Source organism: Lygodium microphyllum, chromosome 20, assembly GCF_053477565.2.
Source record: "Lygodium microphyllum isolate KBCC chromosome 20, Lygodium_microphyllum_v1.1.10, whole genome shotgun sequence".
In the NCBI taxonomy this organism is placed as follows: Eukaryota; Viridiplantae; Streptophyta; class Polypodiopsida; order Schizaeales; family Lygodiaceae; genus Lygodium; species Lygodium microphyllum.
This window is the reverse complement of record NC_141154.1, coordinates 27,604,591-27,676,679: the sequence shown is the minus strand read 5'-3', so window position 1 is coordinate 27,676,679 and position 72,089 is coordinate 27,604,591.

The following is a 72,089-nucleotide window of genomic DNA, read 5'->3' as shown; positions in this document are numbered from 1 at the left end:
CATGGTGTGGACTTTGATGAGGTCTTCTCTCCTGTGGTTAAGATGACCACCCTGCGCTTAGTCTTGGCTTTGGTTGCACAGCTTGACTTAGATCTATATCAGATGGATGTCAAGACGGCTTTTCTACATGGGGACTTGCATGATGAGATCTATATGGATCAGCCTAAGGGCTTTGCAGAACCTGGCAGGGAGCACCTAGTGTGCAAGTTGAAGAAGAGCTTGTATGGCTTGAAGCAGGCACCTAGGGAATGGTATCATAAGTTTGATGCCTTTATGCAGTCACAGGGCTACAGCAGGAGTGCTATGGATCCGTGTCTTTACACGAAGAAAGCCCGTGATGGCAGTTTGCTTATCTTGGTACTCTATGTTGATGATATGCTGATAGTAGGGAAAGCTCATGATGAGCTAGATGCTCTTAAATCTCAGCTAAAGAAGAACTTTGAGATGAAGGATTTGGGACAGGCCTCACATATACTTGGGATGCGCATTAAGCGCGATAGGCATCAGGGACTTTTGTATCTCTCACAGCGGGAGTACATTCATAAAGTCCTTGAGCGCTTCCGCATGCAGGACGTAAAGCCTATTGGCTGTCCATTACCTTCTTATGTGAAGGTATCACAGGCCGATTGTCCGCAGACAGATGAGCAGAGGGCCGAGATGGCCAAGATCCCTTATGCATCAGCCGTGGGCAGTTTGATGTATGCCATGATAGCCACTCGTCCAGATATTGCACATGCAGTTGGTGTTGTGGCACGCTATATGGCTACACCTGGCAGCAGACATTGGGATGCCGTGAAGGGTATCATGAGGTACCTGAAGGGCACAGCAGATATGTGTATTTGCTATGGCAGCCAAGATACAGGGGTCGTGGGGTACACTGACTCCGATTATGCAGGACATGCAGATAGTAGGAAGTCCACTTCTGGCTATGTATTCACCTATGCTGGAGGGGCTATCTCTTGGATGTCCAGGGTTCAGAAGTGTACGGCTTTGTCTACCACTGAGGCCGAGTATGTTGCAGCCACTGAGGCTTGCAAGGAGGCCATATGGTTAGGCCGTCTAGTTGCTGACCTTGGGATTGATGCTACACCTACACTGCATTCGGATTCTATGAGTGCCATTCAGTTGGCTAAGAATCCGGTCTTCCATGCGAAGACGAAACACATTGAGGTGAGGTATCACTTCATACGTGGTGTCGTGGAGGACAGGTCTGTTGACCTTGTCAAGATCTCCACTGACGAGAATCCTGCAGATTTGCTCACGAAGAGCCTCACTACTGAGCGCTTTGCCTTCCTCAGGAGGTTGATGGGCGTTGGATGAGATGTCACCTTTCCTCACCTATGTACATTTGTACTGTCTTTTCTTTTTCTTTTCTCTCTCACTAGGGCAAATTCGCCTTTATGTTGGGGGTAAAGGCGCCTCCGCCGTGCCGCCCCGTGTATTACTACACTGACAGTACCCGCCACTGCACACTGCAGGTGGCGAGCGCCCGTCACGTCACTTTATTCTTTATTCTTTTAGTGACAGTTTGAATAAAGGAAGGCCCGGTCACACATTGTGACTGTTGGAGTTCCCATTTCTTGTGTCTCTCTTTCTTGCTCTTGCTCTCCCGCCATAGCTCGCGTGCAAGCTTCGATCCTTCTCACCTTTCAAGGACTAGCTAGCTTTTTATCGATTTTTGTTAGAAACTTTTCATTGCTTGTTTTATTGTTAACTGTTTTGTTAAAGAAAGGTCTTGTTTATCGTTGGGGTGATAACCAACAATGATCGTTTGAAATACTTAAGCATGCACTTACACACACACGCACTAGTTTTGCAGATACCTGATTTCAATCGACCATTATTTCTTGTGGTTACTGATGCAAGTGGTTCTGGCATCGGTGCAGTATTGATGCAAGATAATCACCCTATAGCATACTCTAGTTGTAAACTGAAACCTTCTGAAGTTAAATATAGTATATATGACAAAGACTTATTAGCCGTAGTTCATGCATTGTGCGTATGGAAGCACTATTTAATGGGTGCAGAGTTTATGATTAAAACTGACCAGTAGAGTATTAAACATTTATTGTCACAACCACAAATATTTGATAGACACATACAGTGGGCATCATTTATTCAATCCTTTTATCCACTCATTCAATATCAACCATGTAAGGAAAATGTAGTAGCCGATGCACTTAGTCGTAGGCCATCCTTAAACAATATTTTTGTCATTTCTACTTCTTCGTTAGACACAATGAAAAATACTTATCTTCAAGTTCTCGATTTTCACGATGTTTGGGTAAATTTGTCTAACAATCAATGGATCCCTACTAATAACTTTTCTGTTTCTGATGGTTTTCTGTTTGATGAAAAAAGGTTATGTATTACTAATCCTTTTCGTCATTTCATTATGCAAGAAGTACATGAGCCTCCTTATATGGGACGTCGTGGTATTATCTCCACACTTTTACATGAAGATTTTTTCTGGCCAAATATGCAACGTGATGACTCTAATGTTTTTTCTGATTGCATTGTATGTCAACGCATAAAAAGATATCATGGTAAGTCATATGGTTTATTACTTCCATTACCTATCCCTAATTCACCTTGGGAGCAGATTTCTATGGACTTCATTACAGGATTACCACAAACTTCTTCACAGAATAATATGATATGGACCATAGTTGATAGATTTAGTAAACAAGCTTACTTCATTGCTTGTAAAAAGACCTTAAGTGCTGCACAAGCCGCTAACTTATTTCTCAAGCATATTTTTGTGCACCATGGATTGCCAAAAATTATTGTGTCTGATCGAGATCCTCGATTCTGTAATAATTTTTGGATTACATTGTTTACTAACTTAGGAACTAAGATTGATTTTAGCTTTGCATTTCATCCAGAGACTAATGGTGAAACAGAGGCCACAAATATCACAAGTTTGGATTTAATCCGTGCTTACACAATTTCTTCTCCAACCACATGGGATAATCATTTGCACCTACTACAGTTTGCTTACAATAATACCACTCACACTGCTACACAAAAGGCACCTTTTGAAATTGTTTATGGTCACAAATTGCTAACTCCCATACTTCGTCTAACACACAAAATACCTTCTGTTGACGATTGGATTCAAAATCATTCTAGTATTTATGAGCAAGTTAAACAAATGCTAGCAAAGGCCCAATAGTCATATGTGAAACAATCAAATAAAAAGAGGCAAGCCATGATTTATAAAGAAGGAGATTATGTTTGGTTAGGTGTTGAAAAATGTAGACTCCATAGTGTAGAAAAGAACCCGAATGTAAAATTAGCTCCTCGTTTCTATGGACCTTTTAAAATTCTCCATTGTTTTAATCCTAATGCTTACAAACTAGAATTACCTCATCATTGGAAAATCCACAACACATTTCACATTAGTCTTTTGTGTCCCTTTAAAGGTTCTTTTCCTGTTCACCCTGTTTATGACTCACCACCCTTGATTGTAGATGACCATGAAATCCTAATCCCTGAAACAATTATTGATGTTGACTATATGACCACTAGAACTGAAAATACTTATTCTCGTTATCTTGTCAAATTCCACAATCACCCTGTTGAGGAAGCTCAATGGATGCATGCTCGTGATTTGCGACCTTTTTCCAATTTATTGTCTCCACATCCAGCCAATAGCAATTGAGGACAATTGTTATCCCACCGCGGGGGTATGTTGCCAGATGGCACCTATGCAAAGGGATGAGCGCCTTAAATGGTTCTCCTTTGTGTTTTTTGGCAGGATGAGCGCCTTAAATGGTTCTTCGTCAATGCGCGGCACGTTCCTAAGAATTGTCTTAGGCGGAAGGTCGATGGGGACGCCTATCCTTTTCGGGCGTCGATGCAAGTGTGAACGTGGGTGATACCATTTTATCCACACGAGTATTAACGTCTTTGTGAATTAATTATTGCATGGAATTCTAAATTAATTGATTTATGTGTCTAGCTGCAATTATTCAGTTGGTTATTATTCTAACATGATTTTTTGAATTTTTGGCAGCTGATGTGTAGAGCAAGGAGAATTGGAAAGGCGTGCCATGCACAAGCATTTTAAAGATTATTTCCTCAAGAATTTATTTGGCAATTATTGAATTATTGCATTAGATGCACCGCTATTTCTTATAAAGCGTGCACATAGTCTCTATGTAAATATTTATTAGCAAAATAGATTTTTAGAATATATGTCCAATAAAATATTAATGGTTCTAGAGAGTTGTGGGATGCACAACTGCTAGTATCCATTAATTCAGATTACTCTATCTCTTTTCCAATACACTCAAACTCTTTATGTAAAGAGTTTAAAGGGCCTAAATCTTGGGCAAAGAAGATTTCATAATATTATTATAAATACGGCATGAAGGGAGCTGCCCACTTCATGTCGAGGGGAGATTGTACCCAATCTTGTGTCGCTTCATCTTACTTTACACTCTCTTTTAGTCTATTTTAAATTTCTCATGAGTCGTATGCAATTCTATGAGTAAAAGAGAGAAAGAGGGAGCTTCTTCCATTCGCTACGCGCAAACCACGTATCTGTTGTTCGCAACACCCATAGGCTTTCCTCTTGATCTTCTTAAACTCCTTATCTGACCATTAATCTCTCTTTGTTAATGTACTGAGGTATTGACCAATTCTCAGCCACTCTCTTGCATATTTGTCTTCCAAAAACACTTCTATACAAGATGTAAAACATGTAAAGTGTCTTCTCTTTGTTGTCCAAGCTTCTGCTAATGCTGTAGCAACACCTTGCATTGCTAAATTCACTCTTGCAACAACATTTTCAGCTGCAAGAAAGTCATCTTCTTCCTCCTCATCCATCATCCCATCTTCATTCTCATAGCGTGCTCGAGATAACATGTCTGCCACTGGGTTATCTCTCCCTACAATATGCTAAATTTCAGGGTTCAAAAATTTGATGTATGCAATCCATCAGAGCATAACAATGTCCAAGGTAGCACAACTAGTAATCATACCCAATACTAGCAAACAATCGGTCTCAATGACTACATGAGCACCCATAAAATACTTCTTATCACATTTAAGGGCTGTCAGAATTCCCCATAATTTTATTTTTACCTGTGGATATCTTCTCTGTCGTTCAATCAATACTTTAGCCACAAAGCGAATTGCATATCTTTGTCCTTCCTTGTCATCTTGCCCAATTTCCCATCCAATCCCGATTGGGCTTGTATCAACAATAATAATGATAGGCTTTCCATGTGAATAGTCAGCCTTTCTCAATGTAGGAGCATATTTTAAGAGCTGCTTAATAGCTTTCTGATGCTTCCTTTCCCAATGAAATCTTTGATCTTTCCTCAGAAGCTGATATAGAGCATCAACTACATGTGCAAAGTGAGGAATCCATATCAAATAGAATACACATGCACCCAAGAATCTACACACCTTTGATACATTCGTGCATACATCTTACATTCTATCAATCCCATCTATTTTTGCTGGTGATGGTCTATGCCCATAGGGCCCACACATATGCCCAATAATCAAAACCTCTTCAACTCCAAAGACATACTTTTGTCCAGAAAGAGTTAAATGCACCTCTTCTAGACGCGTCAAAATCCTCTCACAATCCACAATATGGTCTGTAACAAACTGCCTGCATCCATGAGCATCCATCTCTTCATTCTTTTCATCCAGTGCACACCCTTTGATTGGGACATCATCCAAGAAGGGTATTGTCAATTGTGGTATAAAGTCCCTGATTACCCTATTCATAGCATTTGTCATGTGTGCCACTGAGTTTGTTGCACCTTGCGAGCGAGTACACATCCGTACTAACCCTAAGGGAGTCTCCATGGTTGTGATATCCATGCTTTCAACTGCAAGCTGAAACTGATCATACCCTGAGTAAAGATCACCCAAATAATAGATCGCTTTGCCTGCAAAAGCCTTTGCAAATTCATCAACCACAAGATTTGCACACCCACATTTCTTATGGTCACTTTATTGATAGGTTGCATGTCTTGAATAAATCTCAAAGCCCCATTCTTTTTGGGCACATTAAACCAACGATTTGAGTACAGGCCTGAAGAGGGCTCCAAGATCTTCATGTGAATCTTTTCATTTAACAAATCCATCAACTTTGGCACATAAGCTTTAGGCACTGGAATAGGCCTTAAGTTCCATGGTACATGTGGCATAGTAAATATTACCATAGGAGAGATAACATTTGGATCCACACAACCTATTTTAGTTGGTTGAAATGCAAATGCCTTTCCATGCCTAGCTAACATCCGCATAAAATAGTCTCTTTCGGCACAGGCAAAAGAAACCCTTCTGCACCAACTTTCAATTCCTGTAATGTTTTAGATGTAAACTGATGACGTATATCTTTAGGATCCCGTAAGCTTGGCTGCCTTGATACTTTTTCATATTAACCCTCACTTTCTGGTGGAAGTGGAAAAGCAATTGGTTTCACCTTTTTGTCAACTGTCTTATACTTTGTCTCCACAAGTGCTTCAGTCCATTGTAATCCTTCCTGTTGATGGGCAAACAATGCTATAGCATCATACATGTCCAAAGAACATACTGACATCACTCAGTTTTTAGCCTCATTTTCTACATGTATAGTTGCTAAAATTTCAGCCATAGTGTCATTAATATTCAGCCCATAAAAGATGCCTAAAATGCCTTCATTTTCAACCAACAGCCCCAATGCTCTCAGTTCCTTAGTCGCTCGTTTCATAGATATGCATTCAGCCTTGCACATAGCTTCCATAGGCTTAAACCAATATGAACTGTTTGTTGCAAACTGAGAATAACCACTAGTAACTACATGCTTCATTCCATGAAGAGGCGAGTGCATTTTGTGAACAGCACTACTGTAGCCCCACATTACAACAGTGCTTAATGAAAATCCAAGTCTTTGAATTTCCTTGCATTTGGAGGCAAAGGAGACTCTCGAAGTGTATCCCGATTTCTAGGATGATTAACACAAACAGTAAGAAATTGGATGCTTTCCTCCCATCCTTGCTTCTGACTCTTGCATAAGTAGAACCATCATCAAGCACCTTTGTTTCCATATGCACTCCTGTAATATAGGTCTATCCCAAAATCACTGCATATGAGGAATTATCTTGCACAAAGAAGTGTTGCTCTTTTTGTACATCACTAATCGTCACTTTCACATTAGGACATGCATCATAAAGCTCTCCCGAAATATTATTTGTAGCCCTCATACGCCAACCATGATCAGTGTCCACAGGCCACGGACCATTTTCATATAATCCACGCTCAATGACATTTATCTCAAACCCATGGTTAAGTAAAGCAACACAAGGAGTTTCACGTTCCCCTATTTTCACTACCATTTTAGTGGTAGCCCTGGCCCAATGATTTCTTGTGTAGTGACTTCGAGGAATAAATCCTAGAGTCTCTTCCTCATATTGTTGCATCTACCTTACTCCACCATGCATATTGCTACAAGACAATGCATTTTCAGCCACTTTCTTCTCTTTTCCACATGCTGTCCACTGATTAGTAGCATCCTACATAGATAATCCAATATTTACTTCATGCTCATATTCAGCCTAAATACCCAACAAACTAGTTTCCTCTTCAAATTGAAGCAATGCACTAGTGGTATCACCAAGAAACTTACGCTTCCTCTTAATTATGTCAATGATCTCATCATGAAATTCTCGCTTGGCGATGCCAAGTACCTCTCCCAAGGTGAATTCCACCGGAATGTTTAAGATCCGTTCTTCAAGAACCTTCTTCAGATCTGTGACTGTCTCAATGTCAGACTGCAACTTATACCCTGGCTGCTTGCCCTTCTTTTTGCCCTCTTGTTTGCTATCCTGTTTTTGCTCCTGATGATGATTGACCTCTTTTATAACATGCTCGGGAGGTGACTGATTTGTAGCTTTAGTTGATCAACCCAAATCCGATGGCTACATTACTTCGAAAGGGGGGTAAAATCCCAGGACACCTGATCAGGGATCTCCCTGTTCACTCCTTCTTCTTCTTCCGGTTCAAAGTGCAATTTTTAGCCTATCACTGTGATTGCGATGCGTGCGATTTCGCCCATCTTTCTTTTTTATGAAAAATCCAATAACTGGCAGAAAAAGCAACTTGCTTTTTGCATGCCATCCTAATCTAGAAGCTTTTCTAAAATTTTTGGATTTTTACAATAGATAATATCAAAAAAGGCTAAAATTATCCAAAAATCTAGTATTTTTGGATAATCCATGCCACGAACACTAGCACTAATGACTTAGATCACATTGACTCTCTACATTAATAAGAAAGTCAGATGATGATGCACTACAAAGTTTTTCACACCATGTCGGCATAGTGGCACGACAGCGCGAAGCACGCGTGGAACACTAGTTTATTCGATTTAAGAAACAATAGGTGTTGTATTTTACATCCATCCTTTGAAGTATATCTAAATCTCATCTAAATGCACTAAAGTATATTTGATTTGAGCAATTATAGAATGGTCGAGAGTATGAATATTGATTTTGATGTATCATTGAGATCTTTATTCATGCGTAAATTGTAATCCCTATTTTGCATTGATAGGGCTAAAAGTTTAATTGTGAAAAGCTAATGCTACATGCTAGGCCCACACAATCATAGTGTCAATGTGTCTATCTAGCATGAATGTGGATCTCCCTCTCCCCATCTCTATAACTGTCATATGGTCATAAAGAGCACAAGTGTATATCACCACCTTTAAATACTTAGATAGATGAGATCACCATAATCTCAATATTAATAAAAATTTGAAGGACTTATAAATGTGTGGATTAACTAAATCACCATAAAGAAAACTTTAGGATAATACAAGTATTAACAAAATTTGCATTTTTTTACACGATTATACAAAAGATTAGCTTGCTTTGGTATCTATCATATGCTAGAACTCTAGCCTATCAAATATCCTTGCCCCTATGCTCCACATTACTCACTACTCCCTATGCATGCTTCACAATACTCCTTGCTCCACTTGTGCTAAGATTGGGAGCAAAGATCTAGTTTGAAAGTGCTATTTTTTTGAGTAGGTGGTACATAGAAATGCCTCAATGTAGTTAGAGTTTCCAAAGTATATCTCAAATTTGTGAAGAGCTTTAGGATCCCCAAGCTTCCATGCAAGCATTGGCATACTGAGCAAAGACCACTCATGAGCCAATCTAGCAAAAGACTTAGTTATTACTTGTGTGCCTTTTTTTGTGAGGTATTTATGTATATACCTAGGGACAAGTAGAGTAAGTATGATCATATATCGAAGAAATGCATTTCTCTTGGCTATGGATAGTCAAGTGAAGTTGGCTATCACTTCTGGGATCCTAAATCAAAGAAGGTAGTATATAGCCATCTTGTTATCTTTAACAAGGGTAAGATGCAAAAGTAGCCTATGAAAATAGTTGAGATCCGTAGAGTGGTATTTCAAGAAGATGGACACCTAGTACATGAGCAATTTGCACTGCCTTTTCCACTTGATGTAGGGCTTGGATAGCATGCTAATGCTAAGAAGGGAGCACCATGGGATGGTGGATAGTCCCATGTCTTACATTTTGGATAGGTGGGATGGCTAGAGGATCTTGTTGAGCCAATTCTACTTAAGTCTACAAGGGTTTCTAGGCCACCAAATAGATATAATTTTTTCTCTAGACTATCTCATGGTCAAGGATTAGGGTGAGCCTTCTTGTCATACAAATGATATGATTAGGGGGATGAGAGTCATACGTGGAAGAGAGCTATGTAGTTAGTGATGGATTCTTTGGGAAAGAATTCTATCTGAGAGTTAGTTCCTTTGCCTAAGGGTAAACATGCACTACCATATAAGTGGATCTACAAGTTGAAGGTATCTTCATTTAATGCATTGCCTCAGCACACAAGGTAAGATTGGTAGCCAAAGAATTTAAGTAGGAAAAGGGGATTAAGCTTGATTCAATCTTCTCACTGATAGTCAAGATGACCACCCTTTGAACAATCCTCACTTTGGTTGCTAGAGAGGATATGAAGTTGGTTCAAATGGATGTAAAGAGTGCTTTTTTGCATAGGGACTTGCCTGAGGATATTTACATGTAGCAGCCCAAGGGGTTTGTTGTGGAAAGTAAGGAGTAGCTGGTATGTAAACTACAAATGTTTTGAAACAGGCTCCTAGGGAATGGCATCATAAGTTTGATGCCTTTATGCATTCTTAAGGGTACCTTAGGAGTGAGACCAATTATAATCTATAAACTAGGAATACTCGAGATGATAGTCTTATGATCTTTATTCTATATGTGGATGATATGCTAATTGTGAGGAAGTTTATTATAGATGTAGATGCTTTAAAGAAAAGATTGCATGAAACCTTTGACATAAATGACTCTATTTGTCTTTATTCTTGGTATGTGTATTATGCAAGATTGAGACAAAATGACGCTCCATTTATCACAAAAGGAATACATTGGGAAGTTATTGCAATATGGAGAGGGAGAAGGCTGTTAGTGTTCCATTGCCTCCATATTTGAAACTTAGCCAAGAGGACAAAGTCCCAAATCAAATGAGCAAAAGACTAAAATGGCCAAGATTACCTATGCATTTATAGTTTGTAGCTTGATGTACACCATGGTTGCTACACATCCAAACATTACCTATGCAGTGTTAGTAGTTAGCATATATATCACAAACCCTAGGGAAAAGCATTGCGAGGTAGCAAATGTAATCATGAGACACTTGAATGGCACTAGATCTATGTGTATATGCTTTGAAAGGAAGGATACTTCTATTTTTGGATATGTAGATGCTAATTTTGTAGGGAGTATAGACTCTAGGAGGTATACCACAAGTTTTGTCTTCACTTTCACTAGTGATGTAGTCTCTTAGGTCTTTCAATTGTTGTCATGCATGGCTTTATCCACCATTGAGGTAGAGTATGTTACAACCACTAAGGCATGTAAGGAAGATATATGGCTTACTCATCTTGTGGGAGACTTTGGCATTGTAGGAGAGGTGCATGCATTACACTATGGTAGTTAGGGTGCTATTTACTTAGCACGGAACCTTGTCTTTCATGCATAGACAAAGCACATTGATTTGAAGTGTCACTTTATTAGGGAGGTGCTGGAGAACAAGTGCATTGAGCGTGTCAAGATCCATATGGATGATAACCATATAGGTCTCCTTATGAAGAGTTTACCTTCTAAGTGCTTTGCATATTACAGAGTGCTGATGGGCATTGGATAGTATATGCACTTTTGTTTTACACCCATAAAGGTGCATTGTCCTTTAAGTGAGAGGTTATTAGGGTAAAGGAAAATGGCATATAGCTTGGTGAGTATCTTTGTGTATGTACACACTATACAATCATATATAAGTGAAGATACTAAAGAATAAGGATACCATTGATCATTTACCTAAATAACTCTATTGTGTTCTTCTCTCTCTTAACCCTCTTGCACTCCATAGCTTCTACATTGTATCCCACCATTTCTCCCTCTTATCATCCCATCTAGTACTACTATTGATGAGTAGTCTAGCAAATGGTGACTACATTGGCTACGCAAACCAACTTGCCAACTAGTAAACCTATTTGCTCAATTAGAGACTACATTTAAAACACTTGCTAGAGCATATGAAATGATCAACTTGGGTGTTACAAATGGCTAAATTCTTTAGGTTTTCTCTCATTGGAAAACCACATACAAAGACCACAAGTATATATTATGCAATAGTCTAACAAGACTTGCTAAAAGTTCTATTTGAGAAGAGCACTAGAGCACTAAGACTAATCTCTAGCTAGGCTCTTGTCATAAAATTTAGGATCAATATGAGATAGTCGCGAAATCAAGTAGATGTATAATTTCCAAAGCCAATTCCTAGAGGAATGGTATGCACATTAAGTTGAAATCACTAACAATGGTAGTTAACCAATGTTGAACACTGATGCAGCATCAAAACACTTCAAGACAATCCTAATCACAATGAGAGTGTTTCTCTTTGATGGAGCATTTTTTTCACAAAACATGGACTACCCTCTAGAATAAGAGTGTCATTCTCTGTTGGACAAAATACTATTGGAGGAAGAGTTGCACGTAGCTAGGTATCTTCAAGGACCCATCCTTTAATCAATATTGTTATGTATCTTTGCATGCTAGCTACTCAAACTTTTGACTTAAATTTTTTTGTTGAGTTATAATATAACTCACAATTTTATGATTTTGGTGGCTCTCCAAAAACAAACCCCAAAACATATATAAACTTGCCACATTTCTATATATAACAATAATAAATTAACATTTCTAAAAGTCATGTACACAACATTCCTAATAACACCACATTGAACCCCATATTGTAAGTTGAGAAGCATTGCACATCTTTTTGAGGGGAAAGGAACCAATGTATATGGACCAAATGGCTAAGAGGGAAGCAATGGTTGGATGCAAGTTAGAAGCTCTAGGCCATAGTCTATGTCTATTGTCACCTTCTTCCACATCTCTATGTTGTGGTCTATGTTTGCTATCAAAGCTATCTTTGTTTCTTAGTCTAGTTACCTTGAATCTCTCAACTACCTTCTGTACATTCTTTGGTCTCCTCTCTAATTGGTGGATACGAAGAGCTAAGAGCTCCTCTTTTGATAAATCCTCATGTCAAGGAAAAACAAGTCAAGGCATATGTCTTTGTAGGGATGGCTGGTTTCTAGCCATACATAAGCTCAGCATAGGCATGTATCCTATAATGACACTATGAGTCATACAATTAGTCCACAATGCAAAAGGTTACATCTTCAAACATTCACTAATCTTTCCACTACAAGCTTTAGTTGACACCTTCATTATGGGTGGATGTCCTCTCTTGCTCTTACCATTACCTTCTTGATTATATGTAGAAGTCAAGGCCATCTTGGTACCATGCCTAGAGAAGAATGCCCTAGCCTCATTTGCATCTTGCTCACCTTGCTCCATATTAATCTTTCCAACACATCCATACCTATAGAAAATCTCATCAAGCAAAGACTTACATATAACACTAGTAGCCTTAGTCCTCAATGATGTGCCTTCAACATGGTTATTAGTAAGGTCTTCTCTAACTAAGACAATATACCGCATCTACCAAAAACCTAATGGCATAGTAACCAGATTAACTACCCACTTGTAGTGCATACACAATGGTATGTAGGATGTAGCTGATCTCTATGATGCACTAAAGAATACATCTAGTAGTCTTTACATGTCTCAACAATTTGAGAAATATCTCTATAAATGCTTTCCACCAATCTTGCTCCTTGAGCTTCTCATATGCTGCCCATAGACCTCTATGTCCAACCCATAAGCTCTCATGAATCTCCTTCATAATTTGAACAATTGGATAGACATGTCTCCAACTACTCTCAAGGGTATCCCTCCTCTCTTATTAGGATGCTTCCATAACAACCCATCTTTCAAGAAATAACCATAGGTTTTCTGCCTAATCCTCTAGTACTTTGCATCTAACCATTCTGCTCTCTCGATTAGTGTACTTAGATGTTGTCCTGTCCACAACCACTCATATGTGTAAAGTTCTTTCAAGAATGTCTTAATAGTATATGTATGACATACATGATCCACGCTAGCAACTGAAATCTCTGCCTCTTCATCTTTTATAAGAAGAGACTCTTCATCATCATACCTAGTGAAAGCATATTAGCAGAATGGATTTTATTTACCTACAATGTGCTCGAACTCTAGATTTAAGGATTTTATATAAGCAATCCACCTCAACATAGAACAATTGGTAATCATTCCCAACAAAGGTAAATAGTCAATCTCAAGCACCACAAACAATGAAGCATTCTTTATCTCTCTTAAGGGTTGTCACTATTCCCCAAAGTTATTTTTTAATCTACATGTACCTCCTTTGTCTCTCGTTTAGGACTTTCACCCCAAACTATATGGCATACCTATTACCTTCTGCATCGTCTTGACCAATAGCCCAACCTATCCTAATAGGGCTGGTGTCTATAGTCATCATAATAGGTCTTCTACAAGCATAATGTGCTTTTCTATGAGCTGAGGTAGATCATAGCAATTTCTTTAGCTTCGTCATGGCTCTAGCATGCCTTTCATCCCAAAGGAACTTGTGCCCCTTATGAAGCAACTGATATAATACATTCACAATATGGGCAAAATGAGGTACCCAAATCATATAAAATGTGTATGCTCCAAGAAATCTCCTTACCTCAAAACTGGTAGAACAAAACTCCAAAATCTTCACAATAACATCTACTTTAGCAAGAGAAGGCTTCCTACTATAGTAGCCACACATATAACCCACAATAAGCATCTCATTCACACCAAAGACTGACTTTTGTCCTAATAGATTCAAGTTCACCTCTTCTAGCCTTGTCAAGTTTTCTCACATTTAAAAATATGATTTGCAATAAAGTTTTTGTAGCCCTATTCATTTAGGCTCTCATCCTTCTTTGTCTCTACACGATCTTTTATAGGTATATCATCAAGGAAGGGTATAGTAAACTGATGAATAAACTCTCATAGGACCTTGTTCGTAGTGTTCATCATGTGTGCTACTGAGTTCGTAGCTCCCTGTGGCAAAGTACACATCTTGACAAGTCCTAATGGAGTCCTCATGGTCATTAGATCTCTATTTTCCAAAGCAAGTTGAATTTGATCATAACTAGAATAAAGATATCCTAGATAATAGATAGCATGACCTACAAATGACTAAATGAATTCATTTGTTGTGTACCGACATTCCTGATAGTCACCCTATTTATTGGCTACATATCATGTATAAACCTAAGTGACCAATTCTTCTTTGGTACTATAAACCATTGATTAGAATAAGGTGTGAAAGAAGGCTCTATGATTCCCACATTTATCTTCTCATTAAGCAGATCAATCAGTTTTGGAAGATGTGCTCTAGGAACCAAAATAGAATAGAGGTTCCATGTAATGTGAGGGATAGTGAAAATCACCATGGGAGTAACAATATCTAGACTACATAGAAAATATCATGCAAATAGAATGCAAAACCTCTTCCACATCTCTCGAGAAAACACTGCTTCTCTGTAGGAAGCTGGAAATCTCAATTCCGAACCATTAATATCTCTGTTGAAAACTTATGGCCGATATTCTCGGGGTTCCTCAAATTTGGCTGCTTATTAGTAGCCCTCTTAACCCACTCATCATTGTCAAGCAGAATTAGTCATGCAACTGATTTCACCTTCTTGTCCACAATCTTGTACTTATTGTTAACCTTGGCCCTCTACTTTGTGGACTACATAAGAATAGCCCCACTCTCTCTTTGCTGAAATAAATCAGCAATAAACTTTGTTGGCCAAGATACATGGCCCTCAAAAACATTGAAAATAATCAACCCTTTGTTCTCTTTGCTTAATCACAGTATCATCTTCTTCATAATCCACTGGTTGAGATTTCTTTATGATTGTTGGGCATACTATAACATTCTCTATATGAACCTTATATTTGCTCTCATCAAACAACTCTTCACAAAGTAATTCCTCAATCGTGATACACTGTCCTTTTGCAACTTGGATTACTTATCTCTTTCTTTTGATGATATCTATGATCACATCATGAAATTCTTTTTTAGCAATCTTTAGGATTTTGCCAAGATTAAGCTTCAACTTACTATGTAAGATTCATTCCTTAAATACTCTCTTTAAATAAGTAGTGTTCTTAATATCTAAAAGGATTTTATTAGATAGATTGCTTTTTGGGTTGTGCATCCTGTTGGAAGTGCTTAGAGTATCATCATCTCATCTTCTCTTCTCTTCACGAAATACCTCAATCCCCTGGGTCTTTGCCAGGTATGCATAGATAAAGTATCCTTTGATGCATCCCATCCTATCCCTTTTCTTATATTTTTCCCTACACTAATTCGCTTTAACTACTGCACTTTCCCTCTATGCATTGTATCCAAAGAAAAAGTCCAAAACTCTTACTCTAAGGTTTCTTCTCAATCTATACTCTATAGGTAGAAGCATCACTTGTAGCCACATAAGAAGTTTGTGTAGCAATGTCTTCAAGAGTTAGCTTCATTCCTCCCTTGCCATAGTTTAGAATCATAGGCATACCAATCTTCGTCAAGTAGATTTTTCCTTCTAGACCCTAGCACACCAAGTTCTTTCTCCTAGCATATTTAAAGAACTCATAGTCCTTGCATTGATGCTCTCGACCATCATGTTAAATACATCTCTTGACATGTTCCCTCCTAGCCAGAGCCTATAAAGGACCTACTTTTTCTAGTGCAGTAGTTGGTCTTACAATCCTAGCAACATCAAACTTTATATCTCTTATACCTTTAAGTAACTCATCCATACCATCATTCTTGGGTGGCGAGTTGTATAAGTTGGCAGTAGAACCATAGGTACTAGTACTAGCATAGTTATAGAAACATGTGCATGCATAGGAATAGGGGTAGACATAGTAGTGGGCGCCACAGTTGGAACAGTAGATGTTAACCCCAGTACAAAGCAAGCAAAAAGAAAATTAAGAAGATGCAAGGCAAAGTAGAAAAGGCGGCCCTTGGTTGAAGACATAAGAGGAAAAAAGGCCAAAAGTGCAAGGATAACCTTAAAATTTGAGGGCAAGTGCAAAAGAGGAAAGGCACATTTTAAATATAAAAGTACACTCTAAATCTTTGTAAAAGAGCGAGAGGCTCCCTCTTGTGCAATTTGTAACTGTAGAGGGGCATGGGTGAAGGCACAATGCAAATAGGAAAGAAATAGGAAAAGAAGACCTAGGCTAATATGGACAGTCATGTAAAAAGGAATGGGTGCCCAAAGGGGATTAGGGTTAGGGTTTTGTGTAAAAGGCAAAAAGTGAATGAAGAAGCTCATTTTTGTGTGTGTTCAAAACTAGCTCTTCTCTTCTCTTCTTCTTGTTCTTGCTTGCTTAAGCTTATGCTTGAGAGAGGGAGTGTGAGGGAGTGAGTGTGTGAGGGTGAGAGATTGTGGTGGAGAAGCTCTCCATCTTCTTCTCTGACGAGGAACTACAAGCTCTACCCCGAGACCTACGGACCGCTTATTGATCAAGCGTTTCAAGCTGAGCGGCCATGGCTACCTCTTAGACGTGCCATGCCTACCTTACGAGTGTAGTGAGCTTACCTTGATGCCCGATTGAGTACCCTCCTCTCTCTTGCACATCGGTAGCTCCACGATCCTTGTGGCAAGCTCAAGCAACCTCAATCCCTCTCCCATGAGCTCCATCCTCCATAGCCGCGCGCGTAAGAGAAGAGAAGAGAAGAGAAGAGAAGAGAAGAGAAGAGAAGACGGTGAAGAGCTTCACCCTTTTGATCCCTCACTCCCACACACTCACTCCCTCACACTCTCGCACTCCCTCTCTCAAGAGCACACACAAGTAAGAAGAAGAAGAGAAGAAGAGAAGAAGAAGAGAGCCACTTTTTGCCACACACAAGAATGAGCTTCTCATTCACTTTTGAACTTTATATACATGCCCTCCCTTTTTTGGGCGGTCATCCCCTTTTTTACAAGGCCGGCCATTGGCCTAATCCCATTTCTCATTTCCCACCATTCTAATTTATCCTATTTCCAACTAATGCATACAATTTGCATAGAAGCGAGCCTGGCACTCTTTTACAAGGATTCGGGAGTGCTTTCACACTTAATGGTGCGCCTTTTACTCTTTTGCTGTCTCGGGGCGACATTGAGACTTTTCGGGGTCGTGCTCGAACATTTAAATTTTCAGGGCGCCTTTTCCTTCTTTTATCCTGCGCCTTTTTTGCTAATTCCTTTTTTTCCATTTTCTCGCTCCTCCGTGCTGTGGTAAATACGGTAAACATTACCCCTCTCCTAGCCAAGTGCCAGTCCCATGGCACTGCAGTGGGAAGTAGTGGGATAGTTGGGTCGCTGCTAAGCAGAACTGGTGGGTAGATGATACAGATTCAAAGGTGAGGGTGTGAATGAGAGGTGATGGAGTTGAATGATGATGACCAGGAGAGATTTCGGCATGCTTTAGGCTTCATGAAGATGCTCGGTATTTCTCACACAGTTGTGGCTTCCATTCAGCGACGGCGGGCGGTTGATAGGTTATCTAGTTGGTTGGTGAAGAATATGTAGCCGGTCATCCCTCGAGCATCAAAAACGTGTGATCAATAAGCAATCCCTTAAGATGATGGTATTGGAGGAATTTATTCTAGAGGAACCCCTTGAAGTCTGCTTTGACAAAGATATTCTCGTCTTCGTATTGAAGATTTGTATCTTTGATTTGAAGATCTTTGTCTTTGATTTCAAGATCTTTAGTGCTGTATTGAAGATCTTCACCCTTGTATTGAAAATCTTCAGGCTTGTGGAATCAATAAGCGATCCGTAGATCTTGAGGCGTTAGGCATTCATCTTTGGAAGATGAGGTTCCAAGATCTATGCCAATGGCATATCTATTACTAAGTACTCCTTTTGCTCGATTTGGTTCAATCATGGTAGTCATCAACAGACAGATGGTTGGCGACATGAAGCATGTTGGTCCGTCCAATCCAATGCGGGGTGATCTTCTTCAGCTGAGTAGCCGGTTCTTGAAACTCGAACATAACCTGCAAGAAAAGTTGTGCACTCCCTAAGGGGTGTGTCTGCCTCTCTGTGTAGTGCGTGGTGCCCGTGGTAGTGGAACTGGGAGATGGGTCTAACCTTGGGCAAGCCCTTGGTAATGTCCCATACTTGAGGACCCAGTTCGTGTGTCGTTGGAGGTGCGGTGCAAGTCTTAGGGTGACAGGTCTGAAAGTCCTGCCCTTGATGTGCCTTAAGTGTGAAGTGGGGAAGGGGTTAGGGACTATTGTAGGTGCAGTGACTGTGGTGCACAAAAAGGCAAAGGGAAGTTGCAAGCGGATCATGTGAAGTCCTCTCTCTCTTATCTTTGCCTACTAGTAGATTCATCCCTTGGCTTTGCTATTCTTTGATGTTGTCTCTTCTTTCCAGTTCACCTTTTCTTTTGTTGCCTTGTGGCTTTTTTTTTTTTTTTGAAGAGGCTATACATAGATGCATGTGATACAAGGGCAGGATGGGAGTTTAATCCTTGTCATCCGAATGGCGGGTAGGGGATTGTGGAGGGCGGGGGGCTTTGTTAAGTAATATGCGACTCAGCAAGTAGCCCTTGAGATTGAGGTGGAAAGAGTGGTGGTGGAAAGGAAAGGGTGGTTGCACTGTGTGAATTTACTATCGCTCATATCCTCAAGCAGTGCAATACAGAAGGATGGCAAAAGAGTAGTGCGCATCATGAGGCGAGTCATGGTGCTGCTATCTATGGCATTGGGGTCGAAGTAAAGGGGTGGGAGGTGGCGTTCTTGAGGTGCAGGCTCTTGGTGGATTAGGACCCTAATTAGTCTAAGATAATTACAGGTTGTTATGAAGGCAGGGTCAGGACAGGATGTGAACTCACTAAGAAATCTATCTATGGAACTGTACAAATTAGGGAGGGTAAATACAAGGGCATCCTTATAGGAGGTGCTATTGACGTTATAGATGATAGGGAAGTAGAACCTACCATGGATGGACGGATTAAAATCCACGCCTACCCTTCGAGGATACGGCATGAAAGTGGGGTCATTTCTCTCAGAAGGGAGGGTGCTACAAAACGCCATCCAAGCGTCAAGGTTGACATAAAAAATGCATCTTTTCCAGGTGGGTTGGCAATTATAGCCCTCCACTGATCTAGGCACCTGGAGGACTTTATCATGCCAAAATTCGCGGTCCTCAGCTTTCCAAGCAGTTGGGTTGGCCTCTCGCTCCGCTAGCCACTTGTCCTTGAGCCTTGCACCCATAGCGATTACATCGTTTATAAGTTAAATGGGCATTACTCTATTTAGTGTAGTGGGAAGCTCAAAGCTCAAGTCGAAGGGGTTGCGGGCACATTCTTGCTGTTCCTAGATGATCAGCTCTGCATGGTTCTCCACCATTTCTCTTCTACGCTTAGCCATGGCTGCTTTCCTCTCAGCGGATGTGTCAGTGGGTTGCACTTCATCTTGTCGTGGAGGAGGGGGTGGTGGGACGTAGTCCTCCTCCTGAGGTCCCAGATCAAACTCTGGTTCACCCCCTTTTGCTTGCACGTCTTCTTGCACCTTCTCTTTTGTGAAGCCAAGCTCGTCGATTTCTTGCACCGTCAGGCTTACCTGTGTAAGGTATTTTCTTTGCTCCTCCATGTCCTGCAGCGGGCCTCCTAGTTGCAGTGCTATGTGCAGGCTTGGTGTTAGGGCTCTGCGTGCAATGGCTAGCTTCTTCTGCAGAGTTGATCATTGGCCTCGTTTTCTTCTGTTTTGGTGGAGTGAAGCAGCGTGTTGAGGAAGGTGTGCTGCTGGGCTATCATAGAGAGTTGGGTAGCCTCTGCCTGATTCTCGGCCAACACTCTATCCCCTTTTGCTTTGGCTAGTCGGCGTGCTAGGTATCGTACCCTTCTTTTGTTGTGGTCTGCCCATCCCTTCGTCCTCCTCTCCATGTCTTCCAGGCTCTCCCCCTGATGGAGGGTCATAGCCATGAGTCGTTGCTCTTGGTCCTCAAGCTCGTGGTGTAGGTGGGATTACTCCTGGTGTTCATTGGTGATCTGCGCATTGAGCTGATCTAGCTTCACCTGCATTCTTCGCACCTGCTCTCCTCTTAGCCAGTCTAGCTTTGCAGTCTCCTGTTTGATCTTCTCAAGTTGGTTTTGTGCCTCCAGGTTGACTGCAGTGAGCTGGTCATTCTTGCGCCACAGGTGAGCAGTGGTCTCTCTCTCTCTCTCTCTCCGTTGAGGTGATCCATTAGATTTTTCTTCTTCCCTCCCAGGCAGCATCACGTTCCTTTAGGGCTTTTGCTTCTTCTGCATCTCTATTGCTGGCTTCCTCCTTTAGCATAGCAATCTCCCTTTGATATTCTGCTATCTGTTTAGTTTTCTCCAACTAGAGAGTGGCTCTTGATTCTCGCTCTATTGCCAACTCTTCCATGGCAGTTGTCTTTTCTTCCTTGGCCTTTTCTAGCTGCGAGAGCAGCTCTTTAACGTACTCATCGTACTCTGCTGGAGGTGGGGGATGGGACATGGTGGCGGTGGTGATAGTGGCTTCTGTTTTCTGTCTTTTAAGCTCTGGCCTTGGCTCCACATCAGCCGTGGCTGCCCTCTTCACTCCTGACACTGGGGTGGTCACGCCCGCTTCTCTTGCCAACTCCCTTTCCACTAGGAACTGCGGCCATGTGACCATATGGCTCTCATAGACCTTTGGAGAAGTTCTTGTGGCGGGGATGGTTATTACGGAAGCAGCAAGGCTAGTTGGCACAAAACTGGTGGGGACAGGTGTGATGGCCTCCTTGCCCTTGCCCTCTGCGACTGGCAGTGGGATGGGATTTGGCACATTCACAATGAGGGCGGTTAGTACACCTCCATATCCAATGAATGATGCCTTGGAGGCGGCCTTCTTCCTGTCTTTTGCTGCTGGGGATTCACCTCCAGCAGGTTGGCTTCCCAAATCCAATGCTACGGCGGCCTTCTCGATTGTGTGTCATACATACTCATTCCAGTCGACCTCTTCTGGTGCATTGGTCGCGAGGCTTTTGAGCACATGCACATTTATTCTACCCATATACGTAGTGTATCGATTGCTAGAGAAGAGGGTGTGCATGGCTTTAGCACGCATGTGGATTTCGTCCATCAGGGATGTCCTAGATGTTGACTTCGTCGTTGGACCGCACCTGGTTCTTGTCCATTTTTAGTATGGCGAAGAAGTCCCTTTTTGGTCTCTTTACGGCCCTTGATTCCAGGCCCAATGCCTTTTCTACTAGTTCCTTGCTTAAGGGCACCCTGACTTGCCTGGCAGCATCCCCCCTTCCCACAGTCACTATGGCACTCTTGGAGGCTGAGTCAAAAGTTCGTAAGAACTCAACACACCTTGCATGATCCACCCTTTGCTCCGCCTTCTCCACATACTTGGTCATTTTGCACTTTTCTATGACCTGCTTAGCTATTTCCTCCATTTCCACGACCCTGGATAGGTTGTGGATAGTTCGGAAATTCAGTCGTCCGTAAGCTTGAATTTCCAGATTCAGCATGTATTTTTGCTTTTCTTCTTCCATGAAGGGAAGTTTATGGGTGAGGTCGTGTTGAGCCATCTTGGGTTCCTGCCCAGCAAAAATACTTTTCATTAATCACAAGTGGGAAGGGAAAACATGGCTAAATGAAGCTAAGCATGAAAATTACGCAAACAGGCATGCAAAGAACTTGAACAATTTTGCTCACTAATTTTTATTTTGATCACTACTGAGTTCAACCTTTCAACAATTATTTATTTATGCCTTCTTGGCCTTCCTCCCCCTAGGAAAGATGAAAATCCTTCCTAGGATTTGAACGAAGTGGTGCGGATATCAAAGGTGATTGTGATGGGGTGTTTCGACCAATAGCCACTCATAAAATGCAGGGTTGTACTCAAGTTGAGCTGGACAATCGAGTTCACAAGGTTGTACAGAAACCTGGGAGATATAGGTCAAGACATCGTGAAAAATATCTTCGGTATTAAGGCGGCTTGCAACGTGCAGTTCTTCTTCCGTAAGAAATTGGTCAATGTAAGGGTCGGCTAGGACCTAGTCATCTAAGTGTTGGTTTCGGGTAATGGCCAAAACTCTAAATGAAAGAGGTGACACATAAGTAGGATCGTACTCTATGGTCTTGATTGCCCTCCTTTGTTCAGCATTTGTCATGATACGACAGCCTTTCTTTTCCCATTGGGTCCGCAGAGTGAACCACTGCTGTAAGAACAAGGAAGTTGAGCTTGCAAGTTGCGTGAGCTCATGTAATTCTTGTTCAGGAGCAGAACGAGGAGGCTTACGGTATGAGGTGATTAGTCACCTAAGAATAGCTTGCTCCTTTGAGATTTCTTTATTTGCTATTAGTTCAGCAGCAATCTTGGGGAATTTGACTGTCATAAACTCGTACTCCTCCCAAGTGCATGGTAATGCACGAACATCGAAAGCAAGTGGTTCATCAAGAAGACCTAGGTCCACCTAGGTCCAACCGCTCATAACTCCTCGTAAATGTGGTGAAGATGTGGTCTAACACCTTAATGCAGGCCACAAGGTCATCTCTTGAAGTTTCAGCAAGGTCTTTAGCCAAGGAAAGGAAAGAGCGCACTGCATAGGAAGGCCTAAGACCTGTTGGTGGTGATGGTGCAATGGAGCTGGACAACAATGACTCCATTGCTGGTGTCACGGGTGTGGCTTTGCACTCTGCAGCACTTTGAAGTGCTGTAGGAAGCTTTGGTGGCATGGAAGTTGTGCTGGGCTCTGAGTGCACAATTACGGAAGTATTCAACTCTTTTGAGTGAGGTAAGCTTGAGGCTTTTAGCGATTGCTTTGGTCGATAAATTAGCTGGGACTTATGAGTCATAGCCGACAGTGGTTTGCTAACTACGGCCCGGGTGCTATGTTTGCAAGCCTCTCTCATTGGAGTGAGGTTGCTTGGAGATGAGCCTTTAGACTTGCCCTTCTTAGGCACCCAAATCCAGGGGCTGCCTTCATAGTAGCCTTGTGCTGGCAAGAGATCCTTGGGGATCCAGCGCGGCGTGGTTGTGTGCCAATGTGGATAGCATCCAAATTGCCTTTTAGGCCGTGATGACTGATTGTTTTGGCATTTAGAAGCACGTTTGGGTGGTTTACCCTGAGGTGGTCTTTGCCGCTTTGGCACCCATATAAGCTTAGACTCCTTGGCCTTGTGAGCACTCTTGGTGGGTTTGGGTCTAGGGTCTAGAGCTTGGCGTGAGACTTTAGTGTCCTTCTGTCTAGACTGGAGCATAAGCGCGGTCGTAGTGATTTCTACCAGTGGCTTCACACTGTTGAAAGGGTCAGAACAACCTTTGCTGAAAGTGGTCACTATGCGCACATTGCCTATAGCAAGATGGATGCGATCTAGATTATAGTCCACATTGCAATTCGTCTGCTTCTTAAAAGTACGACCTAATAGTGACATACTAGCGGCCCCTTTTGTGTTAGGCAACATGTGAAAGAAAGTTGGTATACATTCAGACTTGATAGAAATGACCACTTTGCACTTCCCTAAGAGCGTGTAAGCATTGCCCCCAAATGGGGTGAGTTTGGCGTCGGTGGGTTGTAGTTTTGGTTGACCAATGCGTGTCCAATGGTCATGCGTCAAGATATTGTAATCGGCACCTTCGTCAATCAAAGCATCAAAAGAATAGGTATTTTCCGCAGTGACGGTGATTTGTAAGTAGGCGAGTGCCACTGCTTCTTCATCTTGATCTGTTATTTCCGTAATAGTAGCCACGCAGACGTTGACAGGGGCTTCCAACATAGGTGGCTCATGCAAGGGGTGGGAAGGAGGATAGTATTTTTTTATGCGGTTGCCATTGAAAAAGCCGATTCCCTTGCCTTCGAGCGTCTCTAATTCAACGTTGCCTGTTCGACTAACTGCGCGTACTCAGAAAGGTCCCAGTCCATAAAATTTCATTTTTTGTTTGTGACCCTTCACAGAGTATAGCAGAACGAGATCCCCCTGATCAAAGTTGCGTTGTTTGACATGCTTGTCAAACCACATTTTCCTTCGTGCTTTCTCACAAATCAGCGCATGGGTGGCCAAGAGCCGGGTTTTCGTGAGACATTCTAGCTCTACCAAGCGATTTGTCCAAGCTCTCATCCCTCCCAGTGCTCCTGCATTGCTATCCTTAAGCTAGAGACAAAAAACTCTAAAGGCAGAATGGCCTCCATTCCATAAGTCAGCCTAAAGGGTGTGTGGCTTGTAGCCGTTTTATAAGCCGTACGATAGGCCCACAAGGCCGCCATTAACTTGTTGTCCCAGTCACTCCGAGATGTAGATACCACTTTTGTGAGTACAGTGACTAGGATTTTATTGGTGGATTCCGCTTGTCCGTTAGCTTGAGGGTAATAGGGCGAGGATTTCCTGTGAATGATTAGAAAAGTAGAGAGCAGATGCAATATCACCTCATTAATGAAGTGTGTGCCCTGATCACTGACTAATTCTATTGGACACCCAAACCGTGAAATGACCTGCTCCCACAAGAACTTTGTAGTGGTTCTAGCATCGTTCTTCCTGGTAGCTCTTGCCTCTGCCCACTTCGTTAGGTAATTAGTTGCCACTATGATGTAGCGAGCCTGAGAGTACTGTGCCACAAGACTGAAGCCAAAGGGTTGTCGGGCTATGACAGGGGTCAACTCCATTTTATCTTTGTGCATGGGTACCTTGGTTCTTTGGCATTCGTCGCAGTGCTTCACAAATTTAGAAGCATCACGAAATAGGGTGGGCCACCATAGTTGGGATTGCAGCACCTTTTGAGCTGTTGTATCCCCGCTAAAGTGTCCTCCAACGATTTCGCGGTGTGCTTCTTTCAATGCATTGTGCATCTCATGCTCACACATGCATCTATGCAACAACCCGTCTTATCCTAACCTATAGAGTTGGCCGGCTATCAATTGGTATGGTTGGATTTTCAAAATAAGTCTCCTCAGCCTGGCCTTTTCAATTGGTCTCTCAGGTAATCCGTTCTACAGCACCTGAACTACATCATCGGCCCAATATGGCATCAGATCAGCTTTAAACAATTCGCTCTCACTAGACAAGTTAAAGAGACGAGCATCCGGTAACTCGTCAGGTATGCCTTGTCCAGCGACTTCTCCTGTGGGTATGCGGGACATATGGTCAGCCATGTAATGCTGCTTTCCTTTGCGTACAACCACAGAGAAGTCAAATTCCAATAGGAGAAGTAACCATCTAGCTATGCGTCCTGTAGCACAAGGCTTGTTCACAAGATAGAGCAAGGCTTGATGGTCAACAAAGGAGACAAAGGGAGTGGCCAACAGATAATGTCTAAATTTCTTCACAGCAAATACCATGGCCAACCCCTCCCTTTCGGTGGCGGAATAATTCATCTCGATTTCTGTGAGCTGCCTGCTGGCAAAATTCATAGGATAGTCTAAGTTGTGTTCACCAGGCTGGCATAACACAGCCCCAATAGCAAACTTAGAGGCATCTATGTGCACATGAAACGTTATGTTCCAGTTTGGGACTCGTAAGATTGGTGCAGTGGTAAGAGCCTTCTTCAACTCTTCATATGCGCGCTGACATTCCTCCGTCCATTCGAACACGATCAACAGCTTGTACAATAGTCTAGCAATCAGTGCGTAATTTAGTACAAAGCGGTGATAGTACCCAGTATGTCCTAAGAAACAATGAACTCCCTTGTAGTTATTGGGTGGCGAAAGGTCAACAATGACTCTAAGTTTTGAAAAGTCCGTGGCGATGCCGTTCTTTGACACCACGTGCCCTAGGATACATCCGTGTTTCACCCAGAATTGGCACTTCAAGGGGTTCAACGAGAGGTTGTATAACTGACACTATTCAAAGATAGCTCTCAATTTCTCTAAGTGTTCGGCCCAACTAGAGTGTACACATAAGTCGTCTACAAACACTTCTAGTTCCTGCCTAAGCATATCTTTGAAGATAGTGCGCATTAAGCGTTGGAAAGTCGCAAGCGCATTCATAAGCCCAAAGGGCATGACAATGTAGGCGAATACACCCCATTCCGTGGCGAAGGCAGTCTTGTGCCTGTCATTAGGGTGCACTTGCACTTGATTGTAGCCCGAGAAGCCGTCTAGAAAACTGTAGGCCTCTCTACCTGCTACCCTCTCAAGCATGTGCTCGGTGTATGGTAAAGGGTAGTTATCCCTCTTTGTAGCGGCATTAACTTTCTTGTAATTAACACACACTCGGATTTTTCTGTTCTTCTTCATCACGATCATAATTGGTGATACCCAGTCCGTGTGCTCAATCTCATATATGAATCCCGCCTTCATGAGCTTATCAATCTCCTCTTTTATTGCATGGGCGTGTTTGGGACTCATGGGGTAAGGTCGTTGCTTTGTTGGTACTGCATCAAGGACCATTGGGATATTATGAGTCACAACCCTAGGGTCGACCCCTTAAGTTCTTCTAATGTCCAGGAAAATACATCAATATATTCTTGCAAGACTGCTGCAACAATTTTGGCCTCCTCATCCTCGGTCAAATAATCTGCAATGAATACATGTCTTGGCTTTTCGCCCTCACCAGTCGAGTTGACTTCCTTGACTTTGGCGGGTCCTTCAATCGATTCACTGGTTTGGCCTTGCCTCTTTGCACCTAGCAGAATCACTACTTTGTCCCCCTTTTTAAATTTTGTAAACCGTTTGGGTAGATCCTGCGGTTTCTTTTGCCTTTCTGCTTTTGAGCCCTTCACTCACGTCCTGGCCTCCTCCTTTAATCTCCTGCGCCTTAGGTGGACTAGGAAGTCCTCTTTTGTGTGTTTGATCTTAGAGGGTTGGGGTATCTCGGGGTCACTCTCAGTGCTGACTTCTGACTTCAAGTTAAACTCACATCCCTTGCTCGAGGAAGGAGTTTCCCCAAGGGGCCGTAGCTCAGTAGGTGTATTCGTCTTGAGCACTGGGGTCACCCATGGTCGTGCTACTCTGGCTTGCTTGTAATCCACGGCTCCCATGTGTTCTAGCCAGGATCTATCGCACTCCATCCGCATGACTCCTTTTTTACTCGAATTTGTCCTTTCCTTCCTGGGTCTCAGGTTTGCCTTGATTTGTTCTATCGTTCTCCCTTCCGTGTCACACTCTACTGTATCTATCCCTTCCTCACTTTCATCTCCTACAGAGTGGTAGTCCTCATATTCCTCGTCGTCAGAGTCTTGCTCTTCAGACCATTCATCATTGCCTAAGCTTTCCTCTTCAGTCTCCTTGTTGTCAGCAACTAAAGCCCAATTGTATAACAAATTTAGATCGTGGACTTTGGTCCATTTCGATTCTGGCTTAGTCAGTAGATCACGTAGAGGCTTTAGGTTGGCAGCCAAGTTGCCCTTCAGTGTGTCTGCCAGATACTCCACGATTTCCTGAAGCTCTAGCTTATTGCTGGGGATATGGAATGAGACAGGTTTCCTTGGGTTGAGTGAGCTTCCTGCCATCATGCAGAGTGGTACAATTGGATCCTCTATTGGCACGGTTGCGGCTTTAGCAGCCTGCCGATATAGTTCTTCCTCATCTGAGAATGGTAGGTCAATGGTTGCCAAGACGTGCATCCAATCCTGCTCATCCTCAGGGCAGGGAATATATTGAGTGAGTGACCCATAGGGTTTGGTCGTTTGAGCATTGCCTTTCAGCATGGTTGAGATGGCATTTAGGTCAACGCGGGTCGTTTTCCAAGTGTCCATCTCTACCCTTACTGCTTTAGTCCTGCTCCCTAGGAAGATCAAACCATTCCCCCAATCTTCAATGACTCGAGTGTTTCTCATCCAAGGTCGACCTAGCAGTATGTCGTAGTCCACTCCCTTCATGACAATAAAGTTCACAGAAAACTGCACACCCGCAATCTTTATTGGCCAGTTCTTTAAGACTCCGAATGGCATTATCTTCATTCCATTTGCTAACGTGACATTGAACTTGGCAGTCTCTATAGGAGGGTTTCCCCATGCCTCTAAAACTGCATGGCTCAGTACGCTAACACCAGCGCATGTGTCTACAATCCCTTTTCGCGTCATATCTCCTAGGGCTAGAACATGTAGGACTGCATGCATTTCAGTGCCTTCCTAGAAAGCATTGATGTGCAATGACTTAGGAGTTGAGTGTAGAGTTAGACTTGGGATTTGCGTAACTGCATCATGATCTTGCTGATCAGCACCCGTAAGTCCTGTGTGTCCCTCCACCAAATCTTTTAACTCCTGCCACAAAGAAGGATTCTGCCTAAGCAGGTCTTCTACTCTTAGAGTTATTGGGGTGGACAACAAGGTTGCAAGGAGACTGCTGGGCTCTTGTCTTGCCCTAAGGCTAGCACTCCTGGGCCATGCGTTCTGTCTGCCGTGGTAAGTCCCCCTTTGGCCTTGCTCTGATTTGCCCCCTGTGGCAAGGATACACTTTTAGTTTGTGGTTTTGTGGGTGAGATTGGTATGCTCACGCTGGAAAAATCGTCCATTGGATCCTCTAGTGTGGGCTCAGCATCCTTGAGGTGCTCTTGGGCATCCTTGACCCACTCCTTGACTTTGGCTATAGCTTCGAGTTACCGTTTGGGATGGGGATATTCCCCTACCTTGGCACTCCCTAGCTTAGCTGTCTTCGGGGCTTAGGTCTCTGCCTCTACATCCGAGACCTTCTTTCCGGCAGGCAGAGTCGTAGTACTCTCGGTTTTTAGTGAGACTTTAGCTTCCGATCTCTTCTTCTTCCGCCTATGGCTTTTCTTCCCTATCGAGGCTGCGCCAAGATTGCTAGGTCCTGGCAGAGAGATGCATGTCTGCCTTGTTTGAGCTCACGTCATAACCTGTAGTGGGATAGGTGTGTCCTCACTATCGAAGGTTTCCACTCCAAACATCCCCAGAGGTACTGACGGTACGTTGGTAGAGCTAGTTGATAGTTTCCTCCTAGGACAATCAGGAAACAGGTGAGTGATCCCACATTCTATGCATCGGAGATCCGCTTTGTCCTTGTTAGCCTATTCCTTCTCTGGGCAGTGTGATGAAATGTGGCCTGGATGATCGCAGGTCCAGCATGTGATCGGATCTTGGCTTGGTCCTCCAAAGCCTCTGCCTCTTCCTCTACCTAATGCCATCACCGACACCGATCGATAGTCCATCAGGACTGGGTTGCCCTCCTCGTCATAGGATATGTATGGGTTTACATACGTTTCCTCTTCACTAGGCTCTTCCACATAGTGAACTGGAGCATCGCTCGGTGGGTGGGTTACAAAAGGCCCTGGTGGTCTTGGTATACCTGTTGGGTTCATCTCTAGCCTAGGTATGGCATGTCTTGAGTCATTTGGTGCAGGGAGTGCCAATTGGGCTCCCCTCCCAAAAAAATTGGGTGGTCTATTACCTAAGTACGGAGGATTGTACTGCTGTGCGTATGGGAATCTCCTCGACATCCTGCAATGCAATGCATCATGCCCGAATCAATCACAATTTGAGCATGGCCTAGATCTAGGATCTTGGCAATCAGCTGGGAGGTGATTGCTGCCACAGTATATACACTGTACCTGCGACCGCACAGGCTTCCTTATCAGTTCTTGCAGTCGTGCAATCTCCATTCTCATCTCCGCCATCTCCTGGCCTTGGTCCATACTCTTCCCCTTTTCCTGCACACTAACGGTTGCTTTTTCTCCCAAAATAGTTGATCTCTCTGGATCCCTCTGGTTTGCACTTTCTCGGCTGGTAGTCCTCATGCTTTGTTCCCTAAGCTGATCATCTACACGTATTGCCTCTTCGAAAACTCTAGCTAGCACGTCTCGTTGCAAGGTAGAGTTACTGGCCAAAGCCTTGTAGAGCTCCTCACTCCGAATTCCATTCATGAATAGTGTAGACACTGCCCTCTCAGTAGGTCGTTCATTGGCAGGGATCCTTTTGAATAGGCTACGCACATGAGTGACATAGTCCCTGATGTCTTCCTTCTCCCTTTGGCTGATATTCATCAACCGGATGATGAGGTTGTCAGAATACCTTGCCTCCGAGAATCTCTTGATGAAGAGGCCCTTAAGGTGAGCAAAGTTTGTACGTTTTGCATCATTGAGGCTAGAATACCAGATTCTCCCCTTATCACCTAAGCACATGCCAAAATCTTGAGAGCATTGCGTAAGGTCAGTAAGACCGTTTGCTTCGCACACTTGCTCGAACTGCTCCATGAAGCTGTATGGGTCATTGCTAGGCTCATACTTCGCTAGCTATTTTGCTACGACATGGATTCTAGCCTGCCCTTTAGCCCCTTGTGTGACTCCCAATCCCGAGAGTAGTGCGGTGGCTAGGGCTGTGGCACTCTGCTCAACGGACGTATTGTCCATGAGTTGCTTGGCTACAAGTTCACTCAATGTCATGTCAGCCTCTGCTGCTCGTTCCCTCTCTTCATTCGGTTTGGATTTGGCTGCCCCAGCTAGGTTTAGTACCCTTCTAGCCTCGTACATATCTACGTCTTGCTGTAGCTTTCTGGCCCTTTGCTCGTGGTTGTAGGAAATTATGCCTTCTAGCGCTCTCCTGATTGCTTTTCTCTCTTCTTCGAGGCTCGCTACCACTTCCTCTATAGGTCTGCCCTAGATCACGGTCCTAGTAAGTAAATCGTAGTCATGGACTAGTTCCTGTACTGAGACTGGGAATTCTCCTAGGTCTAGCCCGGTCCTCTTCTCGGTCGCCTCTTGATCCTGACATTGTTTCTGCCTCCAATTCCACGAGGCCGTCAATCAGTTCGAGTAGTTCTGGCAGCGCCTGATCCTCTATGTTGTAGTCTTCTGGATCCTCGCGTCCACTTAATGTCCTCCTGGGTCCTAACCCTGTTTGTCTGCTAAGTCTCGGGGTTCACTCCTATTGGTGGGTTCCTTGAATGGTTATGTTCGAGTGTATTCCTTGTTATTACAACCAATCCTCAAATTATGTACACTCAGTGTGGTGCCTGTGCGTTCAGTGCGAAATCAGGCTTTCTGCTCTTTTAGTGACAACCAATGTGGCCTACTGTGTGTGCTGGATTACAGCACTCAAGTGCAATGTCAATGCTACCTTCAGCTCTTGGCCACTGGGTATGAGGTCAGCACACGGTTGCCTGGTTAAAATTTGGGTCTTTGCTGTGTCTCTCAGGTATGTGGGGGTCTGATGTCTGGTCTGCGGTTGCGACTAGGCTGCATCAACACACTCTACTAGGTTTCCTAGCCACACGGCCAAGTTTTTTATGATTTTCTCGTGCCTATAAGGTCGTCCTAGTGTCGGCAACGCGGGTCTGGGCTTAAATTATTAAAATAATGTCAAGAATGCATTCGGCCAAAATTGGTCTAAATGGCAGGGTCTGAATCTTAGAATCGGCGTCCGAACCACTGAAGTCGGAATGTCTCGTTCGGCCGGGCCGAAGGCAGAATGGCCGAGTCTGAGGGCCAAAGTCGAGTTGGGCCGAATGGTCGGGTTCGGACCGATTCGACCGTCCGAACACCGAATGGCCGAATCCCGAATTCGGAGGGGCCGAACCGTCGAAGCTTGAATGCTAGGGTGTGAATGGCTAGATGGCTCAAAGGCCGGATTTCGAAGCCCGAAGTCCTTTGTTCGGGTGGGCCGAAGCCCGAAGCCCGAATGGCACATGGCTGAATGCCCGAAGACCGAATGTCGAACCCTAGGTTCGGGCAGCCAACTGCCTGATTCTGGGGTTTGGGCGTCCGAGTGCGTTGGGGTCGGCACACTTTCGACGATGAAAATGGTGCCGAATCTAGTGTTTTACTGACGATTAGCTATTCTAGGTTGTTAAATACACACAAGGGCATGCCGGGGAAGAGATTTGTATACCTATAGCACCCCGGAAGTGTGATCGAAGGGCGTTTGCTCCTCTCCTGTACTTGTATCTCTCTCTCACTCTCTCTTGCTCTCTCTCAACTTAGTCAGAATGCAAATGAGCTCTTCTCCCCTTACCCCAGCCTTACATAGCATTGCCCAACCACTCTCTAACCTTAGAGCCTTTCCTTGTTGCGATTTCCCCCTCAAAAACACAATTCTTGCCTTCTTTTTCTTATTGCAACCAGATTTATAGCAGCAAAAACCCTACCCTTTCAGTTTCAAATCTTAATCCTATCCTACCTAATGCTAACAAAAAATCACAAAACCAAGCATAAGTTCTATTTACCTACTCAAGCACTCATAAAAAAACTCAAAATACTTACTTGTTCCAATGATTAAACCTCCTAAATCTCCTATCTATCTCAAGCACCGTTTCGGGAGACGGCCCTACTCCTATGCTTGATTTGACGCACGCGGCGCTTAAGGCTCGATTCCGTTGGTCCCGGCAATGGAACCAAAATGACGGGGAACTACAAGCTCTACCCCGAGACCTACAGACCGCTTATTGATCAAGCGTTTCAAGCCAAGCGGCCATGGCTACCTCTCACATAGCCGACATGCCATGCCTACCTTACGAGTGTAGTGAGCTTACCTTGATGCCCGATCGAGTACCCTCCTCTCTCTTGCACACCGGTAGCTCCACGATCCTTGTGGCAAGCTCAAGCAACCTCAATCCCTCTCCCATGAGCTCCATCCTCTATAGCCGCGCATGTAAGAGAATCACACTTCCTCTCTCAAGAGCACACACAAGCAAGAAGAAGAAGAGAAGAAGAGAAGAAGAAGAGAGCCACTTTTTGCCACACACAAGAATGAGCTTCTCATTCATTTTTGAACTTTATATACATGCCCTCCCTTTTTTGGGCAGTCATCCCCTTTTTTACAAGGCCGGCCATTGGCCTAAGCCCATTTCTCATTTCCCACCATTCTAATTTATCCTATTCCCAACTAATGCATACAATTTGCACAGGAGCGAGCCTGACACTCTTTTACAAGGATTCGAGAGTGCTTCCACACTTAATGGTGCGCCTTTTACTCTTTTGCTGTCTCGGGGCGACACTGAGACTTTTTGGGGGTCGTGCCCGAACATTTAAATTTTCAGGGCGCCTTTTCCTTCTTTTATCCTGCGCCTTTTTTGCTATTTCCTTTTTTTCCATTTTCCCGCTCCTCTGTGCTGTGGTAAATACGGTAAACATTCTCTCTTCTTCTTCTTCTTCTTCTTCTCTTCTCTTCTCTTGTCTCACGCATGGCAATGAAGCATGGAGCTTGTAGCTTGAGGCTCAAGCTTGCTTGAGCTTGCATCTTGGAACGTGGAGCTACTAGAGTGCTTGAGGGAGGAGGAAACTCGATTGAGCATGGATGTGAGGTCATTATACTCGTAGGTGTGAGAGCACATATGGCTATGTGAGAGGTAGCCATTGCACTTAGCTTGAAACACTTGAAACAATAAGTCGTTTGTGGGTCTTGGTGGTTGAGCGAGAACTCCCACATCTTGGTTTTGTTGCTGCGTCAAGACCTACGTATTCAACCTTTGAGTGCTTGCATGCTTTGAATTGAGCATTGAAGTAGGGTTTGCCCCAAACTAGTGCTTGAGATAGGTAGGAAGTGAGGGAGTTGAAAAGGTATGTGGTTGCTTGTGATTTAAATGCATTTAGATAAGGAAAAATTAGCAAAAGCAAAGAAATACATAGTAGGGTGTTTGTTGTAATAGTAGGCCCAAAATAAGAAAAAAATAGGGAAAAGAGAGCTTTAAGGCATTAGGACAATAGGGAGAGAGAAGGGGAAAATAACAGGGTAAGAGAGAAAGAGTTTAAGAAGCCAAGAGGGCAAAGAGAGAGCTCATTTGTCATATCTGAGTTGAGGGAGAGAGCTTGACACAGAGAGAGAGAGCTACAGGGCTAGAAACCATTTCGTGCTTGGCAATTTTCAATACCACACGTTTGAGCTCCATAGATAAGCTTTGTGAGCATGCCTTGGTGTTGATTAATTGCTTCCAGGATCATAACTGAGAGATTGATCTAGGCACGTGTGAGATTCAGTAAGATTTTTGTCATTTTGGAACTTTTACTGTAGCGTTCAGACCATTTAATTCCGAGAATCGACCCATTTGACTATCTCGAAGTCATCTAATATTCAAAATCAGATGCAATTAGATTGTCCAATCGGACAAAACTTTGAATAATAAGGCAGTCGCTGATTATTTTGGGAATTAGAGGGGGACAATACATCAAAGTTTTGCAAACTCTGACCTCATAGATCTTGTAGAGGCCACAATTCCTAGCTGTGGGACACCTATTGGATCCCCAAGTGTGTGAGTGGGGCAACAGAGCCAATTGACTCAAGAGCTAAAATCCAACAGTTGAGAAAATGACCACAGTACTGACCCTTAGCTCCATGTCCCGATAGAGACCCAAACTAATCAACCAAACCCACTACCTCTCAGACCATATGTTAGGACATTGTAGAGACCAGAACAAGCCAGCTAGTGTGGTTGCTAAACACACAAAGAATTAGGAAAAGTGTATGTTGCATTGTATTATTTTCATCAGATTCACACACTACATCAATTAAACATTTGACCTGCAGTACATTTGAGAAGTATGCCATTGGCATATGAGTGCTTGTAACATTGAGGATTTTTTTTAATAACAAGGAATTCACCTAAGATAAGATAAGTTAAATGAGCCCACTAGTAGGAGGAGACCGCAGACATTGAATAGGAGCCAAGTATCCCAATGACCGAACATTGAGAGACTTGCATTGTCAAGCCATTTAGGGAGTAACAATAGGCATGATTAGGGACGTATCTCTACTCAACTTGATCAATTTGATCAACACCCTAGTTGCTCAAGAAGTTAGCAATATGTTAGGAATCAACACCAACCAGAAAAATGACGAGGTTGACTTGGAAGAATTCCAGTCGACACCCAAAAAACTAATGACTCAGTATGACCTACAAACCAAAATGGAGCATCATGGTAGACCAGTCGAGGACATCCTAGAGGAGGAGAGAAGATTGGAAAGGAAAGCATTGCAGAGCAGCATGCAATAAGCTCAAAAGATGAGTTGCACTGGACCTTCTTTGGATCAACCATAATCCCTTTCTCACTAACTATATGACCCAAGTATTTTACTTAATCATCCATAAAAGTATACTTGCTTTCCTTTGCAAAAAGAAGGACTTCTCTGACATGCTTCAGATATTCATCTCTACTCTTGCTATAGATGAGAATGTCATCAAAGAATACCAAGTCTGATTTATACAAGGATGGCTACAAAATCTTGTTCATAAGAGCCTGGAAAGTTGCAAGTGCATTTGAAAGTCCAAATGGCATAAGTAGGAAGTGGTGGAGACCTCTTTCTGTTCTAAAAGTTGTATTGTACTCATCCCTTGCTTTCATTATGATCTGACCTTAAGTCAATCTTAGTGAAAATTCTTGCATCTTTGAGTTCATCCAACAGATCATCAATGCGGGGGATTGGGTACTTGTTCTCTATGGTGCTCTCGTTTAAGTCTCTATAGTCAATACACATCCTAAATGGCCCATCTTTCTTCTTGACAGGTAGTACGGAAGAAGCAAAAGGTGATTGACTAGGTTGAATAAACCCCATTTCCAGCAAGTCTTTAACTTGTTTCTCTACTTCTTGTCTCTCATACTTGGATAACCTGTGATTAGGCTTGTTGATGGGTTTTGTGTCAAGCATTAAATCAATAGGACGATCTACTTCTCACCGAGGAGGCAATGATGTAGGTGGTTGAAATATGTCCTTAAACTCTTCCAAAAGTTTACATAGACATGGATCTTGCTCCTTAGGTGAAGTAGATTGCTGATTTTCATATGCCTTTGATAGAAGAAGTTCCTTCTTCACCTTCTTCTTGCTAATTATTTCCACTTGCTTTCTCTCCATGCCATTAAGTTTTACTTGTTGCTGCCCATTCCAAGTAAACTCCATGAATATCTGATTTAGATCAAAAGAAAAATTTCCAAGCTATTTAAGCTAATTGCAGCCAATGATGATGTCAATAGGACCCATATCTAGAACAATCAAGTTTGTCATAATAGTGTAAGACTTTTGTAGTGGGAGCTCACACTCAACCGCCAAGACCCACGGACTGCTTATTGCTTCAAGCGTTTCAAGCTGAATGCTTATGGCTACCTCTCACATAGCCTACACGCTCTCATGCCTACCAGGTGTAGTGAGCTTACCTTCATGCCGATTGAGTTGCCTCCTCTCCTGCACACTCCGGTAGCTCCACGATCCAAGTGCAAGCTTCAAGCAAGCTCGATCCTCCCGCTCCAAGCTCCAAGCTCCAAGCTCCATTGCCGCGAGCAAGATAAGATAAGATAAGAGAAGAGAAGAGAAGAAGAGAGGAGAAGATGAAGAGCTTCTCCACTCCACGGTCCCTCACCCTCACACACTCACTCCCTCACACTCTCACACTCCCTCTCTCAAGCAGAAGCTCAAGCAAGCAAGAAGAAGAAGAAGAAGAAGAAGAAGAGAGCTACTTTTGGCCACGCACAAGAATGAGCTTCTCATTCCACTTTTTGGCTTTTATACATGCCCTACTCCTCCTTGGGTGGTCATCCCCTTTTTACACAACCGGCCATTGGCCTAGGTCCTCTTTTCCTATTTCCTTCCTATCCTTCTTGCTTCTTCTTCACTGCCCGTCTATCTTTACAATTTGCACAGGAGAGAGCCTGGCACTCTTTTACAAGATTTCAGGGTGCACCTTTGTATTTTAAAATGCACCTTTCCCCTTTTGCATTTGCCTTGGACTTTTAAGGTTGCCCTTGTGCTTTTGGCCTTTTCTCCTCTTCTTTCTTCAGTCGGGCTACCTTTTTTCCGCCTTTGCCCTGCATCTTTTTTACTTCCTTTTGCTTTCTTCGTGTTGGGGTTAACAACTTTGATAATTCAATAGGAGTCTGTCGGCATATCTCTTTGCTCAGCTCTTGAGCACCATTAGCCACTTGTACCTTTAGTGGGGCTTCTATTTCTTAAGGTAGTAACTTTAGCTTATACATTGATTTGGCATTGACAAAACTATGCGTGCTATCCGTATCAATGAGAATATGGGCAACCTTTGAATTTATAGTACCCTTAAGCCTAAGTGTACTTTCACCTTTACAACCTATCCATGCATCCTGAGATATAGAACATAACATGGGCTGACAAGAAACTATAGAAGGATCATCAATCTTTGATCCGCTAGGATCAAATGGACTACCTCGATCATAATGAGAATTACTAACCATCTCTAATTCCTCTTGTGTGTTTTGGTCATCATGCTCATGCATCTCATTATAAGTAGAACCGCCTCTACTTGGAAAAGATGTCCTTCTTGTGTCTCCTCTTCATTAGAGTCTTTAATATTCAGCATATTAGACTTTGTCATATATCTCTTGCACTTCTGCTTGTGCTCAAGAGACCATTTCTCCCCACATTTATAACATATACCCTTGGATTTGTCATTAGGAAGTGCCTTGTTGCTGTTGTTATTGGGATATTGCCTAATTGCGCCTTCAGCACTTTTGAATTATCCTTTTGGATCAGCATTATATATAAAAGTATTACACTCTTTTGAAGCATATGTTGTAGGATAGGTTGGAACCTTGCTGAAATTATTTTGAAACCTATTTTCAGCTCTAAATCACTCTCTTTGTTGGCTAAACTACTGTCCAAATCTCATAGGCTGATTTGATTGATAATTCATTCCTGTTTTGGGCTGAAATGAAGTCAAATCTCTCATGTATTTTTGTGTAATATTTCCACTTAAAAATATCACTAGACCCAACTTACTGCAAACCACGTGAATCTCGTGCAAAGGTTATTTTCAGTATTGGAATCATCGGCAGTGTAACCTGTAAACCGCACACGAGGAATCAGGCCTCCGCATTGGCAAACCAAGACCGGGGTTCAAAACTGCAAAACCTTGGGGAAACTCCCTCTTAGGAGGAGGTTAAGAGGATAAGGTGCAAATAATTGCAAATTTTATTCTTAAATTCCCCCCAGCCGATGAGTGGCTGAGGGAAGGGGATGGCTAGGTGGGAGAGGTGGTAACAAGGGGGAGTCGTGGGCTGCATGCACAGCCCACATGGGGGAGGTCCCCTCTCCCCCCCTTGGCCTATAAAAACCCACCCCCTTTGTGGGTGGAAAGGGATAGGCTACAGGAGTCGTACGTGGAAAGGGAGAGAGAGAGAGAGACAACACACACGCTTGCATGTGGAAACATAAGGGGCGAAGTCCCTCATCTTCTTCTATCTTGCTTCTTCTTCGTCTGCATAGACCCTAGCTCGCCTAAAAACCTAGCCTGCAGGCCTGCCCCTCCATCGCCACCATGAGTAGTGTTTTCGTCCCCTTCCGAGCTCGACCTCAAGGAGCAGATGGCCAAAATCGACATGGATCCTAAGGAGATGATGCAGAAGGGAGACCCGAGCGACCACCAAGCTATCATCCGAGATGTCATGCATGTCAGCTACTTCATCAGTTACCTTTCGACAGACAAGGATATCTCCTTGCAGAGGATCTAAGTTTACAGGAGGTCTGGATATTCTACAATGGCTGTTCAAGGAGGGGCAAGAGATCACTGTGTGTATGTTTGCCGTGGTGGAAGTGACTAGGATATCGTGTCCTGCAAGAAGCCTGAGTTTGCTCCCCCCAGCAAGTAGAAGACCATTGAAAGCATTAGGCTGCATTTTGAGAACGAGAAGAAAAACCAGATGCATCCTTGCCAATGGTACTAGGAGGTGTAGGTGGGGCCATCATCAAGTGTGTGGTGGAGGACCTACGTGCCCTGTAGAGAGCAATGAGGATGTGAATAGGTAGGCCATCTTTGAGATACTGCGGGTGTTTCAGCTGATTGAAAGGGACTTGGAGCTTATGAATGCAACATGCAAGGAGGAAACCCTTCTTGTAGAGAGACTGCAAGCCTCAAAGGCTCATTGCCAGAAGGCTGAGCTCATTGCTGATTCACTCTAGGGTTTGTTCTAAAGGGACGATTCCCTGCTCCATAATTCTGAGGATGATAACTTCTACCTAAAAGAAATGAGTTCTCTCTCTCTCTCTCTCTCTCTCTCTCTCTCTCTCTCTCTCTCTCTGGACACTAGCTTTCACACTAATACTAAGATTAAAGCCCTAAGGTTAAAGTCCTAGCCCTTAAAAGCCATTCACACTAGCTCATCCTCTCTTCCACACTCACTCATTCACACCTTCACTTTCATACTTCAAGACTGAAATTTGTTTGCATTGAAAAAGGCCAATAGAACCCTATATGCTATGCATCCCAAAATCTATGTCAAAGAGAGCTTGTCAAGACAAAGCCATGAACTCATTATTGTATCCATTTGTAAAAGCATAAAGCAAAAAAGGAGAAGTACCACGCATCAACAAAGGGACAAGAATCACCCATTTCGCACCTGTAATAATTAAGTCTCCCAATAGCCCTTGACAATGAGAAAATTCTCCATCCTGAACTTCTAGATTGCATAGTTATTGTTTTCTAATTTCCTACCTTGCAATCATATGACACAACTTTCCTAGATGCAAGTCTCCTTCCAAAATATCTTTGATGTAAAACATCAATCCTTGATAGCCTTATAATTTTTCTACACACTCAGGTGCACCCATCTTTCAATTCCTTTTACCTCTCAAGCATACCAATGCTAGTGCATAAATTAAATGCTCTATGAACAAAAATAATCAATACAAAGTCCTTGATTTCTATGTGCACCAATGCGAAGTCTATTATGCAAATTGTTCATTCTATAACATGCCTTAGTGCAATTAAAACACAATTCCCAACATGATTTTAATGCAACATAATTGGTGGTTTGCTATCATACATTTTTGCATGAATACTTCTTCCTACCTAATGTAGTTGATCTACGTTTATTGACCATTCAGACGTTTCCTACCAGAGTAAGATTTATGGAACACATCTGGTTACTAAGTGTTGTAGTTCCTTGACCCGTAGCTCTGTTAGTTGATGCGAGATTAACGTTCCATTGGACCTTACTTCACTTTGGAGGCATCGTCTAGCTTGGGCTTTCTTCATAGATGCATGCATGGACTACTAAGGAAGCCGACTCCTTGCGAGAGAACGGCGTGGACTTGCGAGAGTCCAAGCATGGGAACTCCTCTCAAAGGGGGAAGGACTTGGAAGTTCCTTGGGAGATTCCTCTTCTCTCTCTCTCACCCTCTCTCTCTCTTTGCCACACTCTCTCTCTCCCTCTTTCTCTCTTAGCCGGAAAAAAAGGGGGGAAAAAAAGGTAGTATATCCCTATGCTTTAAGGAGGAGAGGGAATAAATTTATAGGAAGGAGGGGGGGGGGGGGATGGCATGACATGGAGTCCCTCACCTCCATCTGGGCGACCAGATTGGCCTCTTGGGGGAGAAGAGATAGTGGGGGGGGGAGGGAGGTGGCACATGTGTGCCCCTCCCCCCCATCATTATTCATGTTGTCACTGTCTTCATCATCGTGATCATCAGTGCCATCTTCAGCTCGTTGTCGTCATCCATATCATCTCCCTCTTGTCCTAGATTCACCGTCGTCACTCCTACTTCCCCCCCCTCTCCACCAGCTGGTGGCATCAGCAACAAGGGGAAGAGTAAAAAAAATTCGATTAATTTTAATGATTAAAGGCGGGGCTTATGGGGTTATCACATTATTTGAAAGTGGAACGTGGGAGATTCCTAAATTTTCTAATATGGCCTTCACTCCTCGAGGCTTGATGGATGCAAGTCTATTAACATTGAATGGTTTTATTGGTTATAGGATGAATAAGAAACACAAACCTTTATTCATATTATAAAGTAGATGTGACTAGATTACACTATTAATTGGATCTATCAAGAGGGAGATTGGAGGTATTGGGCTCCACGTGAAGCTCCTTATGTATGAAAACATGCTACACATGCATTTCTTTGATTATCTTCTTGGAGCGACCAAGCCTAAAACTCATTATTCTTCCCTTCCAATATGATAAGAAAGGGTTGGATGTCAAGGATCTCTTGTACTTTTTTTGCTACATGATTATCCAACTTCCATTTTTTATAGTCAAGGGAACCCACTTGTGTTGCTCATCAAGCATGTTATAAGTGATTATGGACTTGATAGAAGTATTAGGTTTTCTCCAACAAGCATGTTATAAGTGATTATGGACTTAATAGATGCATTAGGTTTTCTACATGGAGTGTTGGGGATAAAGGTATCTATGCCTGCATATGCCACCATGTATTTACTACACACAATGACCACACACTTATATCCTGTAGGTGGTTGACGTTCATCATTGTCACTTTATTCTTTGAATAACTTTTGAATAAGGGAAGGCTAAACACATTGTTATTGTTGGAGTGCCCACATATGGTCTTTCTCTTTCTCTCTCTCTCTCTCTCTCTCTCTCTCTCTCCAGTTGCCATAGCTCTTACTTCTACTTATGTGCTTCTACTCAGGCTCTACCTTTTAACTGGTATTAGAGTAGGCATTTGAGGAGCTTCTTCATCCTTTGCTTTAGTCTATATTCAAAGCTTTAGCTCAAGGTTGCATAGCAATCATTGTTTCATGCTCTTGAGGTATGCATTGAGTCTTCCCTTCTCCCACTACTTATGCATGACTTGTCTCGAGGAGCTTCAGAGGGCTTAGCTTAGCCTTTGTGAGTGCTTATTAAGTTGAGAGACAGCCATTCTATCCATTTTTGAGTGGATAGAGAGCATGTTGTAGAAGTCATAGATAGCTATAGCAGCTTGCTAGCACTGTTGTATCTTGGCTATAACGTTTGTATACAATATCCAATCTATGTGTTCTATAGCTAGAAATGAGGAGCATGATGGCAGCTACATATCTAAGCACTTTGAGAGTTGATTTTATGCATTTCAGGGTGTTTTTTTTGAAACATAAATAAATAGTTCTACTTTATAGATTAAGCATTTGATTGGTTTATGCTCGACTAATGCTTATGGGGAATGTTTGCAATGCCCAAATGATGCATTGATGCTTTAGAAAGAATTTTGGGCTGATTAGAGCTTGATTAACTTAGTAATAGTTTGGATAGTAAATATATAACAATAAGCTTTATGTTTTGAATGCCTATTGTACCTACATGGTATTTTGGGTATGCAACATGTCTACAATAATATCTAGCATTGAAGTATGAGCTTGGATGTGGTTATGGTATGCTTTGAAAGCTAGATTTGAATACATTTTATTTACTTGGGCTTTGGTCAATTTCTTTGAGTTTCCTTGCTTACTCATTTATATGTATTGAAGCTTGGATATGGTTATGGTATGATTTGAAACTTGGATTTGACCTACATTTGATTTACTTAGGCTTTTGTCAGTTACTTGTAGTTTCTGTGCAAATATTGCAGGACTTGGTCCAAAAGAAGCAAGTTGGGCCATTAAAAACCAAGAGTCTAAATCCCAAGGACTGAAGGTGTTGAGAAATGTGCAATCACCTCCACCATAGCCTGTTTGTAAGGAACAAACAAGGCAAAGAAACACAATGCAAATAAAGCCTTAGACTAGGTCATGTATGCATGGTTTATTAAAACCATAGTTGGTGAATACCATAGTCACTTTCCACCTTTCCTCACCTACCAATACCACCTACTGTAAGCCTATAAAAGGCACTCATCCCCACACTCATGTTATTAGTCATCATCATCAGTTGTATTTGCATTATGCTTGGATAATATCAATTATTCTTCTTTGTCAATGCTTATACCTCATTATAATTGTCTATTTGCTCATCAGTGATCCTCCATAGCATTCATTCTCAATATTTTAACTAAAGGGAGTGAGCTTGGAGTGGAAGCATGTGAGAAAAAGCAAGAGCTATGGTGGAAGGAGCAAAAGCAAGAGCAAGAGAGAGAGACACACACAAGATGTGAGAACTCCAATAGTCACATGACTGGCCTTCCCTTTATTCAAATTTCACTGAAAGAATAAAGAATGAAGTGACAGTGATGGACACCCATCACCTGTAGTGTACATTTGTGTAAATACTATCAATGTAATAATACATGAGCAGCTATGCACAAGCGCCTAATACCAAATGAAAGGAGTGAGCCCAAAGTAGAAGCACATGAGTGGAAGCAAGAGCTATGGTGGAAGAAGCAAGAGCAAGAGAGAGAGACACACAAGATGTGGAAACTCCAACAACCACTATGTGTGACTGGCCTTTCCTTTATTGAAATGTCACTGAAAGAATAAAGAATGAAGTGACAATGATGGATGCTGATGCCAGGAGGCATATTCCACGGTGGATTCCGTGAGGTTTTACGGTGGATTCCGTAAACTTAGATGACCGGGGCTCATACGCAAAGAGGATTCTTTGTGCGAGAAGTTGATGGGGACACTTGTCCTTTTCGGGCGTTTCATTAGTTTAGTGTGTACATGGGTGATTCCATAGCGGGTGATTCCGCAAAATGCATATTAAATTAATAAACGTTTATGAGTTTAGAGTGCGCACTCGTAATAAATTAAGGTTAGGATTTATTTCTAACCAATTGATTTATTTATGTAGCTGAGGACTGCTAGGTATTCACTTTTGTCGGTTTAATTGTGTTATTTTACTAACAATTGTGAATGCTTCAGTTGATGTGTAGAGATAGCAGTAGTAGCGGAGGAAAGCATTGGAGTCTAGCGGGTTTTCGATCTTTGGACTATATTTTGATAGGCGCCACGTCTATATTTTGTTATGTCTATAGAGACATCGATTATTTATTATTATTTTGTATGCGCTTATGCGCCTGGATATGTTATTTCTATTTGGATATTGAGATTGGGCGTGCCAAACTCTATGGGCACCGTCCATTAGCTTTATTTTCATATTTTTGGTAGAAAGCAAACTCAAAAGCTAAAAGCTTGTCATATTTTTGTAATTGGGCTATTTTTGAGCATAAAGATTGGAAATATACATTAAATACATGCTTTGTGAAGCGCTCACACAAGGCATGGGGGAGATTGAACCCAATTTGTCTTTTGTCTCATGTCGTGCTTGCTTTTACATTGGTTTTTGTGCTAAAAAGTAGAGTACTTTGTTCTTGGGAACCTTCCGGGATTCACTACGTGAGCTATCTGCGTCCGATCTGCGCACCAGTGGTATCAGAGCGGAGCAGAGATCAAGGGCTTCCAATCGCTACCAATCTCGGGCGAAGGCGGAGCTCCAGGAACAAACGGCCTCTACAGTCAATCTCGTCGCGAACCGTCGATACAGGCAGACTTTTGGCGATCAAGAACCCCTATTTCCACTGTCAGATCGCGAAGGACCAATCTCTGCAGGCGGAGGACCACTTCCTCATCTCCATGAACAAGTCGTGATAAAACAGTAAGAAGCCATATCTATTTCTTCAAAAAGCTTAGTTTAAAAGCTTAATACAAAGCTTAAGAAGCTTATTGAGATTCAAATCTTCAAATCGTCAAACAAGAGAAGGTTCCGAAATTTCCGCGCAGTCAAAACGGCCCCCCCCCTCATGATCAAAAACGGCGGCCTGTTTTAAGCTTATTAAGCTTAAGCTTAACTAATTAAGCTTAAGACACTTCAAGCTCTGCAAGTCAGTGAAGGCAAACAAGTCTGCAAACTCCGGGTCTCGCACTCCAGAAGACAAGTTCAGTAAGTTACTTGGAATCAAGTCCTGCAAGTTTTGTAAGTCGGCTAAGTTCAGCAAGTCAACAACCCTGCAAGTCTGCTAAGTCTGCAACTCTGCAAGTCAGACTAAATCAGAACTGACTAACGCTTAAAACTCATAGAAGACTTGTTCATATGCAAAAACTCTGAACTGGAAAGTTGTTTGCAGCAAGCTGTTTTATCTATCTGCAAGTTCGTTGAAGTACTTTCAGCAAATGGAGACAGAAATATTTCAGAATTTCTGAAAATTGAAGAAGAAAATACCCAAAAAAAAATACATAGCCTTGTAACCCCAAATTTGAGCTACGCTCATCCCGCTAACTGATTTTGAGTGAGTAAGGTTTGTTGAGTTTTACAGGATGACTACCCCACATATGGATGATCCTATGACTGAAGACGATCTACCCGAACCTACCATGGAACAAAAGCTGGAACTTATCATGTTGCAATTGGAAGAAGAGCGAAGAGCTAGGCAAGCCTTGCAAGCGCAATTGACAAAGCTACAAGGAGCGTCCACTGATAAAGAAGAACCTCAAGCTGAAGATCTGATTCGCCGTACCATCGACGCCACTCTTGAAGCACAAACCATTCGCAAGGAATCCAAGATAAGTAAACGAAGTTTCAAGTTTCGCACTTTCAATGGCATAAGAGAAGGAAAGACTGTTTTATCATTCATTAGCCAGTTTGATGACTATTTTCATGAGGAAACTTATCCTGAGAAAGATAAAATCAAGTGTGTTACTAATCATATGATAGATAGAGCATCACTTTGGTGGACTGTAGTCCGCAAGAGTATAGAATGTCCTGCTACATGGGAAGATTTTAAGAAGAAGTTCATGCAAAATTTCCTACCACCACAATTTCATGAGAAGGCTATCAAGCAATGGGATTTACTTCAACAGCGCGATCGTGAGCCTATTCCACAGTATACAGAGCGTTTTTGGAATGCACTTCTACAGCTACGCATGCTTGAAGACGTACCAGAGACGACACATAAGCGGAAGTATATGTCTGGACTTCTTGGACATTACTACGCTGAGGTGAATATGTTCAAGCCTGCTACTCTTGAAGACGCCATCTCCTTAGCTCACGACACTGAAGATAAGTTACGTGGAAGAGATCGACGACCACAGCCATTCCAAGCAAACGGTAATTATGGATCTAAACAATTCAATTCAAATTTCAGAAGGTTTAATCCAGGTCGTTTTTCATCACCATCTTTCCGCAAGAATTGGCCTAAACCACCTGCATTACCATCTACTGTCAATCCAAATCCTAAGCCTATTCAACAAGCAAATCCAAATATACCCAGACTCCCAGCCATTGCAAATAATGTGACCAAAGCCAAGCCCATCGTATGCTACAAGTGTCACCAACCAGGGCATTTCGCAGCAAATTGTCATTCAAAGAAGCCATCAGCACATATCAACTACCTTGGAGCCATGGACGAAGACGAGCATGAGGATATGCCGGATTTCACTGAAGAAGAAGATGATCCTACTACTACTTCCGACACTTTACCAGGTATGCCTACTTTACATTCATTGTTGACTATGAAATGTATGGTGCATGGAAAAGAAAGAATTATATTGCATGATGACGGTAGTACTCATGACTTTATTTCAGCAAAATTGGTAAAGGAATTGAAATTGCATACAGTACCTATGCACTATCGCATAAAAGCTGCATTTTTAGGTACTAGGTACAATGGCACACAAGAAGTTCAAGATTTAGAAATTCAAATTGGTCCATATATTGAAAGAAGAAATTTCTTAGTTGTCCCATTACAGTCAAGCGACATTATTCTAGGAATGCCATGGAGACACCAACATAATCCCAAAATAAATTATTCCACACACACAATGAATATTAATTTTCAAGGAAAATCTATTACATTATTTGGTATGCATGCATCTCATATGTTTCCACTGCTTTCGCATACTCAAGCAAAACGTGCACTACGCAAGAATACTAAATCATATCTCATTTGGGTGAATGAATTGCACGCAAAGGAAACTCATATGCACCCTAGGCATAAGGAATTTCTTGCATATTTTAAGGATTGTTTTGCAGAAGACCTACCACCAGGTTTACCTCCATCACGTCCAGAAGACCATAAGATTGACCTAATACCTGGCACACAACCACCTTGCAAAGCCCCATATAGGCACAATCAAATAGAGCAAAAAGAAATCCAGACTCAAGTAGAAGAATTACTAAATAGAGGTTTAATTCGACCTAGCAGTTCTCCATTCGGTGCACCTGTGCTCTTAGTCAAGAAAAAGAATAATACTTATCGGATGTGTATTGACTACCGAGCATTAAACAAGATCACTGTAAAGAATAGGTATCCTATACCTAGAGTTGATGACCTTATGGACAAACTGCAAGGATCTTCTATATTTAGTAAAATTGACCTTAAGTCTGGATATCATCAGGTGAGGCTAGATAGATCCGACATATTTAAGACTGCATTCAGGACACAGTTTGGCCATTACGAATTCTTAGTTATGCCATTTGGATTAACTAATGCACCTGCTACTTTCAGTAGAATGATGAACCGTATTTTTCTAAAATTTCAATATTGTGTGATTGTTTTCTTTGATGATATTTTAGTGTTCAGTCAAAGTGAAAAAGAGCATTATGAGCATTTATCATTAGTTTTTCAATTACTGAAAGAAAATCAATTGTTTGCAAATCCTGACAAGAGTGAATTCTTTAAGACAGAAATAGAATATCTAGGTCATATTGTATCAAAAGAAGGAATAAAAGTTGATCCTAAGAAAATTGATGCAATATTGCATTGGCCTGTTCCTAAAAATGTACATGAATTACGCTCATTCCTTGGTCTTGCTAGTTTCTATAGGAAGTTTGTACGTAATTTCTCATTACTTGCTTTACCATTGACCAAACTTCTTAAGAAAGGCATTGTTTATCAATGGACTGAAAACCAGCAGAAATCCTTTGATTTACTTAAACGTGCATTGACCAATGCCCCTGTTCTACAATTGCCTGACTTTAACAGACCATTCTTTCTAGTTGTGACTGATGCTAGCGGATCAGGAATAGGAGCTGTGCTAATGCAAGACAACCATCCAATAGCATATTCTAGTTCTAAGCTGAAACCCTCTGAGCTTAAATATTCCACTTATGACAAGGAACTCTTAGCAGTTGTACAAGCATTAAAACAATGGAAGCATTATTTAATGGGTTCAGAATTCATGATAAAGACCGACCAGCAAAGCATTAGACATCTACTTAGCCAACCTCAAATTTCTGACCGTCATATCAAATGGGCTTCATTCATTCAAAGTTTCCATCCTATCATTCAATACCAACCTGGAAAAGAAAATGTAGTTGCTGATGCATTGAGTAGAAGACCTGCAATTCATAACATTTCTATCATATCTTTTGATTCTTTAATTGCTATGAAAGACACATATCACCAGGATATTACTTTTCATTCTGATTGGCAAAAATTAGTTCAAAATAATTTCATTCCTGTTGATTCATTGTCATATAATGATGGATTCATGTTCTTTGAAAAGAGACTGTGTGTTACTATTCCATTCCAATCTTTTGTTTTGAATGAAATTCATTGTCCCCCATATCAAGGTCATAGAGGTATCATTTCTACATTACGCATGTTAACTGAAGATTTTTATTGGCCGCATATGGATGCAGATGTATCTAATTTCGTTTCTGAATGTCTGATTTGTCAAAGAATAAGAAGACATCATGGTAAACAGTATGGGTTATTAATGCCTTTATCTATTCCATCTAAACCTTGGGAACATATATCTATGGATTTCATTACTGGTTTACCAAATACTAAATCTAACCATGACATGATTTGGACAATTGTAGATAGATTTAGCAAGCAAGCATATTTCATTGCATGTAAGAAAACTTTAACAGCATCACAAGCAGCACATTTATTTTTGAAAACTATTTTTACTAACCATGGATTGCCGAAAGTGATTATTTCAGATCGAGATTCTAGATTTTGTAATAATTTTTGGATTACACTGTTTGCAAATCTAGGCACAAAGATTGATTTCTCATCTGCATTTCATCCAGAAACAAATGGACAAACAGAAGCCACAAATAGCACTATTCTAGATCTTTTACGTGCATACACTATCTCTAAACCTCAGACATGGGATACTCATTTGCATTTATTACAGTTTGCTTACAATAATACACCGCACACATCTACAAAGAAAGCACCTTTCGAAGTTATTTATGGATATAGATTATCTACACCTGTTGCCTCTTTGTCTAATAGAATACAAAGTGCCGATGATATTGCTGTTATGCATAACACTATTTTTGATGAGGTCAAGGATATGATTGCTAAAACCCAACAATCATATACCAAACAAGCCAACAAGAAAAGACAAGCCATGAATTTCAAAGTTGATGATTATGTTTGGCTTAGAATAGAAAAGCGTAGACTGCAAAGTGTAGATAGACATCCAGTTGTCAAATTAGCCCCTAGATTCTACGGACCATTTAGAATCATTCATAAGATTAATGACAATGCATTCAAGTTAGAACTGCCATCACATTGGAAAATTCATAATACATTTCATATTAGTTTATTGAGACCATTTAGAGGACAATTACCTATCCACCCTGTCTATGAAAACCCACCTTTACTAGAAGAAGAGACTGAAATACTTGAACCAGAAGCCATTATAGACACTGACTACATGACCACTAGAACTGGCCGAAGGTACTCTAGATATCTCGTGAAATTTAAGAACCATCCTGTAGAAGAAGCACAATGGATGCACGCTAGAGACCTAAATGCTTTCCCCACTCTGTTAGCTCCACATTGAGCTAATAGCAATTGAGGTCAATTGCTATCCCACCCCGGGGGTATGATGCCAGGAGGCATATTCCACGGTGGATTCCGTGAGGTTTTACGGTGGATTCCGTAAACTTAGATGACCGGGGCTCATACGCAAAGAGGATTCTTTGTGCGAGAAGTTGATGGGGACGCCTGTCCTTTTCGGGCGTTTCATTAGTTTAGTGTGTACATGGGTGATTCCATAGCGGGTGATTCCGCAAAATGCATATTAAATTAATAAACGTTTATGAGTTTAGAGTGCGCACTCGTAATAAATTAAGGTTAGGATTTATTTCTAACCAGTTGATTTATTTATGTAGCTGAAGACTGCTAGGTATTCACTTTTGTCGGTTTAATTGTGTTATTTTACTAACAATTGTGAATGCTTCAGTTGATGTGTAGAGATAGCAGCAGTGGCGGAGGAAAGCATTGGAGTCTAGCGGGTTTTCGATCTTTGGACTATATTTTGATAGGCGCCACGCCTATATTTTGTTATGTCTATAGAGACATCGATTATTTATTATTATTTTGTATGCGCTTATGCGCCTGGATATGTTATTTCTATTTGGATATTGAGATTGGGCGTGCCAAACTCTATGGGCACCGTCCATTAGCTTTATTTTCATATTTTTGATAGAAAGCAAACTCAAAAGCTAAAAGCTTGTCATATTTTTGTAATTGGGCTATTTTTGAGCATAAAGATTGGAAATATACATTAAATACATGCTTTGTGAAGCGCTCACACAAGGCATGGGGGAGATTGAACCCAATTTGTCTTTTGTCTCATGTCGTGCTTGCTTTTACATTGGTTTTTGTGCTAAAAAGTAGAGTACTTTGTTCTTGGGGACCTTCCGGGATTCACTACGTGAGCTATCTGCATCCGATCTGCGCACCAGATGCCTACCATTTGTAGTGTACAGGTGCGTGAGTGTTGTTAGTGTAGTAATACATTATAATAAAGTAATTTTAATGTTGCTTTAATTAGAAAATCAGCCTAGTTTAGACTGGAGTATAAAAGGCAAGAGGGTGCCAATGTAAATCATATTATTAATCATTTTTCACATCTCCACTTCTTGGAGCTTGAAGGTATTTTCTTCCCCACCATTGTAAGGGGTGAGTTCTTTGCAGTAGCTATCATCAAATGATTCTCAAACTTCCATGGCTTCAAAATTTCTTGTAATTCTTGGTTGCAAGACATCTTGAATTAAGAAATGGCAAGCTATGGTTTCTAGCATTTCTTGTTAACTAGCATTTCATGTCAGTCTTTATGTAAATTTCCATTGAAGTGTCTTAGGCAAAGGGTTTCTACTATGAGGGAATATTCCAGGCAATTCTTAAACCTTTCCATGAACGTGGAAGGCATTTCTTATTCAACCAAATTGAACAAATATATTTTTGGTCTTAATCCAAACCTTTCAATTGAAGTTGGGGCAGCCAAGCCTACAAATGTTCATGCAACCATTCAATATGTTGAGAGGTACAACCAGAAATGTAGAAGAGATTTGACTTCATTGCAGCCCAAAACACGAATGAATCATCAATCAAATCAGCTTATGAGAGTTGGACAGTAATTCAACTACAAAGAGAGGGATTTAAAGCTAAAAATAGGTTTCAAAGTAATTTCAACAAGGTTCCAACCTATCTTACAACATATGCTTCAAAATAGGGCAATAATTTTAGATATAATGCTGATCCAAAAGGAGAATTCAAAAGGGCTGAAGGTGCAATGAGGAAATATCCCAATAACAATAGCAACAAGACACTTTCCAATGACAAATCCAAGGGTTTATGTTATAAATGTGGGGAGAAATGGTCTCTTGAGCACAAGAAGAAGTGCAAGGGATATATGGCAAAGTCTAATATGCTGAATATTGAAGACTTTGATGAAGAGGAGACACAAGAAGAAAATCTTTTGCAAGTAGAGGCAGTTCCTACTTGTGATGAGATGCATGAGCATGATGATCAGGATGACACACAAGAGGAATTAGAGTCGGTTAGTAATTTTCCTTATGATCTAGGTGGTCCATTTGATCTTGGTGGATTAGAGATTGATGATCCTTCTATGGTTTCTTGTCAGCCCATGTTATGTTCCATATCTTAGGATGCATGGATGGGTTGTAAAGGTGAAAATACACTTTGGCTAAAGGATACTATAAATTCAAAGGTTGCTCATATTCTCATTGATATGGGCAGCACACATAGTTTTGTCAATGCCAAATCATTGTATGAGTTGAAGTTACTACCTCAAGAAATAGAAGCCCCACTGAAGGTACAAGTGGCTAATGATGTTCATGGAGTTTACTTGGAATGGGAAGCAAGTAAAACTTAGTGGCACGGAGAGAAAGCAAGTGGAAATAATCAGTAGGAAGAAGATGAAGAAGAAAATTAATGCTATGTCTTGCATTTTCACACTTCTTCTATCAAAGGCATATGAAAATTAGCAATCTACTTCAACTAAGGAGCAAGATCCATGTCTATGTAAACTTTTGGAAGAGTTTAAGGACATATTCCAATCACCTACATCATTGCCTCCTCAGCGAGAAGTAGATCATCCTGTTGATTTAATGCCTGACACTAAAACCATCAATGAATTTCCTTACGGGTTATCCAAGTATGAGAGAGAAGTAGAGAAACATGTTAAAGACTTGCTGGAAATGGGGTTTATTCAGCCTAGTCAGCCACCTTTTGCTTCTCCCGTACTACTTGTCAAGAAGAAAGATGGGGCATTTAGGATGTGTATTGACTATAGAGACTTATACAAGAGCACCATAAAGAACATGTACCCAATCCCCCACATTGATGATTTTTTGGATGAACTCAAGGATGCAAGAGTTTTCACTAAGATTGACTGAAGGTCAAATCAAAATGAAAGCAAGGGATGAGTACAATACAACTTTTAGAATAGAAAGAGGTCTCTACCACTTTCTAGTTATGCCATTTGGATTTTCAAATGCACTTGCAACTTTCCAGGCTCTTATGAACAAGATTTTGTAGCCATTCTTATATAAATTAGTCTCGGTATTCTTTGATGATATTCTCATCTATATCAAGAATAGAGAGGAACATCTAAATCATGTAAGAGAAGTCCTTCTTACCTTGAGAAGACACAAGATTTTTGCAAAGAAAAGTAAGGGTACTTTTATGGCTGATGAAGTAGAATACTTGGGTCATATAGTTGGCGAGAAAGGGATTATGATTGATCCAAATAAGGTCTAGTGCATCAAGGATTGGCCCATACCACAGAATTCTACTTCACTATGAGGATTCCTTGGATTATCTTCTTTCTATAGGAGATTCATCAAGAATTATGCCCATGTAGTAGCTCCTCTTACTGATAGATTGAAAAAGGAAGCTTTCTTTTGGGATGCTACAACCACTAAGAGTAGAATTTTCCAAGGAGTTTCGATGAGTTTCTGACAAAGATTCCAAGTTCATGGGAAATTTTTGGAAAAGTCTTTTTACTTCCATGGGTACCAAACTAAATCCAAGTACTATCTATCATCCACAAACAGATGGCCAAATTGAAAGGGTCAATAAATGGTTAGAGATCTACCTCAGATACTTTTGCCATGATACACAAAATGCATGGGATCATTGGATTCATCTTGCAAAGTTCTGTTACAATAATACTCATCACATGAGTATTGGTATGTCACCATTTGAGGCATTGTATGGATATAAAGTCCAAGTACCTTCAACATTGTTTCATGATGAAGCAAATCCTCTTTCTTGAGAATAGTTGGAAAAGATGGAAGCCTTGATGAAGTAGTGCAAAGAAAATATCAAAAAGTCACAAGAGACAATGAATCATATGCGGATGATAAAAGAAGGCATGTGGATTTTGAAGAAGGAGAATGGGTATTTTTGAAAGTACCTAAGTCTCGTTATATTCTCTCAAGGGTAGACATAATAAGCTTGCATCGCTATTATGGTCCATATCAAATCATAAAGAAAGTTGGGGATCTTGCTTACCAACTTGATTTACCTCCTACCACACGCATTCAAGAAATACGTTGGGCCTAATATACAAGTTCTTGAAGAAATACCTCCTCTTGATGAAGATGGCTTAATAATTTATGAGCGTAAAAGGATTGTTGGCAAGAGAAAGATGTTGAGATGACAAGCTCAACACATGCGGACATTGATGATGGACCGCCTGGTTAGATGGGTCCATACGTCTACACTTAGCACGTCGGTGGTCATTATAACTCTCACATGGCCATTGACTCATTACTCATTATATTCAGGTTGTTACACCTATTTACAGCTGGCATAGTTATAGCGCCAGTCAACTAGTGTAGTCGGTTATGCATTGTTTGACTTAGTAGGACACTTTCATTTTATGTTGTATCTTATCTATACTTTGTGTACATTGTAAAGTGTGTGGAAGAAGAAGAAGAAATCAGCAAGAAAATGTTTTGGCCTCCATCTCTCTTCTTGTCTCTTGAGTGAGCTTCTCCTTGTGCATTCTGTGTGTGTTCGGCGCATCATCTTGAGCAACTCCCCCCACCACGCCATTCTTGACATGGTATCAGAGCCGCACCACTAAGAGAGGCTGATTTCGAAGGTTGAAGCAAAGGAGAAGAAGCAAGGTTCGAGAAAGCAAGCCACAGGTAAGAAGCTCTCCCATCCATCCACTCTTTCTCTTGGATAGTGCCTGTGGAGGCATCGGAAGCAGGGCAGAGCAAAAATCTCAGATTGTAGTGAGATTTGGTGTGCGCGAAGAGCGCTGTATATTCTGCAGATCTGTTCTTTAGGGCTTTCCCGCACTTATATTGGGCATTTGAGGTCATTTCAGGGTCCGTTTTAGAGCCGCAAGTGGTGCGCAGATCGGTTGCTGTATGCTCACGTAGTGAATCCCGGAAGGTCCCCAAGAACAATGAACTCTACCTTTTTGCACAAAAAACAATGTAAAAGCATGAACGACAAGAAGCAAGAGACCAATTGGGTTCAATCTCCCCCCATGCCTTGTGTGAGCGCTTCACAAAGCATGTATTTTATGTATATTTCCATCTTCATGCTCAATAATAGCCCAATTTACAAAAATATGACAAGTTTTTAGCTTTTGAGTTTGCTTTCTACAAAAATAGGAAATAAAGCTAATGGACGGTGCCCATAGAATCTGGCACGCCCAACACAATGTCCCAAATAGAAATAACATATCCGTGCGCATAGGCGCATACAAAATAATAATCAATAATCAATGTCTCGATAAACATAACAAAATATAGGCGTGGTGCCTATCAAAATATAATCCAAAGGTCGAATACTCGCTAGACTCCAATGCTTTCCTCCGCCACTGCTGCTATCTCTACACATCAACTGAAGCATTCACAATCGTTAGTAAAATAATACAATTAAATCGACAAAAGTGAATACCTAGCAGTCTTCAGCTATATAAATAAATCAACTGGTTAGAAATAAATCCTAACCTTAATTTATTACGAGTGCGCACTCTAAACTCATAAACGTTTATTAATTTAATATGCATTTTGCAGAATCACCCGCTATGGAATCACCCATGTACACACTAAATTAATGAAACGCCCGAAAAGGACAGGTGTCCCCATCAACTTCTCGCACAAAGAATCCACTTTGTGTATGAGCCCCGGTCAGCTAAGTTTACGGAATCCACCGTAAAACCTCACGAAATCCACCGTGGAATATGCCTCCTACCATCATACCCCTGGGGTGGGATAGCAATTGACCTCAATTGCTATTAGCTCAATGTGGAGCTAACAGAGTGGGGAAAGCATTTAAGTCTCTAGCGTGCATCCATTGTGCTTTCTCTATAGAATGGTTTTTAAATTTTACTAGATATCTAGAATACCTTCGGCCAGTTCTAGTGGTCATGTAGTCAGTGTCTATGATGGCTTCTAGTTCAAGTATTTCAGTCTCTTCCTCTAATAAAGGTGGGTTTTCATAAACAGGGTGGATAGGTAATTGGCCTCTAAATGGTCTCAATAAACTAATGTAAAATGTATTGTGAATTTTCCAATGAGATGGTAATTCTAACTTGAATGCATTACCATTACTTTTATGAATGATTCTAAATGGTCCATAGAATCTAGGAGCTAATTTGACAACTGGATGTCTATCTACGCTTTGCAGTCTACGTTTTTCTATTCTCAGCCAAACATAATCATCAACTTTGAAATTCATGGCTTGTCTTTTCTTGTTGGCTTGTTTGGTATATGATTGTTGGGCTTTAGCAATCATATCCTTAACCTCATCAAAAATACTGTTATTCATACTAGCAATATCATCAGCACTCTGAATTCTATTAGACAAAGATGCAACAGGTGTAGATAATCTATATCCATAAATAACTTCAAAAGGTGCTTTCTTTGTAGATGTGTGCGGTGTATTGTTATATGCAAACTGTAATAAATGCAAATGAGTGTCCCATGTTTGAGGTTTAGAGATAGTATATGCACGTAAAAGATCTAGAATGGTGCTGTTTGTGGCTTCTGTTTGTCCATTTGTTTCTGGATGAAATGCAGATGAAAAATCAATCTTTGTGCCTAGATTAGCAAACAGTGTAATCCAAAAATTGTTACAAAATCTAGAATCACAATCTGAAATGATAACTTTGGGCAATCCATGGTTAGTAAAAACAATTTTCAAAAATAACTGTGCTGCTTGTGATGCTGTTAAAGTTTTCTTACATGGAATGAAATATGCTTGCTTACTAAATCTATCTACAATTGTCCAAATCATGTCATGGTTAGATTTAGTATTTGGTAAACTAGCAATGAAATCCATAGAAATATGTTCCCAAGGTTTAGATGGAATAGACAAAGGCATTAGTAATCCATACTGTTTACCATGATGCCTCTTTACTCTTTGACAAATCAAACATTCAGAAACGAAATTAGATACATCTGCATCCATATGCGGCCAATAAAAATCTTCAGTTAACATGCGTAATGTAGATATGATACCTCTATGACCTTGATATGGGGGACAATGAATTTCATTCAAAACAAAAGATCGGAATGGAATAGTAACACACAGTCTCTTTTCATAAAACATAAATCCATCATTATATGACAATGAATCAACAGGAATGAAATTATTTTGAACTAATTTATGCCAATCAGAATGAAAAGTAATATCCTGGTGATATGTATCTTTCATAGCAATCAAAGAATCAAAAGATATGACATAAATATTATGAATTGCAGGTCTTCTACTCAATGCATCAGCAACTACATTTTCTTTTCCAGGTTGGTATTGAATGATAGGATGAAAACTTTGAATAAAAGAAGCCCATTTGATACGACGGTCAGAAATTTGGGGTTGGCTAAGTAAATGCCTAATGCTTTGCTGGTCGGTCTTTATCATGAATTCTGAACCCATTAAGTAGTGTTTCCACTGTCTTAATGCTTGTACAACTGCTAATAGTTCTTTGTCATAAGTGGAATATTTCAGCTCAGAGGGTTTCAGCTTAGAACTAGAATATGCTATTGGATGATTGTCTTGCATTAGTACGGCTCCTATTCCTGATCCGCTAGCATCGGCCACAACTAGAAAGAATGGTCTATTAAAGTCAGGCAACTGTAGAACAGGGGCATTGGTTAATGCACGTTTCTGTAAGTCAAAGGATTTGTGTTGATTTTCAGTCCATTGATAAACAATTCCTTTTTTAAGAAGTTTTGTTAATGGTAAAGCAAGTAATGAAAAATTACGTACAAACTTCCTATAGAAACTAGCAAGACCAAGGAATGAGCGTAACTCATGCACGTTTTTAGGAACAGGCCAATGCAATATTGCATCAATTTTCTTAGGATCAACTTTAATTCCTTCAGATGATACAATATGACCTAAATACTCAATTTCCGTCTTAAAGAATTCACTCTTTTCAGGATTTGCAAACAATTGATTTTCTTTCAGTAATTGAAAAACTAATGATAAATGCTCATCATGCTCTTTCTCACTTTGACTAAACACCAAAATATCATCAAAGAAAACAATCACACAGTACTGATATTTCAAAAAGATACGGTTCATCATTCTACTGAAGGTGGCAGGTGCATTAGTCAATCCGAATGGCATGACTAAAAATTCGTAATGGCCAAACTGTGTTCTAAATGTAGTCTTAAATATGTCAGATTTATCTAGCCTCACCTGATGATATCCATACTTAAGGTCAATTTTACTAAATATAGAAGATCTTTGCAGTTTGTCCATAAGGTCATCAACTCTAGGTATAGGATACCTATTCTTTACAGTGATCTTATTTAAAGCTTGGTAATCAATACACATACGATAGGTATTATTCTTTTTCTTAACTAAGAGTACAGGTGCACCGAATGGAGAACTGCTAGGTCGAATTAAACCTCTATTTAGTAATTCTTCAACTTGACTCTGGATTTCTTTTTGCTCTATTTGATTGTGCCTATATGGTGCTTTGCAAGGTGGTTGTGTGCCAGGGATTAAATCAATCTTATGGTCTTTTGGACATGAAGGTGGTAAACCTGGTGGTAGGTCTTCTGCAAAACAGTCCTTAAAATATGCAAGAAATTCCTTATGCCTAGGGTGCATATGATTTTCCTTTGCGTGCAATTCATTCACCCAAATGAGATATGATTTAGTACTCTTGCGCAGTGCACGTTTTGCTTGAGTATGCGAAAGCAGTGGAAAAATATTAGATGCATGCATACCATATAATGTAATAGATTTTCCTTGGAAATTAATATTCATTGTGTGTGTGGAATAATCTATATTTGGATTATGCTGGTGTCGCCAAGGCATTCCTAGAATAATGTCACTTGACTGTAATGGAACAACTAAGAAATTTCTTCTTTCAATGTATGAACCAATTTGAATCTCTAAATCTTGTACTTCTTGTGTGCCATTGTACCTAGTGCCTAAAAATGCAGCTTTTATGCGATAATGCATAGGTACAGTCTGTAATTTTAATTCCTTTACCAATTTTGCTGAAATAAAGTCATGAGTACTACCGTCATTATGCAAGATAGTCCTTTCCTTTCCATGCACCAAACATTTCATAGTCAATAAAGAATGTGGGGTAGGCATACCTGGTAAAGTATCGGAAGTAGTAGTAGTGTCGTCCTCATCTTCAGTGAAATCAGGCATATCCTCTTGCTCGTCTTCGTCCATGGCTCCAAGATAGTTGATATGTGCTGATGGCTTCTTTGAATGACAATTTGCTGTGAGATGCCCAGGCTGGTGACATTTATAGCATACTATTGGCTTGGCTTTGGTTACATTATTTGCAATGGCTGAAAGTCTCGATACATTTGGATTTGCTTGTGGAATAGGCTTAGGATTTGGATTGACATTGGATGGTAATGCACGTGGTTTAGCCCAATTCTTGCGAAAAGATGGTGAAGAGAAACGACATGGATTAAACCTTCTAAAATTGGAATTGAATTGTTTAGATCCATAATTACCATTGGCTTGGAATTGCTGTGGTCGTCTGTCTCTACCGCGTAGCTTATCTTCAGTGTCATGAGCTAGTGAGATGGCGTCTTCAAGGGTAGCAGGCTTGAACATGTTCACTTCAGCGTAGTAATGTCCAAGAAGTCCAGACATATACTTCCGCTTATGTGTCATCTCTGGTACGTCTTCAAGCATGCGTAGCTGTAGGAGTGCATTCCAAAAACGCTCTGTATACTGTGGAATAGGCTCATGGTCCCGTTGTTGAAGTAAATCCCATTGCTTGATAGCCTTCTCATGGAATTGTGGTGGAAGGAAATTCTACATGAACTTCTTCTTGAAATCTTCCCAAGTAGCAGGACATTCTATGCTCTTGCGTACTACAGTCCACCAAAGTGATGCTCTATCTACCAAATGATTAGTAACACACTTGATTTTATCTTTTTCTGGATAGGTTTCCTCATGGAAATAGTCATCAAACTGGCTAATGAATGATAAAACAATCTTTCCTTCTCGTATGCCATTGAAAGTACGAAATTTGAAACTTCGTTTACTTATCTTTGATTCCTTACGAATGGTTTGTGCTTCAAGAGTGGCGTCGATGGTACGTCGAATCAAATCTTCAGCTTGAGGTTCTTCTTTGTCGGTAGACGCTCTTTGTAATTTTGTCAATTGCGCTTGCAATGCTTGCCTAGCTCTTCGTTCTTCTTCTAATTGCAACATGATTAGATCCAGCTTTTGTTCCATGGTAGGCTCAGGTAAGTCGTCTTCAGCCATAGGATCATCCATATGTGGGGTCGTCATCCTGTAAAACTCAATAGACCTTTCTCACTCAAAATCAGATTAGCGGGATGAGCGTAGCTCAAATTCAGGGTTACAAGGCTATGTGTTTTTGGGTATTTCTTTCTTTATTTTCAGAAAATCTGCAATATTTCCTTCTTCGTTTGCTGAAAATACTTCAGCGGACCTATAGATAGGTAGAATACTTTGCCACGAACAACTTTCCAGTTCAGAGTTTTTGCGCAGGAACAGCTCTTCTAGGAGTTTTGAGCACTAGTCAGTTCTGACTCCAGTTGACTAGTCTGACTTGCAGAGTTGCAGACTTAACCGACTTGCAGAGTTACAGACTTGCAGAACTTAGGCCGACTTGATGAACTTGCAGGACTTGATTCCAGTCGACTTGCAGGACTTGACTTCTAAGGTGCAGGACCTAAAGTTTATGAACTTGCTTGCCTTGTGTGACTTGCAGAAGCTTAGAAGCTTTGATTGAATTAATGGATTAAGCTTGAAAAGCTTAATGAGGCCATCGTCTGATTTCGTGGGGGGGGGGGGGGGGAGGGGGCGTTTTCAGCACGGCGCGAAAAATGCGGAACCTCCTAAGATACCACGGCGAAAAAAATTGAAGCTTGAAGCTTTTGAAGCTTCTAAGCTTAGTCTTAAGCCTTGTTGTAGTAATTAATTATGATATGAAGAAAGCTTATCTCTGGTTTTTTCACGACTTGATGAAGGAGATGGATGCGTGGTCCTCCGCCTGTACAGCCTGGTCCTTCGCGATCTGAGAGTAGAAACAGGGGTTCTTGATCGCCAGAAGTCTGCCTGTATCGACGGTTCGCGACGAGATTGACTGTAGAGCCCGATCGTTCCTGGAGCTCTGCGTTTGCCTGAGATGGGTAGCGATTGGAAGCTCTTGATCTCAGCTCCGCTCTGATACCACTGGTGCGCAGATCGGTCGCTGTATGCTCACATAGTGAATCCCGGAAGGTCCCCAAGAACAATGAACTCTACCTTTTTACACAAAAAACAATGTAAAAGCATGAACGACAAGAAGAAAGAGACCAATTGGGTTCAATCTCCCCCCATGCCTTGTGTGAGCGCTTCACAAAGCATGTATTTTATGTATATTTCCATCTTCATGTCAATAATAGCCCAATTTACAAAAATATGACAAGCTTTTAGCTTTTGAGTTTGCTTTCTACAAAAATAGGAAATAAAGCTAATGGACGGTGCCCATAGAATCTGGCACGCCCAACACAATGTCCCAAATAGAAATAACATATCCGTGCGCATAGGCGCATACAAAATAATAATCAATAATCAATGTCTCGATAGACATAAAAAAATATAGGCGTGGTGCCTATCAAAATATAATCCAAAGGTCGAATACTCGCTAGACTCCAATGCTTTCCTCCGCCACTGCTGCTATCTCTACACATCAACTGAAGCATTCACAATCGTTAGTAAAATAATACAATTAAACCAACAAAAGTGAATACCTAGCAGTCTTCAGCTACATAAATAAATCAACTGGTTAGAAATAAATCCTAACCTTAATTTATTACGAGTGCGCACTCTAAACTCATAAATGTTTATTAATTTAATATGCATTTTGCGGAATCACCCGCTATGGAATCACCCAAGTACACACTAAATTAATGAAACGCCCGAAAAGGACAGGTGTCCCCATCAACTTCTCGCACAAAGAATCCACTTTGTGTATGAGCCTCGGTCACCTAAGTTTACGGAATCCACCGTAAAACCTCACAGAATCCACCGTGGAATATGCCTCCTGGCATCAGCAAGGTTGCAGACAGGAGTTTCAGGGTACACTGTGACTTCGACTGTATTGACCGAACGTGGATGCGCAGGTTACAGATTTCAGATCTGTAAGTTCAAAGGTGTTTACCAGTGAGTAAACACAAGGTTTATTTGCAAACAGGTTGCAGATTGCATGTATTGTTGAGCAGACAGTGAAAAAGGCTGTCTGGTGTATTGCTGTGCACTATAGGTCGAGGGTTGCAGAAGATTTGCTTGCTGTTTGGTATTATTCTTGTGATAATGGCAGAGAATAGTGGAAGCCCCATCATTGAGAATCTCGACAAGAACAACTACCCTTCATGGAAGTTCCGTGTCACGAACTTCCTTATTGGAAAAGGCCTCTACGAGTTCGTTTCAGGTGAAGAAAAGTAGCACATTAGCTAGGTACTATGTTTTACCATCCTGTATGCTCAAGGAAACATTTTCAATATGATAATGGGATGGGATGTATCACAATGGCGGCTTGGGCACCCAAACATAGGGATGAAATCTTCTTCTTCTTCTTTCACACAAAAGAATTTAGTATATAATGTAATTAAAAATTAATATGAAAGTACTAGAACATACGTATATGCGATCAATAAGTGGAAATCCACTAAGGATAGATGAACTAGCATAATGAATATGCCATAACCAAGAGTGGACTATGTGGGTGTAGTACCAACTATAGAATCACTTGTATATCCTCTATGTGAGGCACCTAATGTGCCAGTGAGTAAACCCTTGCCACATCACTAAGACATGTAGTGGATACCAATTTATGTGGAGCTTGACATCTCAACATACCTAGCTTGAAGCAATACATAATATTCATAATTTCCATAAATAACTATAATTCCATAATATTTTGTGGGGATTAAAAAGCAACTATTCTCACAATTAATATGCCAAAGAAAATTATGCAAGGGTAACCATCCACATGCAGGTGTTGCCTCTTGTAGTGAATTTGTACTCTATACTAGTGTTGCCTCATGCAACAAATTTGCACTATATATTTCTAACTAGTGATGCCTCTTAGGGTGAATCTACATTATAAATTCCATGGATTTTTAATGAGACACTGCTCCCTAGGATGGATCCATGGTGGGATCTTTGATGTGATTATGAGTGGTAGGTATCAATTAGATTGTCATATTGTGGAATTAGTATTTATTTTTGAATCCATTATGATTCTTTCACGGAATGATTTCGATACTTGACTAAATCTCAGGGAGGAGATCTAAAGCACTTAACTTTCAAGCCTATTTGTATTTCAACAATAGCCTTGAAAGTTTTGAAGTGCTCAAACACTTCATTGTTTTCCTTCATGAATTGTACCCAGAGTTTTCTAGAGAAATCATCAATGAATGTAACAAAATACTTACTGTTACCAAGTGATATATTATGGGTAGGCCTCCAAACATCTGTATGCACAATACCAAGTATATTCCTACCTACATCTCTGACATGCAAAAACGGTTGACTTGCATACTTTCCAAATTGACATGCTTCACAAATTTTGTGTATTTTTGTAACTTTGAATATAGGAAAATGTGTAACTAACCCTTTGGACTACATTAATGTCAGCCTTTGTAGATTTGCATGTCCAATATGTTTGTGTCATATTTCAATCTCTCCAAGCACACCTTTGCCTTTAGCAACATTTATAGCAGGGATTCCAACATCCAAAGTAAACATGTGGCCAACACTGCTTCCTTTTGCAATCAACTTATACTCATTGTTAAAGTCCTCAACAAAAAAATCCTTTGCATTAATTCTAACATATAGACCTGCTCTAATATCTGATCAATTCTTTGTGGTGGATGGCACATGCAAGACATTAAAAAAATGCTTTGTCTAACTAATATCTGATCAATATGTGAAATTGGATGATGCAAATCATCACCTATCTCTACAATACTCAAACTTTGTAAATCTTGCATCTCTCTAAACCATTTAACATGGCTAGTCATACAAATAGATGCGCCTAAATCAACATACCATACATCATCACATGTCCCCTTTCTTGTAATAACATTCATCATATACTATATGACAAACAAACTCTCATTTTTGTTTTCATTTTATCTTGAAGATATGTATAATTTCATTGCTTCAACTTGCCAATGTGAATGTCATTTTTTTATCAAAACAATGGGTTGCAATATGACATGTTCTTCCATAATAATGACAAACAATACTATAATTGCTATAACCTTTGTTTTGCCATCCACCTCTTTCTCTAGTGCTCTCCCTATCTCTAGAATTACCACGGCCTCCCAAAATATGCATATCACCAAACTATTGATTTAATCTATTTTACTAGCTACCACCAACACGACCCATACTATGATCTCTTGAAGGGAAACTACCACATCCCCTTTCTGAACGAGCAAAAAGCTTGTACCTATTCACCATTTCTTTCATATGATTCACTCTACTTGTTGATATCTTCAATAAGCATAAGAGACACCAACTCATTAAAATTTAAAAATAGATTTCATACATACATAGGACTAGCAAAAGATTTTCAAGACTTCTCATTATTAAGGCCACCCAAAGTTAATGAAAGCAAATCGTCATCATCAAGAATTTTATTAATAATTGCTAAGGCATCCAAAATGCTTCTCACCTTCAAAATATACTCATTTATAGACATATTTCCTTTCTTCAAAGTATTCCACTCTTTCTTGAGTTGAATCTTCCGTTTCTTTGTATTTACTAGAAACATATTCTTGAAGGTTGTCCAAGCTGCATGTGAACTTTCTACATTTCAGATATACCCTAGCATAGTGTTATCAACAACTACATATAGCCAACACATTATCTTTTTTCATTTTACATTCATTATTTCCACACCTTTAATTTTTCTATAGTGACAATATTACTAAGCTCTTGTTCCTTTTCCTCACCTAAAACAAGCTTGTAGAGGCTTTTTCCAATAAGAATCTCACATAAAACTTCCATGACGGATAGTTATTCTTGTCTAGCTTTTCAATAATAGGGTTTTCACTATTCTTAGCCATCATGACAAAAGTGAATACTAAACGGAAAGAAAGTCTTATGCAACCTTTCACAAAATGTGCACATTAGGTAGCCTTTTTCACTGGCTGTTCAACAATACATAGAATCTACAATCTATTTGCAAAGATACAAACACCTCAAAACTTATAGATTCAAAATCAGTAACCTTTGTACGTGGAAATGGATGACAAAACTGAAATTACAATATGCCCTAAAATTGCTGTCCCCAACCATGTGGAGCTAAAATGGGCTCGAACTAACCTAAGATGGCAAAAAATACAGCAGGCAAGCCCTATAGGCCTTATCTATAAAATAGACCATGGGAGCCAGTAGAGTTATGGCTCTAAAAAATGTTACAAACCTTGCCCCAATATAATGATACTTTTTTGAATGTTTCTTGAGATCTATTAGATGCAGTTGGAATGTCAATTTGTGATTGGTTGCTAAGAATACTCATTTTGTCCGTCTTCTAGCTCGACACTATAGTTAAATTTTTAAAGGAAGAAAGTCCACCATAACCTTTATCAATAAGGCAAGTGAAAGTTGGCTTCTTCCCTCCAACTTTGCAATCCTCACGGTAGCAATAGTGTTGGGTGTAAAGGTACATGTGCCTAGCCACTCGTGTGTTACTACACTGATAGTACTCACACACCTGTATACTACAGTGGTAGGCACCTATCACAATCACTTTATTCTTTATTCTTTCAATGATATTGGAATAAAAGGAAGGTTAGGCACACATTGTGACTATTGGAGTTCCCACATATTGTGTGTGTGTCTCTCTCTTGCTCTTGCTCCTTCCACCCTAGCTCTTACTTCCACTGTAGTCTCAATCCCTTCAACTGCTTTTAGAGCCATCTTCCTCGAGAGTTTGAGCTAGCCCATCATTACTTCCAACTTGTGGAGAATGCCTACGATTCACATGTTTCATGGAAGCCATTGCTTAGCTTGGAGAGGTATGGCTTGGTACACTTCTCCTTCTCGGTGATCAAAGGCTTGTTAAGTGTAGGGTCACTTTGCCTATGTGCTGGATCTAGATGAAAAGACACATATCAATCATGCACTCCCTTGACTAAGTCTACCCATGGTCTCTCACCCTGTGAGGTTTCCTACGACCTCATCTTGTTCACTCAACTTGTCATAGATGAGAATTTGCAACCCGTCAAGTAAGAAGACAGCCAAAGAAAAATAATAAATGCAGGGGAACTCAGTGCATGTAGTCTAGATATTCGTTGAGAGATCCTAAGATTAGATGACTGCACTGATGCATGCTACTATAAGCTCTGCACTTCTCACTCTGTTGTCCTTTGCACACAAAGATTCGGTCTTCATCACTTGTTCCTACAAGTTGATACAAGTCTACCTCTTCTCTCTCTCTCTCTCTCTCTCTCTCTCTCTCTCTCTCTCTCTCTCTCTCTCTCTCTCTCTCTCTCTCTCTCTCTCTCTCTCTCTCTCTCTCTCTCTCTCTCTCTCTCTCTCTCTCTCTCTCTCTCTCTCTCTCTCTCTCTCTCTCTCTCTCCCAAGATCCCTCTGGTTCTCTATCTTTTTAACAACATATCTACTCTTCCACCTCTCAAACTAGGAAGATCCCAAGAAGGCAAGGGAAATAAATGGAGTTGTGCTATAGTAACCAAGAGCAAGCTCACAAGACTCTCCATGTCTCTCTGAGATCTTGCATGCAAGAGATGGCCACATAGAAAAGAAAATGAGAGTGTGAAGAAAAAAAGAGATAAGTATGCTTTGCATTAGTCAATCTATGGAATAGTTACAATAAGGTTTTTCTACCCTATGTATGTGACCTTTGATTTAAGATTTGGGATGGGCCTATGTTTCAAGGGTGCCAACCGCTCGTGTTATCTTCATGCCTACTTATAGAGTCATGTAATCTATCTAGATATCCCAACTCACTCCACTCATTACCCTTAAATGTGCATTAATTTACATATTGTATAGGAATGAACCCAAAACTCGAGAATAGTTTTACAAAAAATTATTTGAGCCTTCTTAGTATTGATTTTAATTCCTGAATTTTTTAAAAGCACCCAATGCCTTCATGTTATTTTTGTCTTTTTTTTTCTCTCTCTCTTGATGAGCACTTTTTACTCCAAAGTTTGAATTCTGCCAATTGATTGTGGTCAGTGTATCTTCAAGCCATCACTTTTGGGTTCTCCTTGATCCTTGCAAATATCTCGCTTTTCACTTATTTTGACATTTTTACTTCTTTTTGTATACACTCATTTATTTCTTCGTGCTTTTGTAGCTCTTTTGCCAAAAAGGTTAACATTACCCCCCTCCTAGACAAATGCTAGTCCCTTGTGTTGAGATGACAAGCTCAACACATGCGAACATTGATGATGGACCGCCTAGTTAGATGGGTCCACACGTCTACGCTTAGCACGTTGGTGGTTGTTATGACTCTCACATGGCCAATGACTCATTACTTATTATATTCAGGTTGTTACACCTATTTACAACTGGCATAGTTATAGCGCCAGTTGACTAGTGTAGTCGGTTATGCATTGTTTGACTTAGTAGGCCACTTTCCTTTATGTTGTATCTTATCTATACTTTGTGTACATTGTAAAGTGTGTGGAAGAAGAAGAAAAAACCAGCAAGAAAACGTTTTGGCCTCCATCTCTCTTCTTGTCTCTTGAGTGAGCTTCTCCTTGTGCATTCTGTATGTGTTTGGCATAGCATCTTGAGCAAGTCCCCCCACACGCAATTCTTGACACCTTGGCACTAGTGGAGGTGCTTGGGACTCGCATGTAATGATCAAAGGGAAGGTATGAGGTCACATGCTGATAAAGGAAGGGGTGGTTGTTTGTGGTTTCTCTTGCTCTTCAAAATACATGCAATAAAAATGTATGTGCGGTGTAAGTGGATGGATGTATGATTGGGAGATGGGTTTGTGCTAGGTGAATTGGGATTCCCTAGGTCTGACACTTGAGGACCAAATTAGTGAGAGGTTTGGGTGTAGTGAAATGGTGTTTAGGGTGACAAGTTTGCCAATTTCTTGGGATGTCCTACCTTGAGGATCTTGAATAATTGTGAGGGAAGTAGGGGTTGAAATAAGAGGGAAGGGGGTTTTGGAGGTTGAAAAGGGACCAGTGAATCGCAACCATGGGCCATCTCCCATGTGGCAATCCCTAAGAGTGTTTTCTTTTTTTTTCTTTTTCTTTTTCTTTTTTGGCAACTATTCCTAGCCTCTTCTTTGATCTTGGGCTAATGGAAGTAGGGGCCTCATGGATTTCTCAAGAAAGGCCTTGCTCATCATGTATGTCTTAATCAACAAGTGGATATTCACCATTGTTGAGGGCAAGAAGGGATGATTATAACTAGTGAATTGTCTTTTGTTCATGTCTTTCAGGCACTAGGTAGCTAGCATGGTAGCTCAAAGTATGAGTGTGGCCGTGACATACTCGTCTGTTCCTGCATTCAAGCAGTATGCATGTAGCATGGTAGCTTGGAGTATGATCCCGGCCATGGCATACCCATTTATTCCTACATTTATATAAAAAAACAAGGGGTGGAGTCCCCCTTCCTCAATTTCTTTCTTTTGAATTAGCAATATCATCAAGAGCTTTAGACAGTTATCGGTTGTCACAAAGGTTGGATACGGGCAATTGTGAAATGTGTCTACAAACTTCTTAAATGGAGGCACCGAGTCCCACTCTTGAAACTTGAGGCAGTCCTAGCTTTCACATTGAATATTAGGGGAAAGTGGCACCTTCCTTGTGTGTCAGGGTTGTAGTCAACACCATGCCTTCGTGGGTAGGGTAAATGCATGAGATCTTCTCTTTCCTTGGCAGGCAGTACTCCATAGAAGGCCATACATGCATCATCACTCTCCTCTAAGATAGTTTTCTCCAAGCTAACTATGACTTGAAGATAAGCGCCAGTCTTAGCAGGCTTTTCAAACACCTTATTTTGCCATTACCTTGCCTTCTCTCCTCGGCATGAGTTAGGATCTTGCAACTTTTGATCCAAGCATCTCATGCCTACCACTACCCCAATCTCAATCACTTGCTTCATGACATTCTCTAGGAGTACCTACTTGACCTTTGTTGTTTTGTTGAAAACAAAGGTCACCTGTGCATCCCATGAATCCATTCTTTCTAGGGCTCAGAGAGCTTCTCTCCAATGTATACTGACTTCTTGTGGTTCTCTTAAGAAGGACACCTCCGTCACTTGTTGTGGCTCCACCTTAAGATTCAGTTTCACTTCACCTAGCGATTTTTTCCCCCGTCACTTTGGGTCTCTGTTTGCACTTGAAGAGGATGACTCTTCAAGTGAGTGCTCTGGCTATTGTTGTGTGTGGAATGGTTTTGGAGCATCTTCCACATCCCAATCAACTAGTGGTAATGAAGGGTCAAGCTCCTCTTGAATCACGAATCCCAATCTTACTGATTGCTTCCTTGTGAGGCCTTCTTGTTCAAGCTACTAGGCCACTTCATCTCGAGTGGGCTCATACTTCAATGGTCGTGGTAGTGGCCCCAAGGTGTTCTGGAGGGATTCCTTGGCCACTTGGGGTTTTCTCTTGAATCCCTCCATTGTGTCCTCTTCTTTTCAGCTGGGGACTTCTGTGTGAGTGTCTTTACAAAACTCTTTTGTTGGATTCTTAGTATCTTTTTTGGTAGTTGCGCTTTATCTTTTGCTATGTCAAGAATTGCATGGTGAGGGGACTTGCTTGAGCTGCTATGCCAAATACACACCATACACATAAGAGGAAGCTCACTCAATAACACAATAAGAGAGATGGGGGCCAAAACATTCTCTTCCTTGTTTTTTCTTTTTTTTTCTCTTACAATACAATGTACACAAAGTATAGATAAGATATAACATAAAGGAAAGTGGCGTAGTAAGTCAAGCAATGCATAACTTACTATACTAATCAACTAGTGCTATAACGATGCTGGCTATAGGTAGGTGCAACAACCTAAATATAATAAGTAATAAGTTAGTGTCCATGTTAGGATCATAATAACCACCGATGTGCTAAGTGTATATGTGCGGACCCATCTAGATGAGCTGTCCATCATTAATGTCTGCACATGTTGAGCTTGCCATATCAACACTCCCCCTTAAGCTCAACTGTATCTCTACAACTCCAAGTAAGCTTCAAAACTCTTGAAGCTTCTTTGCACCTAATGCCTTTGTGAAAATGCCAGCTATCTGATCCAGTGTGCTACATATACCAAGTCAATCTCTCTTGTAAGTACCTTCTCTCTCACAAAGTGATATTGTACCTCAATGTATTTTATCCTAGCATGGAATATTGGGTTCCTATAACTAGTTGTATGCTACTCATGTTGTCATAGTGAATGACAACTAGACCATCTCCCTACACATCCAAATGGCCCATTAACTTTTGCAGCTATACCACCTCACATGTTGCTATAGTAGCACCTCTATACTTAGCCTTTGTACTCGATAAAGCAACTTACTTTTTGGTGCTCTAGATTTGTGTATATCAGTCATGCACTCTCAATCTACTACTTCGTCACATCCTCTCATACTGCAAGTATCAATGCCTAGATCATCTCGCAAGCCTAGGCTAACCAATGATTCTACTCTATGATCAAGCATGGCTATTGAAATAAAGAAAAAAAATTATATGGATATGATTAAACTCACCGTGTTATAGTTTAAGTGTTTGTTGATGAGTTTTGAAACTCCTACATATTTGTTAAGGGTTAAAGGCCTTCCTAGCCACCTACATTTATTGTATAATACATACCTGCACACTTGTACACTATAGGTGGCATATGCCCATCACTACCACTTTATTCTTTATTCTATTAGTGACAAATAGAATAAGGGAAGGTAGGTCACACATTGTGATTGTTGGAGCTCCCACACATTGGTCTCTTCTCTTTACTTGAACCTCCATAGTTCTTGCACTCTTCTTACTTTCACTTATGCTTTCATCTTCTACTCACATTTCATTATTTTTATTGTGCATTTCTTCATGGCTTTGTGCTCCTCAATCAATATGAGCTCTACACAAAAGAAAATGCACTCCTTCACTTGTTTCTCCAAGAAAATGCAAGAGCTATATATAATATCGGAGCATGAGCTTAATGCACGGGCTAAGATGAAAGGCAGGAGGGCATAGGGGCAAGCTAGTTTTAGGCATGGATACACCACATTTGATCATATTCTCACACTCAGGGTAGTCATTTAATCGAGCTCAAGACAAGAGGATTTATTATTTCTTTGTGGATTTTTGCAAAGCATTTGACATGGTACCTTGAGCATCTTTTATGTAGAGATTGCAAGAGATTGGAGTGCCAAAAAGTATGCAATGGGACATTTGGGATGCCAACTTTCACCCATGCTATTTGGACTATACATAGGTCAGGTGTATGACTACATTGATAGAGGAGGTGGAGTTGGAGTTGGCCTAGTTGGAGTGTTAATACAAATACTATTATATGCTGATTATATTGTACTCATTTTAGACTCACCAAAGGGCTTACAACATCACTTGGATGCCACTATATACCTTTTGCAAAGAGAGAGATCTCACAATGAATCTTAGAAAAACCAAAGTCATGTTATTCAACACCTTGATAGCATGAGTGACCCAATCTATGTATCAATCACCCCCTCCTTCCCTCATCTCATCACGCTGTGCCCTCCTTCCTCCATGTTTTTGTTTTCTGCCAAAAAAATCCCCCTCCCCCCCCTCTTCATGTGAAAAATTTGGGGAGGGGGAGGCCCTAAAGGTCACACCCCTTCCCTTCACAAAAATCCATTTTCATATTTGGGCTTCTTCCTTAGCCTCTCGCAACTTTCGCATCATTTGATCTTCGAATCGCGATTTGAAAAATTTTGCATGTTTGTCTAAGACTCCCACACTACCTAGTACTTGAAGTTGTCAATCTTGCCACTTGAAAAAAATTATGAAAATTTGAAACTACCATGGGGTTCATCTCTTCATATGCGACTTTAAAACCCGTCTTTCATAGATGCTTAAAATGATCAGATTTGCCTCTGTCACTTCCAATGGAATTGCATTCTTGCTTTAAAATGAAAAATTTTGTGGGGTTCATCTCTTCATATTCAACTTTAAAACCCATCTTTCACAGATTCTTAAAATGATCAAATTTGCCTCTACTGCTTCCAATGGGATTGCATTCTTGCTTTAAAATGAAAAGTGTTGGCACGCTTTTCCTACACAGTACATGGGAGCTCCTATGCCATATCCCATATTAGCATTCATTTCCTCCAGATAGCTAGCAAAGGCATGTGAGAGGGACTCTTGGTACTCATAGATGGTCACTTAAATGATC